The sequence below is a fragment of the Euprymna scolopes genome, chromosome 39 (assembly GCF_053919585.1).
Source record: "Euprymna scolopes isolate OS-2025 chromosome 39, ASM5391958v1, whole genome shotgun sequence".
Lineage (NCBI taxonomy): Eukaryota > Metazoa > Mollusca > Cephalopoda > Sepiida > Sepiolidae > Euprymna > Euprymna scolopes.
This window is the reverse complement of record NC_136520.1, coordinates 64824596-64896684: the sequence shown is the minus strand read 5'-3', so window position 1 is coordinate 64896684 and position 72089 is coordinate 64824596.

The window sequence follows — 72089 nt, the reverse complement described above, 5'->3', positions numbered from 1 at the left end:
TAACTTCGGTGATCTAACAGGAACCGGTGTGTTAATGTGATGATGCCGAATATGGCGTAAACTGCGTACAATTTGATTATTTAATAGAACAGTCAATAAGATCTTTGTTTTAATTGGACTTGAAAACGACGATCTTGTAGTCATCTGAAAAGCAGCTCCTCACTATCGGGTTCCACAGGCGGGCAGTTCTAGGAAATGAACTTTGTTCATGAAATATATTTAAACGTATTCTACGGCGTGCGGAATCAAAAGCGCTATCGTATTAATATATGGATTCTGGTATCATATTTTGAAAGAAGAACTAAAAGATAAAAGATTAAACTAGAAAAGAGAATTAGCGCTTTTGGTGAGACCCCTATAAAATAAAACGCACCTACTGCTCCTACCTCTAGGGGGGATGGAAAAAGGAACCATTATGAATTAATGCTTTGTTTAATCAATAAGATAATTATGTATGAGGATGGAATATTCACATATATCAAATACAACCTGGTGACGCCGGATAGTTCAGCTAGTATTCAATAAAACTGGAATTCCAGCTAAACAATTGTTCTGAAATTTCAATTCTAAATTTACATATGTGGAAGACACTCAACAAACCGACATTGCAGAAAACACTAACATAAACCCGAATGACGTGGAGAATTACATTTACCAGTAAATTTGAACGAGACTATAAAAAAGAAAATTTAAGATGTACGTTCTAAAAAAAAAAAAAACTGAAAATTAGTTTGGTTGAACAAAAGGAACAAGTTTTAAACTTTGGAATTTATCAGTGAATTTTTTTTTAATCTTAAAATATGTAAGCTGAAGAAAGTGAAAAAAAAAAAACGTATCGTGCGAAATGTCTTTAAAATCAAGCTTTTTCATAAAATATGCAAAAGAATTTTCAAATGTATTGCATACAGCAATTCATGGAATACATGAAAAAGAATAAAACGTATAATTCGAAAATACGTCTAAAAACAACAATGAAGCAACTATTAAAACAACGAAGCAACTATTAAAACAACGAAGCAACTATTAAAACAACAAAGAAACTATTACAACAACGAAGAAACTATTAAAACAACGAAGCAACTATTAAAACGCGAGCTTAAAATAAAAGCGTCACAAATAGAGTAGCATAAAAACGGTTTTATTTTAATGGAAAACAGAACAATGAAGTAAGCATGGTCCTCCGTGAATGCACAGTAGACAAGGCATAAAAAAGGTTCAGCATTTGCCCCGCCCCCTATTTAGCTCCACATCCCTAGGGGACTCTAATCCTGGTGAAAATGGACACTCGATTTGAGCCCAAAACAATAAATTTAAAGAGGTCATAATAAGGGTCAAAGTTTAAAAAAATTGACCGCTTTTTTTTTTTGCTCAACATACGCCTCCAAATACCCGGGCAACGCCGGGCACCCATGCTAGTATATCTATAAAAGTGAACGTGTCTGTCTGTGTGTGTATGTGTGTGTGTGTGTGTGTGTGTGTGTGTGTGTGTGTGTGTGTGTGTGTGTGTGTGTGTGTGTGTGTCTGTGTACATTTCCCTACACAATAACACTGACAATTTTAAGTCTACAGACTAGAAATTTGATATACAGGGTACTGAGATTTGGGAAAATCTACGTGATCGGTTTTCGGCCAGAAATTTGGCTGTTAAGTAAGTTCAAAAAAAGGTTCCTTGGACATGGATCTAACTTAATAATATTATTTGAGCCCAAAACAATACATTTTTAGGGGTCATAATAGGGGTCAAAATTAAAATAATTGACCGCTTTTTTTTTGCTAAGCATACACCTCCAAATACCTGGGCAACGCCCGACACCCATGCTAGTATATATATATACATATATAATTTGAGGTTGCTATTTTTCAAAGGTAGTGTAACCAATGAAATATAACGAGATTAATACAAGAGTGTTCAATACGAAAGTAGAGCAAGTTACATTTTTAATTTATCTATACATAAGCAGTAATGTGTTGCTACACAGTCATGAGCATGTTTCGGTCTTCTAGTATTTAGTAACTGGAGACCTCTATAGGCAACAACGCTTATTTTCGAAAGCGGAATTCTTAATATATAATATATATATATATATATATATATATATATATATATAATATATACGTAATTTTTAATTTCTCTCTCTCTCTCTCTCTCTCTCTCTCTCTATATATATATATATATATATATATATATATATATATATATATATATACACGTAAATTTTGAAGGGTGAAAGATAATTAAAAACTGGTTTCAATAGGTGCCAACGAAAAATTGGTTTAATAATTGGAAGCAAAATTCTCACCGAGCACGCATGCTCTTTCTTGCTCGCCACATCTCTTAAACCAACACGATAACACCGACCATCCACCACAAGGTTCCCGACCCCCAATGCCTTCTCAGTGAACGTGGGATGGGGGGTTTGATGCTCTCAATCTATTTCAGTTGCCGCTCGAATGGTAGCTATAGATTTATCTATTTCGAAATAAAGATGAGAAACCAGAAAAAAAAATCACTAGCGCCAACCAACGTACTCCATCTTCTTGTCTCCTCGCTTTCCCTATGCAAGGGAACGTCCGATAGGGATCACCGGCAGAGTCTCCTACCTAGCACTTTTTCAAACGATGCCAGAAGTTGCCGTTAACCTCGAGGGTAGGAGAAAACGCAAGCGAACCAACAAATAAAAAATAACGGAGATGCCCGAGGAGATGAAGTAATTACTATACGTTTTCTTTATGACACGGACCTAATAATGTATATATCTATATATCTATAAAAGTGAAAGTGTCTGTCTGTCTGTGTGCCTGTGTACATTTCCCTACACAATAACTCCGTCAACTTTCAGTCTACAGGCTCGAAATTTGATATACTGGATATTGAGATTTGGGACAATCTTTGTAATCAGTTTTCGGCCAGAAATTTGGCTGTTAAGGAGTCAAAGTTCAACGATTTGACCTTTGAGAACTCTACCAAGCTCCTCCGACAATTTTGTGTCTAAATACTTGAAATTTTAGATATAGGTTCCTTGGACATGGATCTAACTTAATAACTTGATTTCAGCCCAAAACAATAAATGTTAATGGGTCATAATAGAGTCAAGTTTTAAAAAAATTGACCTCTGCGGTCTCTAACAAATTACTTAAGATAATTTCTGGTCTAAAAATTTGAAATTTTACATGAAGGGTATTCAGAGATAGGGCAAGCTTTTTAATCGGTTTGGGTCCAAAATTTGAGCTACAAATATATAAATCTATGTATGTATGTTTGCATGTCTGCCAAAAACTTTCAACAGAGGCGACGGATTTTCACGAGACAATCATCGTTGTGAAGTTCGATTTTTCAGACGATAAATACCGAAAAATTAGCTAAAAAACTTAATTTCTTCACCCTCAACTGGCCACTTTTCTACAGGTAGGAGTTGTTTTTTTCGCCGATATTTTCGAAAGTCATCCCCTCTTTTCAATTGTCTAGCCTTAATTTAAACCTCCGTCACTTCCGGTTTAACGGTGGTCGTAACAGCAAAGGCATCACGTTTTTTTTCACGTTCTTTTCCTCCTTCGAGGTACGGGTTCGAGCCTCCCTTCCCACTACCACTTTTTTCTTTTTTTTCTTTTGCTCAACACACACCTCCAAACACACGAGCAACGCCGGGCACCCATGCTAGTATATAAATAAATATAAACACACACGCGTGTGTGTGTGTGCGTATGTACGTGCGTGGGTGTGAGCGTACGTGTGTATATGTATATGTATGTGTGTATATGATTGTGTTATGTCTGTGTATGTGTATATATATATGTGTGTGTATGTGTATATATATATGTGTGTATGTGTTATATGTGTATATATATATATGTGTGTGTGTGTGTGTGTGTGTGTGTGTGTGTGTGTGTGTGTGTGTGTGTGTGTGTGTGTTAGTGTTGAAACGATTAATTGCAATCGGGAATCGGAAAATCGGATTTTTTTTTTTGTATCGGATCGGTATCAGAATCAGAATCAGAATGATGACTAGTAACTATATTACTTAGAAAACTCATTCTTACACCGTCTTGTTTTGCGTATAAATCGTCAACTACTATCAAAATTATAACAGTAACGGCCAATGCAAACCAGGTTTTTTTTTAAAATGGAAATAAATCATAACTGTTTCATTATTTTCAATTAAATTACAACGTTACATTTCTGCAATGTGCTGTATAAATCTAAATTCACTTGTTATACATATTGCACAACGCTTTAAGCAAACTACTTTCACTTCTTATATATATGTGTGTGTGTGTATGTGTGTGTGTGTCTATGTAAATATATATTGTTTTTTTTAAATATAATTATCTATTGACACGTGACAGAGTGGCTGAAGACAACGAAACACGTGTCAGTAGATAATTGATTATATTCTAAAAACAATGCATATGTCGCTCCCCATTTTGGGGTACCAGATTGGTCAAACGGAAAATTATTTCCAACTTGCATTTAGGTAAAAATGCACATTCGTATAAATAATTGAATTCGTTCAAAAAATAGAAAACTACAAAAACAAATAAATAACATCTATGTAAATATATGCATATATATGTATGTTTATATACATATATATGTATGTATATATGCACTAATATATTAGTATATGACTAATGTCAGGTCATGTCATATGCTACTGGTACCATGTAACCCAGTACTACCTGCCTCATGGTCGGGTCACCGGCGACTAAACTGGTTCCCCTACCAGACTTGTTTTGTGAGGAGGGCGGCTAGTCTCCCTGAAGGATTAAAAACAAGACCTTCCAAAGGGCGAATGAACTCTTTTTCTGGGTCAACGGCCATCTAGCACAGTGTATATTTGTGTGTGTACGTGTATTGGGGTGGAGAGGGCTCCCGTAAGCCGTGGTTAATGCAACCTTTCTAGGAGAAGCAAATCTCTGATTTAAAAAACCATAAAGCTGGAGACCAGTACGCGCATTAAGCTGGTCTGCAGTTTAATTTGTTGCTGGCTATCTTGCTCTTGCTTGTTGCTGGATCTTAACATTTTGAACCGAGAGAGAGACTTAGCTGTCATACAAAGCTAAGACTCTGTAACATCATCTTTGTATAGATACTCCCTCAGGCATTTGGGCTCATGGATTTTAAATGTCTGAGGGATGGCACACGTCTGAACTCGCGAGCAAAAAAAAAAATGGGCCAAACAAATTTTATACATTTTATTACACTAAAAGCTATATTGAACAAAGAACAATTGAACAAGGAAACTTAAACAAGACTAATAACACAGAACATGAGATTTACTTTAATAAATGCTTCGGATGGAATCGCATTCCATTTTGATTTCTTTAAAAGATCAGCCCTTTTAGACATGCTCTCAACCAAAGTGGAACACTGTGAAGAGGAGATGCTATTCCATTCGCTTCGTACAGCTTCCGACAGTTTGTCATTGTTCGAAAAGATTCTTTCATCCAATGCACGAGATATTATGGACCAAGTATTCTCGATTGGGTTTAAATCGGGGCTTTGACTTGGCCAAAATATCATATCAATTGAATTATCAGAAAACCAATTTTTTATGCGTGGGCATTATCATGATGAAAAATAATGTTCTGGGATATTCCCAGCTTCTGGATACTTGGTAACAGTCCTGTTTCTAATATTCGAATGTATTCCTTTGCATTGATTGACTTCTCACATCTAATAAGTTCCCCAACTCCTGCTGCAGTAAAAGTTCCCCATACCATTATCCCTACATTCCCGTGTTTAACTATCGTTTTTATGCAACTTGGCCAAAATCTTTCTCCAGTTCTTCGATTGCACGATTCGGGTGCATCAGAACCATCAATAACAAGACAAAATCTTGATTCATCTGACCAGAAAACATTGCTGAACCAATCTGTATCTTTCTTGCCATAACACGAGAAAAATCTCTTTCTATAATTGATGTTTTTCTTAGATAAAAATGGCTTCTTTGCACACCTTTTAGAAGAAAATCCCATTTCTTTCATTCGTCTAGATATTGTATATCTAGAAAGAGAATTTCCAGACCCTGTTTTGAATTCTTTGCTATGGTCAACATAAGTTTTCTTTCAGTCCTTCAAAACAGTCAATTTAAGCCTGAGGTCGTCCTTCAAAGTGAATGCTTTAGGGCGACCGGATCCAGCTTTCCCTTTTAGCAAGCATTCGACTTCAAACCTTTGACCAATTCGCTTTACTACAGAAAGAGATGTTTTCAATTTGTCTTTTCTTAAAATATCAAAAATATGCTTGTAAGTCATTTTGGACTGCCTTAATCCTGCAATTCGTTTTTTTTATATCCTAACCAAGATGCGGTCCTACCATTTTAGGATTAATTTTTCCACTTATTATTATATGCTATAATAATAATGATCTGCAACATAAAAATTTTCAGTTAAAATTAACAAAAATTCATGGAAAACTATTGAAAAATCGATTTCATCCTTCTTTCACTCTTGGCCCATTTTTCTTTTTTTGCTCACGAGTGTATATATATATATATATATATATATATATATATATATATATATATATATATATATATATGAATGTATATATACATACATTCATATATATATATGAATGTATATATATTCATATATATATATATATATAGATGCATATATTCACATATATATATATATGAATATATATATATATATGAATATATGCATCTATATATGTATGTAGGTATACATGCATACATATATATGTATTAGTTGTGTATCGATAAATCGGCAGATAATCGATAATCGGTAATCAGCCTAATCGGCCACTTTACCCATTAATCGGTGATCGGCTGATTTGCCAGTTAATCGGCTGATTAATTGCTTTCCTCTTTCCTATTAAATTTCATCATTACCAAGTGATTTATCAATACCTTTAACCCATTACCATAATATCTGCTAATTTAACACGACATTTGTTCACTATTATGATTTTCGTCTTCTCTCATAGAATCCTCAGTATTTAAAGTTGAATACATTTCTCGTAGGTTCATATGCATTACCACATGTACTAAAGAGTCTCTCACTCTCCACAGATGAAGGTGGTACGCTTAAATATTTTGAAGCCAGTTTACTCAGCAGTGGTAAGGTCTCGTGTGTATACTTTCGCCACTGAAATGGATCATCACCTCATGTGATTAGTTGTAAAGCTACATAATGATCAAGTTTTTTTTGTGCACTTAACCAGAAGGGATTTACTCCTTTTGAGTTTAGATTGTGATTCTTGTATTTCTGTTGTAGTTGCAATCTCCAGTTTTCATTTGTTACTGTATTTAAAACTAATTTATCAAACATGTTTGAAAGGGATACAGTTTTACTTTCACTTTGATCTTCTTGGCCCTGAACAGAGCGTGAATGAGTGCACCCTGCTGATTCAGCTTCATTATCATCAGTAGAAAGTTGATGTAGAATCCGATTCTTAGTGTTTTTCATGTCATTCTTTTGAAATTTAAATTTGAATTTTGGATCTAAAAAACGTAGACACACAAGTTTTTATCATTTAAATATGATGAAAATCTTGTTTCCATTGATTCATCGAATTGTTCGGCAGTGGAAAGGATTCCACTAAAGTCAGAAATATCAGAATTAGATTGGGCAGCTTTTGAAAGAAATAACCTCGAAGCTAGAATTGTAAGTGTTATCATCGATATGATTGAAGTTCTGTGACTTGCTTCCTTAGCAATTTCTTCAAATGGACTCAGTAACTGGGCATTTTTTTTTAAAATGTCCTCATCGATAAGTTGTTAAGTATCGCAATTTTTATAGCATCACAAATTCTCATATGAAAAAAAAAAAATGAACGAATCTCTTATTAAAAAGATCTGCTTTGTACATGTATTTCATGCCTGTAATATGATTTCTTACTCTAAGCTTATTTGAAGTTAATTCATCAAACAGGCTTGAAAAAGATAGTTTTATTATCACTTTGATTTCCTTAACCCTCAACAGAGCTTGAAGGAGTGTATCCTGCTGATTTTGCTTCAGTATAATCAATAGAAAGCAGATGTAGAGTCAACTTCTTATTAGTGTTTCCATGATTTTCTTTTGTAATATTGTAATTTAAACATTTGTAATTTTGTAATGCAAACATGAATCTTGGATCTAGTAAACTAGACACACAATATTTCACCATTTACATAGGATGAAAATTTTGTTTCTATTGATTCACTAAACTGTTCAACAGTGGTAATGATTCCACTAAAGTCAGATATATCAAAATTAGATTGGACAGCTTTTGAAAGAAATAACATCTAAAAAGCTAAAATTGTAGGTGTTGGTTTAAGTTGCTTCTGTCGGAATTTCTTCAAATAGACCCAGTAACTGGAAAATTTATATGATTTATTACTTTACGTTTATTTGAAGTTAATTCATCAAACAGGCTTGAAAATGATAGTTTTATTTTAACTTTGATTTCCTTAACCCTCAACAGAGCTTGAAGGAGTGTATCCTGCTGATTCTGCTTCAGTATGATCAATAGAAAGTAGAGTCAAATTCTTATTAGTGTTTGCATGATTTTCTTTTGTACCTATTTACTATGCCTCCCCACGGGACGGAGTTAGACACCAGGGTCGTTTTTTTTAACGTGGAGAAAAGGTACAAAAATACAAAAAAAAATGGTCTCAGTCGTGAAGGACTGCTCCTCCACCGAAAGAGAACAAGAAATGGAAGTGCAGCATCTGAAGAACAGATACTACACTTTCACCATTTAAATAGGATGAAAATGTTGTTTCTGTTGATTCACTAAACTGTTTAACAGTGGTAATGATTCCACTAAAGTCAGAAATATCAAAATTAGATTGGACAGCTTTTGAAACAAATAACATCTAAAAAGCTAAAATTGTAGGTGTTGGTTTAAGTTCTATGACTTGTTTCTGTCAGGATTTCTTCAAATAGACCCAGTAACTGGGCAATTCTTTTTAACAATTCTTATTGATAAGTTGTGAAGAAAAGAATCTTTTTATCAACAGCATCCATTACAAAAGATTTTTGTTGCTCTAAATTTCTTTTTATCACTGTTGTGTCTGTGTCCATAACAACACGAACGCAGAAAGTAAAGATAAAACAAATATATTAAGATGAAAATATAATACATATTTACAAAGGTGCAGTTGTACGGCAGTTAGAAGATTGTCCGGCAGAGGGCGTGTTATAGTCTTTCATGGAGCAACCGGCACACGCGTCTTGCCTATCCGGCGTTCGAACACAACTCCCCGGTCTTGCTGACTTGATACCTTTATCTATATCATTTCACCCACGTATGCTAATTAGTGGGCGTCTCAACAACAATCACATATGTTGAATTTCACCGTGTGGTCACATCTCGAACAAGTTTGGTTTTTTCCAAATTAAGCTGATCCTGTGTTTCAGCTAATTGCTAATGGAGAGTGATTAAAGTGGAAGACTATATTCCTGTTAGTTATAATGATTGTCTTAATAGCCTGTTGGGAAAATAATGAGTCATTTATTGAAGCATGATAGCGGTTGTGAAGCACATTCGCTGACACCTGCAACCATATGAGTTTATGAATCCCGCAAAACTAAGAAAACTTTGTTGAAGATTTTATCCAGAATATTGTGAAATTTTACATTTATTTTTGCACCTGTGTGTGCACCAGGGAATGGAACAACTCTAAGCACAGCTCTGCATTGTTCAAATTCATTTGAAAGCCAATGACCTGCCAAACTCAGAAAGGGAGCATTATTTGTAGCAGCTACTCAAATGTCTGTAGTCAAAAAAATGCTGCTAATTTCACGAAGAAATGATTGAAATTTTTATTTTTGTAAATATATGGGGAATTAATTTTTCAGTGATACTTTTTTTAGGGATTACTATAATTTGGACAAAGTTTTGCAATAAGCTTTTTAAATCCAATGCTAGATGTTATAGAATATGGTTGAATATCAACAGCTATCATTTCTCTTATCAGATAATGAATTTCTTGTGACTTGTGGTCATTAACATTCGAAATTTTCTTCCTGGTCAATATTAATTCTATTATAGTTTGGTGTTTTGCTGGAGGCTTATACTTGCTGTCACTTGTTTCTGGAATGTCTCTCCCTGAACATCCATTGTGTTTCCTTTTCTTATCTGCAACTTTTATTTCTTTTGAATGGACATTTCTAAGATGGTTTAACATATTAGTCCTCGTAAAAATGTTTGCTAATTTGCCACCCGTTGATGTGATGGATAGACATAACTTGCAGGCGGTAGTTTTATTCTGGAGATTGACATCAAAATCCTTCTAGCAGAAACTGGTTGACATAATGGATAATGGTTAAATATTCTTATCAATATTTAATTAATTTTTACGAATTAAAATTACTTATGTCTGATATCTAATGAGCAATTTATGTCAAGAAAATATACATTATCTAAACCAGAAATATATATATATATATATATATATATATAACTACTTAATTTACTCATATAAAATTAATATACGAAAGTATAGATGAAACTATAGATTTATGCGTTAAAGTATTTACTTCAAAAGTGCTCAATACGTAGGTAGAGCTAGTTAGTAATTTGAAAATATATATGGCGATTAAGCTACACTGAATATTACGCGTTTCATCCACTCTAGGACTCTTCAGGCTGAAGAGTCCTAGAGTGGATGAAACGCGGAATATTCAGTGTAGCTTAATTGCCATGCATTTTTTATAAATTACTATATATATATATATATATATATATATATATATACATATACATATATATAACTACTTCATTTACTCACATAAAATTAATATACGAAAGTATAAATTTATGCGTAAACTTTAAGTATTTACTTCAAAAGTGCTCAATAGGTAAGTAGAGCTATTTAGTAAGTTATAAAATATATGTGGCGATTAAGCTACACTGAATATTCCGCGTTTCACCCACTCTAGGACTCTTCAGTCTGAAGAGTCCTAGAGTGGATGAAACGCGGAATATTCAGTGTAGCTTAATCGCCACATATATTTTATAACTTACTATATTTATATATATATATATATATATATATATATATATATATGTATTTCTGGTTTAGATATCATATATATAAATATATATATACATACATATATATACACGCACATACATATATATATATATATATATATATATATATATATATATATATATATATACTAGCAAAAGTACCCGTCGTTGACCGGGTTCAAAAACAGTCTACAGAAAATGGACTCTGATTTATGAAAGTACTAGCGGGGGCGTACCCGGCGTTGCCCGAGTGTTTGAGGTGTGTGTGGTCGGACGGTGGTGGGGGTGTTAATGAAAATTTAAGAATAAGCGAAGTAAAAAAAAAACAGAAAAACGAACGTTAAAAACCCCTGCTTAGCGGAGGGGTACCCGGCGTTTGAAGGTGTGTGTGGTTGTTAATGAAAACCTAAGAATAAGTGAAGTAAAAAAGAAAACAGAAAAACGAACGTTAAAACTTAAGCGGGGTGTACCCGGGCGGTTAGTGGGGGTAATCAAAACATCGAAAAAAAACACAAAAAACTAATGTAAGGCAAACGAACAATGTAAAATGTAAAAATCGAAAAAAACAAAAACAAAAAAGAAACCAGAAAAACGAACGTTAAAACTACCCCCCCCCCAAAAAAAAAAAACACGAGAAAAATGGCTTAAATAAGCCTGTTTTGATATTAAAATTTTAAAAATCGGTGGGTACCCGGGAGTTTTTGGGTGTGTATGGTCGGTCAGCGGTGGGGGTGTTAATGAAAACCTAAGAATAAGCGAAGGAAAAAAAAAATAGAAAAACGAACGTTACGTGAAAATGGCTTAAATAACACTGCTTCAATATTAAAATTTTAAAAATCGAAAAAAAAATCTCACACCACGATTCGAACCCAAAACGTTTAGATAATGTCCCAACGCTCTAACCAACTGGGCTAACACGAGGTACATGAAATTGTGTCTGTTCTTCAACTATTTAAAGTAAATCAGGTTATGACGTCATCTGACGCATGCGTAGAACCGATCTCGTCATGAGAGGACGGTTTTTTTTACCCCCTCTGTAGAAAATTATTGATTTCAGGGTGAAAAATTTTTTTCGATATTTTTCGGGCGAAGGATGGTACCAAGCTTGTTAATTTTTGTTCTGTCTGTCGAAAGTTTTTAGTGAACACACAAACAGACATACATACATACACAATTTTCTCTTTTATATATATACTAGCGGGGGTATCCGGCGTTGCCCGTGTGTTGTGAGGTGTGTGTGCTCTTAAATAAAAAAGAAACTAGGAGGGGGTTAGGATCGAACCCGAAGTCCTGAGGCGAAGTTTGAAAATAAAATGTGAAAAAAAACATGAAACGTCCGGTCAGCCAGAATGAGTTACTGAAAGATGTTTGAATTTATTTAAGTGAGAACCAAATTGACAGGTGCCCGCACGGAAGTCTTAGAGCGTGACGACAACGACGACGTAAGCAATAGCTATTCAGCAAATGAGGTCAATGACCAGGTGTGTTTGTTATAAGCGAAGTAAAAAAAGAAAGCATAAAAACGAACGTTAAAACTTAAGCGGCGGGGGGGGGGGGTAATCAAACCATCGAAAAAAAACACAAAAAAACTAACGTAAGGTAAACGAACGATGTTAAATGTAAAAATCGAAAAAAAAAAAGAAAACAGAAAAACGAACGTTAAAACAAAAAACAACACGTGAAAAATGGGTTCAATAAGCCTGTTTTGATATCAAAATTTAAAAAATCGGTGGGTACCCGGGTGTTTTTGGGTGTCGCTGAGAATAAGCGAAGTAAAAAAAAACCAGAAAAACGAACGTTACGTGAAAAATGGCTTAAATAACACTGGTTCAATATTTAAATTAAAACATCGAAAAAAAAGACATCTCACACCACGATTCAAACCCAAAACGTTTAGATAACGAACCAACACGCTAACCAACTGAGCTAACGCGACGTACATGAAATTTGGTCAGTTCTTCAACTATTTAAAGTAAATCAGGTCATGACGTCATCTGACGCATGCGTAGAACCGGTCGTCGTCACGCTAGGACCGTTTTTGTTGTACCCCCCTGTCGAAAATTGTCGATTTCGGGGTGAAAAAATTAACGTTTTGGGCTAATTTTTCGATATTTTCGGCGAAGGATGGAGCTTCAATATGATACCGAGTTTTTGAATTTCCCTCGTGTCCGTCGAAAGTTTTTAGCGGACACACAAACACACATACAAACAAACATACATACATACATACATACACACTTTTTCGCTTTTATATATATAGATAGATGATAAGTTATGAAAAGGAAGGGTTGTAAATAGATAGCTTCGAATTTGGGGATATCAAAACCAAAGCAAAATATGATGAAAGTAAAAATAAAATAGATAAACCCCATAATTTATTATACCATACCTGTTCACATTGAATCATATATTACAATATTCTGTGGATGTATATTAAAAAAAAACTTGTTAAACCTTGTGACATATTTCCATTCTATGGAGGTCAGCCGCGAATGAACACCCAATAATTTTATTATCAAACTGAAACATAATTTTATCTTCAAACTGAAACATAATTATCAAAATATACTTACGCAGATAGATATGAAAAGTCTTTATTAAAGTTGTGCCTATTCTATTCTACAGTGGTCAGGCGCGAACGCAGACCCCACACTTTTATTATACCATTCCTATTTAAGTTAAAACATGCTTATCAAATTATTTATTATGTACATCTATATCAAAAACACGCGTTAACGTTTTTTTTTGTTTTTTTTTATTTCCATACTTTGTGGACCAGGCGCGTACGCTGACCCCACAATTTTAATGAATCATCATCATGCCAGATCAAACATACCCATTCCTGTGTCTCGATACATCTTCTATTATTATATGTGATCAGTTTTCTATAATAGTCAACCATATAGGAGCCTATTCGTGACCAGATACACACACAGACCTTCAGCTTTATATTATATATATATATATATATATGTATATTTATATATATATATATATATATATATATATATATATAATGGTAGCAAGAGTCCACAAATGAGGAACAAGAGTATGACTGATGAAGAATGCTTTATTTTCGGTGTGCACATCATCGCAATTTACTGTACAACCCCTTAACATGAAAACAGAAAGATGAAGTAATAATATTTTTGGACAGTGATTTAAAGTACAACATAATAATGTTAGGAAGAGAAAGGAAGGAAAATTTCCATATGCTTACATCGATTTACCTTAAATTCAGTGCTGTTGTAAAAGTCTACATTTTAACAACGCATCATGACTGTTATTTGATAATATAATATAGACGATGCAGGTCTCTTCGATAAACTTTCACTGGAAAGCAAAAAAAAAAAGGGAATTAATTTGTCTTGGTTTAGATTATAGGTTAATTAATGTAGTATCATTTAGAGAAATAAAATTTGCTAATAAATCGGAAGTAGAAAACCTAATAATCGGTCCATTATTAAAGACAGATTAATCGGTAACTGGTAATCGGCCGATTTGCTAATCTGTGCATCTCTAGTATGTATATATGTATATAGATGTATACGTATATATAAGCATATGTATATTTGTATATATATACATATATATATATATACAAATATACAAATGCATATAGAAATATATATACAACTATAAAAGTATATATAGGTATATGTATATATACATATAAATATATAAGTATATATAGGCATGTGTATATATACGTTCATATATATAAGTATATACAGGCATATGTATATATACGTATAAATATATAAGTATATACAGGCATATGTATATATACGTATAAATATATAAATATATATAGGTATATGTATATATACGTATAAATATATAAATATATATAGGCATATGTATATATACGTATAAATATATAAGTACATACAGGCATATGTATATATACGTATAAATATATAAGTATATACAGGCATATGTATATATACGTATAAATATATAAATATATATAGGCATATGTATATATACGTATAAATATATGAATATATATAGGCATATGTATATATACGTATAAATATATAAATATATACAGGCATATGTATATATACGTATAAATATATAAGTATATACAGGCATATGTATATATACGTATAAATATATGAATATATATAGGCATATGTATATATACGTATAAATATATAAGTATATACAGGCATATGTATATATATACGTATAAATATATAAGTATATACAGGCATATGTATATATACGTATAAATATATAAATATATATAGGCATATGTATATATACGTATAAATATATAAATATATATAGGCATATGTCTATATACGTATAAATCTATAAGTATATGTAAGCATATGTATATATACGTATAAATATATAAATATATACAGACATATGTATATATACGTATAAATATATAAATATATACAGACATATGTATATATATGTATAAATATAAAAGTGTATATAGGTATATGTATATATACGTATAAATATATAAGTATATATAGGCATGTGTATATATACGTATATATATAAGTATATACAGGCATATGTATATATACGTATAAATATATAAATATATATAGGCATATGTATATATACGTATAAATATATAAATATATATAGGCATATTTATACGTATAAATGTATAAATATATATAGGCATATGTATATATACGTATAAATATATAAATATATATAGGCATATTTATACGTATAAATATATAAATATATATAGGCATATGTATATATACGTATAAATATATAAATATATATAGGCATATTTATACGTATAAATATATAAATATATATAGGCATATGTATATATACGTATAAATATATAAATATATATAGGCATATTTATACGTATAAATATATAAATATATATAGGCATATGTATATATACGTATAAATATATAAGTATATATAATCTATGTATATATACGTATAAATATATAAATATATACAGACATATGTATATATATGTATAAATATATAAGTATATATAAGATATGTATATATACGTATAAATATATAAGTATATACAGGCATATGTATATATACGTATAAATATATAAATATATATAGGTATATGTATATATACGTATAAATATATAAATATATACAGACATATGTATATATACGTATAAATATATAAGTATATATAAGCTATGTATATATACGTATAAATATATAAATATATACGTATAAAGACATCATCAGGTTACAGTAAAGGTCTAGTCTCATTCGAGGCCAGTCATTTTATTATGACTGACTTCAAATACGGCCAGGAGCTGGTTGCCAAAATTGTTTAAGGTTGTTGTCAATATTTAAATATTATTTACGTATTTAAATTACTTATGTATATGTGTGTATGTATATATATATATATATATATATATATATATGTACATACATTATATATATATATATATTTATATAATGTATGTACATGCCTGTGCTTGTAATTATATATATATATATATATACGTATATATATATATCAATATATATATATATAAATAAACACACACACACACACACACACATATATATGTATTTATATATATGCATATATACGTATATATATGCATATATATATATATATATATATATATATATATATATATCAATATATATATAAATACAAACACACAAACATATATATATATATATATATTCGGGGGTTTTTATATTCAAAAGTAATGTACTAATGAAACAAGTGGCTATTTGTAGCAGCGGGATGTGAGCATGTTTATATAACAATAAACAAGTAATATATATATATATATATATATATATATATATATATATATATATGGCATAATCATGTGTACACACCGGTTCCTGTTAAATCACTGAAGTTAAGCAACGTTGAGCCTGGTCAGTACTAAACTGGTGACCATTCCCAGTGAGAATTTCATGTGATGTATGTGCTCTCCGTTTAGGCAGGTATAGTTTCCAGTCGGACTGACTTTCTCCTTTCAACTGGACTCAAGCAGTACCGATTCAGGAGAGGTGTGGTTGAGGATTGTGCAAGCATTGCTTCACTATTGCACGCGCGGCTACCTTTACAGGGGCTACCTATTGTCTTTCTGGAACGGTGCCGAGAACTCATATATATATATATATATATATATATATATATATATATATATACTAGTAGTACCGCAAATGTTAACCTTACATCATAGTTCGTGCGGAAGTTACAACAGTATAGGATTGCCTCAACAGGCTATACCGTCTGATGAAAGAAACACTCACATGAGACCTAAATCGTGGCAGAATGAAGATATAGTCTACTGTAATCATGTAGGACCACTCATAACGGAAGACTGATGTAGAACCTGAACAGCATGACAGTTATGCGCCTTGGCGGAAGAACTAAAGAATCAGTCAATGGCAGGGCACAAAAGACGCTGAGCGGAAGAATCATTAAGAGATCAACGATCAGGTTCAACTGGTCTAATCGAGAAATTACTGCGATTCGCCTGTAGACGTAGCTCACACATGTGATATCATCCTAGCTATCGAAAGATTCAATATGACTCTAAATCAAACCAGAATTCCATACCGAATCGACCGCCACATGGGTAACCAAGGGTCGCTACTTAATGTGCCAGCACTGACCACAGCTATCGACAAGCTTACTACAGCACCAAAACCTAGTCTAGCAAAATGTAGATACGCCATCAAAATATCAACCTTTAATGTACGGACACTTCAACCCACATCTCAAATATCAGAACTTGTTGCTTCATCCAAAGAACACGATATCGATATTGTATGTATTCAAGAGCACAGTCTCTTCCACAACGACATGGACATAAAATACCATAAAATTGGTAACAGCTGGACACTAGTAACAGCGTCAGCATGGAAAAATTCGACAAATAGTACCATTGGGGGAGTAGGACTTGTGCTTAGCCCTCAAGCAGTAAAATCATTGAACAGTGCTGAGAAGATAACACAAAGGATAATTCTTGCTACCTTCAGTGGTAATCCTGCTACTACTGTTATTTGTTGCTACAGCCCTATCAACGTCAGTGACAAGCAAGAGATTCTGAATTTCTACAATGAACTCTCAGCAATAGTGCTCTCAATCCCCAAACATGATTTATTGGTTATCAGGGGTGACATAAATGCACATATAGGACAGGAAGACAACAAGCATAAGTTCTCTTTCCATGATGGAACAAACCGAAATGGAGAGTATTTATTAACTTTTCTCCTTGAAAATAACCTACAATGCATGAATACCCGTTTTCAGAAAAGACCTAGTAAGGTGTGGACCCATCAATCCCCAAATGGAGACAAGGCACAACTGGACTATCTTTTTATGAATAAGAAGTGGATCAATAGCTGTAATAACTGTGAAGCTTATAGCAGTTTCTATGGTGTGTCTACTGATCATAGGAGTGTAATCTCCAAGTTGAAGTTAAGCCTACGAGCGAACAAAACTAAAAAAATAATCTAGACAACCCTACAACTGGTCAACGTTGTCACACGTCAATCAGATCAAACAGAGATTCATCTTCCAACTGTGAAACAGATTTGATGCTTTACAAGCACAAGAGCAGGAACCAACTGCTAATACCACCTACGAAAACTCCGTTAGATCGCACCAAGAAGCAGCAAAGAAGTGTATACCTCTGAAGCCCAAGATAAAGCGAAAAGTACCGTGGGAAAATGACAGAATAATATTAAAACGAGAAAAGCTAAAAAACATAATCAAAAAGCAACATAAATACCCCACTCGACAGAATACAAAATTAAGGAAGCAGGGGCTTCAAGAGCTTAGTATAATGTACCTATCAGAACAACAGAAGTTCAAGAACAAATAGATCGAATCCAGAATGCAGCAGATAACAAACAATCCTATCTAACTTGGCAAGTAGTAAATGAGATATCTGGGCGCAAACGACCTGCCAAAGCTAAGTTAAAGGCAAACACTCCGGAAAATGCATGTTCGAAATGGTAAGCACATTTTGAAAAGCTACTCGGAAACAAACCAGAAGTGACAGACCAACCAATTCAGCCGATTGTTGTACACGAACTCGATATTGAGAAGGATGATTTTACAATGGAGGAACTTCTAACTACAGAGGAATAACACTCACTCCAATTTCAGCAAAAATCTACAATGTATCCAACCAAAGATCGAAGTGCTCAGGAAGAACCAAAATGGATTTAGAAAGAATCGCTCTACTACTAGTCAAATACTTACTGTTAGGAGACTGATTGAAAGAGTCAAAGCAAAAAACATTGAGGCAGTCATGATCTTTGTAGATTTCTCCAAAGCATTCAACTCCGTACATAGAGGAAAAATGGCCAGCATATTAAAAGCATATGGCATTCTAAATGAAGTCATTAATGCTACCATGATGCTATATGAGCACACTCGAGCAATGGTCAGGTCCCCAGATGGGGACACTGAATTTTTCGACATCCGCACTGGGGTTCTACAAGGAGATACTCTTGCCCCTTTTCTTTTCACTGTCTGTCTCGACTTTGTACTTCGCACCTCTATTGATATACACAACATGCTAGGCTTCACCCTAAATGAATCCAGAAACAGACGTCATCAATCAGCACACATAACTGATGCAGATTACACAGACGATATTGCTTTGTTCGCGAACAACACTGTTGATGCGCAAACACTGTTACGTAAGCAAGACAAGACTGCAAATGACATTAGTCTCCACATAAATGCGGATAAGACAAAGTTTATGACTTTCAATGTGAAGGGAGAGACCATGGCTTTGGTTGGATCAACACTGAAAGAAGTCGCTGAGTTTACGTATCTGGGCAGCAACATAGTTTCCACAGAGAGAGATATCGGAATTCGCATCTCAAAAGCATGGACCACATTAGATGGGCTACATTCAGTATGGACTTCGGGACTGGCTGACAAAATGAAAAGGCAGTTATTCAGGGCAGTGTTAGAGTCTGTCCTTGTTTACGGTGCTACAATCTGGACACTCACCAAAAGATTGGAAAGAAAACTAGACGGCAAATACACCCGTATGCTAGAAACAATATTAAATATATCTTGACAAAATCATCCCACGAAGCAGCAACTTTATGGCAACCTACCTGCCATATCTGATACCATCAGAGAGAGATGCCTACGATTTGCCGGTCATTATCTGAGGAGCAAGCATGAATTGGTGAGTGGTGTATTGCTATGGACACCACGACACGAACGCGCAAGCAGAGGACGACCTAGATCCACGTACATCCAGCAAATAGCACACGACGTCAATTGTGAACCTGAAGATCTGAGGAAACTGATGGAAGAGAGGAAACTCTGGAGAGCAAGAGTCACATTGGTCCGGGCAAGAGCCCGTCATGAATATGATGATGATGATGAATCGGCGTTGTTGTTGTTGTTGTTGTTGTTGTTGGTGGTGGTGGTGGTGGTGGTGGTGGTGGTGGTGGTGGTGGTGGTGGTGGTGGTGGTGGGTGTGTTCTTGCCCAACTCCTCATGTTTAGAGCGACTATTGGAATGGATATCCCCCCCTTGTAAAGAATGGGTGGAGAGAAAGATATTGAGCAAGCTCCAGCTGCAAAAAAAAAAAAAAAAATAGTCAGCCCGTGCGGTGAGATGTGAAAAAAAGTAGGAGGAGGTAGGCAGGCTCGAATCTGTAAAGCGAAGGATAAAACGAAGGTAAAAAAAAAACAGCCGTCCATTAAGCTGTCAAGAGAGAGAGAGAGAGAGAGAGAGAGAGAGAGAGAGAGAGAGAGAGAAGGTTGGTCTGTAAGGTTTGACGGACTAAATTCGTTGTGTTTTCAGTAAAGAAAAACATAAGCTTTATCGGATAGTCTTAAATATGAAAATCCCCCCTCCAAAAAATGAAAATGTGGTTCATAATTTTTGTGTTGCTACGTAGTATCTAGTGAAAAAGAGAACAAAAACAATGTTTTGCTCTCTTTCTCTCTCTCTCTCTCTCTCTCTCTCTCTCTCTCTCTCTCTCTCTCGCTCGCTCGTTTGTTACCGTGCTCAACTCACTCACTCTACCTATCTATCTATTTGTCTCTCTCCCTATATATATATATATATATATATATATATATATATATATATATATATATATAATTTGTTTATTTGTCAATCTGTCTATCTATCTTTCCTAGTATCACTCAGTTCGAATGCAAACAAAACAGATATAAATTTATAAATTTCGCTCATTCAATGTCTCTGTGCCTATCTCCCCCTTCTCTCACACTCTCTTTCTCTCTCTCTCTCTCTCTCTCTCTCTCTCTCGGTAAACACATTTATTTATAAAGAGAAAGAGATAGGGATTGAAAAAAAAAGTAATTAATTCTGAGCGGCTTAGTAATCGGTTTAATTAATGTAGAACATCGTGTATATGTAGATGCAAAATATAGTTATAGAATCGTATGCTGAATTAAGGGCTTGGTCTGATGTAAGTCAATGAGAATAGATGGAATGTTTTAAGGGAGAATTTATAGTTTTCGCATCGTCGACCGGGAAGTTACCAATTGGGCTATAAGTTTATGTGTCAGTTGCGGAAGGTGAAGCCACAACATCGGTACCATGTGTATAATAAACTGTGAGGTTTACTGGGTAGGACTTTAGTAATAGGAGGAAAAATCGGGACTACTTCCTCTAAAGGTTAAGTCGATAGTGCTACTGTAGCTACTCGGATGTAATCTAGGATTTCATTTAAAAACCTTGATCTGCCAGAAAAATCTTTATAAAGTTATATAAGATAGTGGCTTGACATAAAAAAATTTGTCTGTGGCATATGTTGTTGCAAATTTACGATATTTTAGTCTAGAGGGACCTTCTGCAATCAAATTATTATATACAAGATATATATATATATATATATATATATATATATAAATATATATATATATATAAATATATATATATATATATATATATTTTATTACATTTTCGCCCCAAACAAGGCACATTGCCACTCAGGTGTAGGGGGCTACTATCAGGGTCAGCAACTATGGGGGCACTATGTAGGGATTTGGGCAGCAAGATGTCGGTTCACGTTGCACTTGAACTTCTGTATGTCAGTACAGTTAGGGAAGCATGATCCTGGAATGGAATTCCAGAGTCTAGCGGTTCTGGGGAAGAAACTACTGGAGTAGAAAGATCTTTTGCATCTAGGGATCTCTACTGTGTGGGGTGGGATTTAGCTGCCTGTCGGGTTTGTCGAGGGTGTCTGCGTCGTGGGGGCACAAGTGTCTGCAGTTCGTCAGAGCATTCACCATTAAAATACTTGTAGAACAAGCAGAGGGATGCAACGTTTCGTCGATGGGACAGAGGCTGAAGCTTAGATGCCAGTTCAGGGCCTATCAGATTGGCGACTCTTTTTTTAACCTTGTCTAGGAGCGAGAGACTAGTAGTAGACGCACCAGCCCAAATGTGACATACATGAGCGAATGGTGGCCTTATAGAGATACAGAATACTTTCAGGTGTCAGTAGTTTTCTAGCACGGTAGAGAGAGCCTACCTTTTTTGCAGCGGCCCTGGCAATGTTTTCAATATAATTGTTCCAGCTCATGTTTCCTGTGAACGTTAGGCCAAGCAGTTTGAAAGATGTACTCTCAGACAGGGAGTCATTGGCCATTGCTATTGGTGGCAGAGAAGGTTTCTTGTAGTTATTGAAGAAAACCAGTTTGGTTTTGGCAGCATTGAATGTGACCATCCATTTATGTCCCCATTCCACTATTAATATTATTTCGGGCATGAAATGCATACCCATGGAGATGCATGTTTGTAGCTTTCAGCCGTCATCACCATGGGTTAAGATCGAACTCATGAGACTAGCATCCGCAGTCTAGTGTCCATCCAAAATAGCTACGATGATTCACCATTTTTTTTATAAATTGAAGATTTTTTTTCTGGCGTTTTTTAGCGATATTAACAACATGGAAATGCTGTTATTTTTTGTTTTTCCGCTACCTTAGCGGGGTTTTAATAATAATAATAATAATTATAATAATAATTATATATATATATATATATATATATAGTAAGTTATAAAAATATATATGGCAATATAATATATATATAACTAAAATTAGATGTATATTATATATATAATATATATATATTATATATATAATATATATTAATATATTATATTAATATAATATATTAATATAATATATTAATATGATATATATTTATACATGATAATATACAATCATTTATATATATGTATGTATACATACAAAGATATATATATATATATATATATATATATATATATATATATATATATATATATATATATATATATATATATATATATAAGCAAATGATTACTGCGTTGCTCATGCTTCCTGGAGCTTAATCAAATGGAACTCTTTATAAAATAATGCTCAATAACACGCGGCGCTCTGTCATTCTATGTCTTTATTTATACATACGTTATTGGCTACGTATATGCATGAAATTATTTGCTTGGCCAATCAAATCTGGTATTCTAACTTTCTCATTTCTTCCACATCGCTCATTATCCCCCGCAGACTCCCAGCCCTTCTTGAATCTCTTATGCCACTGAAAAACTGATGCTCGATTCATGCAAGATAGTCCAAAAGCAGTCCGTGACATTTTATTTCAAGTTTATAACATAATAATTTTATTGAATATTCGTTCTTTTAAAGTGTACTAAAAACCAGATTGCATTAAGTATCTGGAGAAACTTAATGTCTCTCAGATTCCAGGGAACACCTCTGATTATCATTGGTAGGCAATGACTTATGATGACCTGTTTGAAAACTCCTAGTTAGTTAGTAACAACAACATCAGTAATAATAAATTAGGTTGTCCCAAAAGTCCATAAGCACTTGCGAAAAATTGAATATTTTGCGTTTATTTTTTATCTTTTTTTTATTTATTCGATTTTCGCCCCAAACAATGCACAGTGCATCTTTGAAGTAGGGGGAACATTAGTTGCAGGGAGTATTATGAAAGGAGATGAGTAGCAAGATGCCTGTTTACATTACACTTGAACTTCTGCATGTCAGTACAGTTGGGAAAGCAGAATCCCAGAAGGGAGTGCCAAAGTCTTGCAGTTCTGGGGGAAGAAACTAATCAGGTAGAAGGCCTTCTTACATCTAGAGATCTCTACTGTGTGGGGGTGGGATGTAGCAGCTTGTCGGGTTTGTTGGGGTGTTTACATCGAGGGAGCACAAGTGCGTGTAGTTCGTCGGAGCATCCACCATTAAAATACTTGTAGAACAAGTAGAGGGATGCAACATTTCGTCGGTAGGACAGAGGCTGAAGTTTAGATGACAGTTCAGGACCGATCAGGTTCGCAACTCTCTTTTGAACCCTTGTCTAGGAGTGAGAAACAAGTAGCAGATGCACCAGCCCAAATGTGACATCAGTAGTCCAGTGTCATTCCAATGCTAGATGGGACTCGATAAAATAAAAAAGTTTTGATTTGGTTTGCTTCCAGCAATGTGTAATGATAATGAAAGCTGCAGAAGAGATTTGTGATGCAGGAGTTGAAAGAGCAATTGCATATGCGGCGATCTCACTTTACTGTGAGCAACTGGAGCATGTCTGCGAAAAGCTGAAGCAAAAGTATCAGTTGAATTAATTTGGAATTCTTTGGAGATAAGTAATTTGTATAATTGATTTTTATTTGATTGTTGCAGACTATTATCCTTATCTTTTAGTTGTTTCACGACGTTTCGACCAATCGTTTCTCTGACCTTCGTCAGGTTAACCGCGACGATATAGGAATGTCGTTGAACGAAGGCATTAATTGTGTAGTACACAGTATAATCACGTTTGACACCGGTTCCCGTCAGTTAAGCAATGATGAGCCTGGCCAGTACCAGATGGGTGACGATTTGGGACTTTCGGGTGCTGTACGTGCTCTCCGCTTATTTAGGCATTGTTTCCAGTCATTCTAGACTTCTCCTTGCCAGTAGACTCAAGCAGTGCCGATTCAGGAGAGGTGTTGGAAATTACACCACCCTTGCCACACAATTACACGCACAGATGCCTTTACTCCGGGTATCCTTTGTCTTTCCAGACTAAACGGAGGCATCAATTGCTGTGGATGTAGTCGCGGTTACCCTGACGAAGGCCAGGGGAAAAATTGGCCGAAACGTCGTGAAACAACAACTAAAAAGTGAGAATAATAGTCCAAATAATTAAATAAAATAAATTATACAAAAGTATCCAATTCTTATCAAGCGAAAGCGCGCTTTGATATAGCCGGGCAATGCCAAGTTACACACCGCCAGAAAAACCAAATGCAACTTTGAATATCTGGACGGCGTTGAGGTTCTGCCACATTCAACCTATAGTCCTAACTGTGCTCTCTCAGATTGCGTCTTTTTTCGCTCAATGCAACACTTTATGAAGAGCTGCAGATTCGACTTGTTTGATGAAGTCGAAAAAGCGTATAAAGAATTCTTTGATTCGAAGCTGGCTGAATGGTATATTGATCAGATCGGAAAGCTTACAGATCGATGGCAGAAAGTCTTGGAAAATGACGCCCTTTATTTTGAGAATTATTATTTTTATGTTGTTGCTATTATTTAGCGAGTAAAATTGCAATTTTTTGCGAGTGTTTACTTTTGGAGCAACCTAAAAACAATATGAGTTACACACGTTAAACTGCACATGAGCTACAAAGAGAATTGTCTATATAAAAACTGCAACTGATGTAAAAAAAAAAAAAAAAAAAGATAGAGGGACACCACATGAAACCAAGAAAACTCAAATTTGAAAATTGTAAGTTAACTACACCTCCTACAAAAAAAAAAGTGTAGTGTCGGCATCGACTGGCATAACAAGAAGGGTCGAAGAGAGAAAGCACTAACCAGACCTCCACCAGATGAGTGAGAAAAGGACTATGATCTAAGGGAGGTTTTATTGCCATCCAAATTTCAGCGATGATTGCTTGCAAGAAGTCCATGGCAAACAGCTGTTGCGATAATGCAAATTCATTCGCAAAGGTTATCGAAAGAGGTGGCGAGTACTTGAAATTTGGAGGAAACTTGTTGCCATCAAAACTCCAGAAACATCGCCGGTTGTTGTCAGTGGGCAATCTCTAATGATGACCTGTGTGAGTAGTAGTAGTAGTAGTAGTAGTAGTAGTAGTAGTAGTAGTAGTAGTAGTAGTAGTAGATAAATAAAAGGATCAAGAGAAATCGGAATCGACGGGAAGACTGAGATTATGCATTTTTTTTTACACAGTGATCACCACTTATCAAGGCCCGGAAGCCACTCAGGGATAAGGGTTATTGCAAGTACATTACGTTAGTGTGGAGACTTGATGAAGTGTTTACTTAAGGGGGCGGTTCATTAGGAATTTGTTAACATTGGACTTGAAGACATCCAAGTTGTAGTCCGGTGGGAAGCAGGCAGACGGAATAGAGTTCCACAGGCGTGCAGTTCTAAGAAAGAAGCTTTCTTCATGGAATCCGCGTTTTGATTTAGGCACAGATATAGAGTGGGGGGAATTTTTCACAGTGGATTCAGCTAGACGGGTGTTTTTCGTGAAAGATTGGCGAGGGGGGACCAGAGATTGGAGTTCAGACGAGCAGTAATGCTGAAAACATCTGAAATCTTAAGAGAAAGCACTTGAATGCAGAAACTACTCCACGTGAATGAGAAATTCTAACCGAGCATCGTATAAACTGCAACAGAAATGAAACAAAAAGATAACTGGTACACTAAAAGTGAAAAATGCCTATTCACTCTTCTCTTTCATCCTTTCCCTCTCCCCCTCCTTTTCCCTCTCCCTCTCCCTTTCTCTTTCCCCTTCCTTTTCCTCTCTTCACCAAAAAAGAAAAAAAAGGAAAATGGAGTCAGCACGACTGACATCGAAGTAAATAAGTGGGGAGGGCCAAGGAGGATAGAAAGACCGAGGAGAGAAATCACAAACAAGACCCCCACTGTATGACTGTGAAAGAGGACTGGGACATTGAGGAGGCGTATTGCCAGTCAAATTCCAGTGAAAACCAATGACCGCTACCAACGAGAAATTAATGGAAAGTATTGGAAAGTTGGGTAGACTTGTCGTCACTCAGACTCCACGGACACCACAAGTTGTGTTCTCAAGCAGAATTCTTTGATGATAGCCTGTGTGAAAACTTCTAGTCAGTGTATAATAACAATAAATAAGTAAAATGGATGGGACGAATAAAAAAAAAGACAGTATAATTAAAAAAAAGACAGTATATCAATTGCGTTGTGCGCTTCAAAGGGACATATAACTAAATACACCAATAAACATACAAAAACATTTATATGGACATATAAATCAATAAACGCGTACACGCTTAACCATTCGAAAAGGAAAAAAATAGTTATGTACTCGGCTAAATCTAAATAATGGTAAGTAACTCTCATAATCTTATCCCAGTATGTACATATATCAAGCAAAGATAGAACTAGCAGGAGTCGGGGAGCGGCTTTGCCCGGTTGTAAAATACGCTTAAATATGATATTTTAATTAGTCCAGATTTCGTATATATTATTATAGAGTCGTGATTTCAAAGGTAAAAAAGTATTTGGGTACCATCAGTTAGAATCGAAACCGAAAACAAAACTGTAGCATTTAAAGCTGGTGACGTTACCACTGTGCGAATGCGACACGATTAAAAATAAACTAAGATAAATGTATAAAATGTATATCGATTTTTTTTTTCAATTTTGACTCATTTTTTGACCCTTTAAAAACCGTTTTACTCGGCTAAAGGGCCATAAAAAAATCCAATCATTTGAGGCCCCTAGCGCCGCTCTGTGATTTTAGTTTCGGAAGAGATGAAATTTAAAGATATGAAAACAGACAGACAGACACACAGACAGATACAGAGAGTTTTTTTTTTTTAAATTAGATATGCAAACCAATAAACTGAAACATGTGTATGCAATGAGAACTTGAATGCCTAATGGAGAGAAGTTCAATTCTTAGTAGATACTCTTCCCAAGTTTCTAAGGTTTCTCTGCACAGGGGTTTGCCAGGAAGTAAACTCTGATCACGGCATTTGAAGCTCATTACTTAGCTTAGTTTCTGATATGCATATAAGTGTATATGCGTCTGCCAGTCTGGTAACTCCATACGTTAATATGTTTTCATCCAATCATTGAGACCCCTAGTGTTATATAGTTGTTTCATTAAAGAGTCTTAGAGAGAGACTATTATAAGTGATGCTTTTTCTTGTGAGAGTTCTTATTAGTAATGATATGTGTCTTAGTGAGAGTTCTTGTCTTATTACATATGATGTTGTATCTTAGAGAGAGAGATGTTGTTGTAATGACATTTTATACACAGGCATATAATAACAATACAATTTACCTTTTTGTAGAAATCACAACACAAAGATAAGCTTTATCCAAAACACATGGTGAATTTATTTTCTGACGACCGGTCGACTTCCTCATTAAGAACTCAAAGTTTCACATCTTAGTTTCTGAAGTGACGTCTCGCTTCAGACGTCCGCCTGTCTCTGAGTTTTCTCACTGACTGTCTCTGACTCTCTTCGACTCTCTCCGACTCTCCCTCGACCAACTAACTCCCACCTGCTATATTGAGAACTCCATGCATCCCGGCCACGTGAGCAAAATTCACGTGTCTCAACATGCGCGACTTTGCACGTTTTCGACATTGATTTCCCAATAACCTATTTTCCTTGTGTTGTTTCGACAAAGGAATTTAACCTACATATCTAATTTATTTAACTCATATTTTATCATCCACATTCTTTTAACAATTGAATAGTTTATTTATTATTTATTTCATCCGAATTAACAATTTACTGGACATTCCATTTAAACCTATTGTTCTTTAAAACTTATGTCCAGGGTTCGATTTCTGCTTTCTCTTATTTTCATTTTAACTAATCTCTCTATTTTTATACTTACATGAACAGGGGACAGCCCTTATCATGTAACACTAGTGCCGCTCTGTGATTCCCCAACTCCCCCTTTGCGGGGCTGGGCACAAAAGTTCAAGCAAAGACCATATGTGGGAGCAACCCCACATATAAGACCATTTTTCTTGTAGCAATCAGTTATTGGTCAATGTAGGGAAAAACCCTTCATACCAATTGTCACTATCCAGCTCCTCTACTCCTCGGGGAGCTGGTCCCCATTTCCCCAATCTCTCCGCATTAATAAACGGCCTTGTGCCTTATTTGCTCAGTGGGGAAGCAAAGAAATCCAGCCGCTCTGTGATCCTCCTTGAGCCGACCTCTTTCTTTCTTTATTTATTTATTTTCCCTCTCAGGTAAACAAACTTTTATAAGTATCACCTTGCGTTTTCTATATTGGATAAAAGAAAAACAAACAGCAAATATATACCATGATAGTGATTTGACGATTTAAAACATTTTCGATTCCGATACAATTACCGATTTTTTTTTCTAATTTTCCGATTCCGATGCAATTACCGATTCCGATTATTTTAAACTTTCTAAATATTGAGTTATAAAGCTTCTTTTTTTTTTTTTTTTTTTTTTTTCGGGTTACCGTACTAACGCATGAGAATATGTGCACATATTTTCGCAAACATAAAAATAAACTTGTGTAGGGGACATGTCACTTAAATCGTGGTACTTTTTTTTTTACACAGGGATAACCACTTATCAAGGCCCGGAAGCCACTCAGGGATAAGGGTTATTGCAAGTACATTACGTTAGTGTGGAGATTTGATGAAGTGTTTACTTAAGGGGGCGGTTCATTAGGAATTTGTTTACATTGGACTTGAAGACATCCAAGTTGCAGTCAAGTGGGAAGCAGGCAGACGGAACAGAGTTCCACAGGCGTGCAGTTCTCAGAAAGAAGCTTTGTTCATGGAATCCGCGTTTTGATTTAGGCACAGATATAGAGTGGGGGAAATTTTTCACAGTGGATTCAGCTAGACGGGTGTTTTTCGTGAAAGATTGGCGAGGGGGGGCCAGAGATTGGAGTTCAGACGAGCACCTGCCATGGAAATAACGATAAAACAAGGATAGGCTCGCAACGTCTCTTCTGTGGGAGAGAGGTTGCAGGGTAGAGAAAAGGGCATCCCCCACTAAGCCACGAAGTCTATTTTGTACTCTGTCAAGGCAGGATAGGCTGTTTTTAGCAGCTCCTGCCCAGATATGGCAACAGTATTCCATCCTAGGACGTACTTGGCTTTTATATAGATACTTATGCGGAGAATGGTTCTTTTTTTCGTAGATGCCGCTTCGATTTTTTTCGGCAACGTACGTAAAAATAATTTTTCTACTCCACTTGATAGAAAAATACAACAACAGCAACAACAACAACAACAAGAAAAATTGTGCCATAAAAATATTTTTTTTTTGCAACCCCACTTCCACAAAAATATTCTTGAAATTTACCCTAGGTTGATTATATATTCTTTTTATTACTTTTTTTTAATTTTTATTATATTTATTTATTTTTTTTAGTTTGTTTGTTTTTGGTCCCCCGACAAAAGGAGAGTGGACATGTAAATTTACTCTTGTCCGTTCGTCCGTTCGTCTGTCCGCACTTTTCTTAATAACTACGCTTTGAAAGTTTTTGAAATTTTTAAAAATTATGCACAAACATTAAACATGATATGAGTAAAAATGTAACCGAACAGATTTTCCTGGAAAACTCCGGTTGCCCTCCTAGGGGTGCCTTTCGATTTAAAATGGCTAAAATTGACAATTTTGTGTTTATTAAAAAAAAATTGATGCCTCGGATTTTTATAAACCTTTACGAAAAGTTGTAACTATCTGATTTCTTTATAATTTTGTTTGTCTATACTTCGCGATAACTCTTGGGTGTGGTCCAGAGGCATTTTTAGGACTAATAAAAACACTCCATTTTTGGGGACTATTTTACCATATTTTTCCAAAATTTTCTGTGTATGTCTATTTAGAAGTTTTGCATGCTGCAGAACTCAAATTTAAAATATGTTAAGGCCTTGGGGACATTTGGTGTTAAATGGGGGGGGGGCAAATGATGGACAGTCATTTTTTTTTTTTTTTTTTTAGCATGGTGCAGAACTCAAATTTACATATGTTAAGGCCTAAAACTGTACCGTTTGTTCATTTTCACCAGGATTTGACGTTTCCTAGGGACTTTTTGGCTAAATGTTGGGGGTCGGGCGGCAAATGCTGAACTTAGTCATTTTTTTAATGCCTTGTGTACTGTGCGTTCACGGGGGACCATGCATGCTTCAATTGTTCTTTTTGTATTTCTAATTTCGTTTATTGAAATGATCATACAATAAATTTTTCTGGTAAAACTTAGCTGCCAGAGAGAGAGAGAGAGAGAAAGAGAGAGAGAAAACTGGATCGGATATCAGGTGGAAGAATTGTATATTGTATTTTGTTTTCGCCTACTCGGGCGGTCGACCACCTTCCGGGTGATTGTAGACGTTTTTTCTCCAGTTGGAATCATTCGGTGCAATTGTCGCCTCACAATTTCTTACCTGTCAAGGGGGTGAATAGAAAGGGATTGTGTGCGTTTGAAAGAGAAACGTCAACAGCGAGGGATCGGTGGCGATTTTGTGATTGCGGTAGCGTCAAGGTCATGTTCCTGTACACCCCCCACACCTCTAAACACCCCCACCGACCCCTGTAATCCTGGTTAATGCCCGGTTGACTGGCGAGCTGGTTGGTGGCAGGGTATAAGCCGGACGTAGATCCACGTAAGATGGATGTCGTAAAATTTGACCGAGAAGGCATACCCGCCGGGTATTTCCACCCCGGGAAGTCTTTTATGGTGTCCAGACAAGTAATGGAATTTGCTACACAGGTATTGCATAACATGGAAGAAGAGAAAGAAAAAAAAATGATCAAAATAAAGAAGACGAAAAGAAATAAGGAAAAGACAAAAAATAGAAGCGGAAAAATGAAAAGTCGAAAATATTGAAGAGCGAAGAAAAGAAAACAGAAAATAGATTGCCGAATCCAACATTTTTCTATATTATGAATCTCACCTGTCGGTTTAAATGTATGTATGTATGTATGTATGTCCGTCCTCTCTTTTCGATTGACTAGCCTTGATTTAAACCTTCGCCACTTCCAGTTTGGCGATGGACCCAACATCAAAGGCGTTACTTTTTTTTTACATTCTTTTCCTCCTTCGCGGTACAGGTTCGAGCACTCCTGCCTAATACCATTTTTTTTTTTTTTTTTTTTTTGCTCAATACAACACCCGGGCGACCCTCGTTATAAAAGAAGTTTTTATGTTCCAAAATGTTTATATCTTAAAATATTTTTTATAGTGTGTGTGTGTGTGTTTTTTTTTTTTTGTTTTTTTTTTGTTTGTTTTTTTCTTTTTTGCTTTGTGGAATTCGAACACTTTTTGGATTATTTAATGGTGAACCTAACCATCATGAAAAAGATTTTATGCCTCAAAATATTTATATCTTCGCATATTTATTCATTGTGTTTTGTTATTTTGTTATTTTGTTTGTTTGTTTTGTTTGTTTTTTTTTTCTTTTTTGTTTTGTGGAATTCGAACAAATTTTGGGTTATTTAACGGTGAAGCTAACCATCATGAAAAAGATTTTATGCCTCAAAATATTTATATCTTCAAATATTTATTCATCGGGTTTTGTTATTTTGTTTGTTTGTTTGTTTGTTTTTTCTTTTTTGTTTTGTCAAATTCGAACACTTTTTTGGATTATTTAATGGTGAACCTAACTATTATGAAAAAGGTTTTATGTCTCAAAATATTTATATCTTCAAATATTTATTCATCGTGTTTGGTTTGGTTTGGTTTGTTTTATTTGGTGACATATCAAACCTTTTTGGGTTATTTAATCAAATCCAACTATAACAAAAAGTTTTTATGCCTCAAAATATTTATACCTGCAAATATTTATTCGTGGTGTTTGGTTTGGTTGTTTTATTTTAGAGCACATCAACAGTTTGTGTTTGGGTGGAGGATATTATTTATTGCCAAATCCAATCATTTGGAAAAAAGAAAATAAAAAAAAACAGTTTTTTATCTTTAAATATTTATTCACGGTGTTTTCTTTGGTTGCTTTGTTTTACGGCATGTCAACGCTTTTAAGGTTATTTAATTCTGAATCCAGTAATTTTGGAAAAAAAAGTTAAATGCATCAAATTGTCTATATCTTCAAATATTTATTTATTGTGTTTGGTTTGATTGTTTTGTTCTCCAACATATCAACCCTTTCTTGGTGATTTATTTATGTATACTGCGTTATTTTTGTCTTTTTCCACAAATCCAACCGCAACACTTGGAGCACGTATACATCTTCTCTCGACTTTTATACGTTGAACCTATCTTATTATAAATTTTCGTACTGTGTGTGTGTGACGCGGTTTATCTCAGCCTAAAGGCCACCCACCCAGGCAATTAAGGTACCGAAATGAAGCTTATGACGCAGCGGATGTTTTAGTGATATTTATATCCATGTTTGATGTATGGAAATGCAAAAAAATAAGAATAAATGTTTTTTTTAAAATAACGATTTACTAAACAATGTTTTATTTACAGGATATTTTTCCGGTACAAGGACTCAAGTTTGTCCAGCTGGGCAAACTTGGGTTCTTGTATATATATAAAAAAAATCATCCTTGTAAACAAGCTAACATTTTTTTATTATTATTCTTGTAAACCCAAAAACACTTAGATGTAAGGAGTTAATATTTGGGACCATGTCTAGAGAGGACTATGTAAGGCCGTGCTTTTAAACCACCATGCTGCCGCATTTAAGCATGCACCGGAATACCTGTTAATGTGCCACGGAGAGTATAGCTAGAAGCCATTTAATTTCATTTCGTTTGATAAAAGGATTTAATTTCTTTAATCATGATATTAGAATTATATAAGAAAAAGAAAGAAAAATTGTAATTAACTGTATATCAGGGGCGACTATCGAGAAAAGAAATGGGGAAATAGGTAACGGAGAAAAAAGAAAAAGGCTTAGACAAGGGGTGAGGAATTAAAGAAAGCACTAACAAAATATATACCAATCTATATATCTATAAAAGTGAACGTGTGTGTGTGTTTGTGTACATTTCTCTACACAATAACTCTGTCAATTTTCAGTCTACAGACTCGAAATTTGATATACAAGGTATTGAGAGTTGGGAAAATCTTTGTAATCGGTTTTCGGTCGGAAATTTGGCTGTTAAGTTCAACGATTTGACCTTTGAGAACTCTACCAAATTCCTTCGACAATTTTGGCTCTAAACACGTGAAATTCTAGATATAGGTTCCTTGGACATAGATCTAACTTAATAACTCGATTTGAGCCCAAAACAAATGTTAAGGGGTCATAATAGGGGCCAAAGTTAAAACAAAATTGACCGCTTTTTTTCTTTTTTTTTTTTGCTCAACATACACTTCCAAACACCCGGAAAACGCCGGGCTGAAATACTCGTAGTATATAGTCAAAATAATTAGTATAGTAGTGCTATTCATAACTAGAAATAAAATAGGTTTAAGGCCCCCAAAATTTTAACTAGGATCGGTAACGCAGAGGTTACAGTACTTGGTAAATGAATTGTAAAAGTGATATTCTTTTAAAGATTGCAGGTTCAATTCTCAGTGTGGGGGATCGATAAGTAGAATTACGAAATACTTAGGACCTCTATCCAATTATGACTGACAGAACAATAGTATGCTACCCTAAGAAGTAAACGCAGTAGAACCCCGTGAAACGGTGGCCATAGGTACGATGTTTTCCGGCCCCTGGGTACGCTATTTTCCCCACCTTACGGTGTTATTTATAATGTTATTTGATTATCTATAAGTATTTATCAAAGCTAGCAGGAACGACCGGCCTAGCAGGTCGTAAAATACGCTTAAATATATTTTAATTTAAGCCGATTCCGTATATATTATTATAGTCAATTTTCTATCGATTCTTATATATTATAAAGTTGTCATTTCAAAAATAATAAAAGATATCCATATGACTTGGGTGCATCAGCTTGAATCGAAACCGAAAACAAAATTATAAAAAAGATTTCTTATGTATATATATATATATATATATATATATGTGTGTGTGTGTGTGTGTGTGTGCGCGCGTGTGTGTGTTGATATATATATATATATATATATATATATATTGTTTACAGAACGTATGTACAGTACGTTAGTGTGGGGATTTAATAAAAGTGGCGGTTCATCAGGAATTTGTTTACGTTCGACTTGAAGACATCCAGGTTGTAGTCAAGTGGGAAGCACGCGGACAGAACAGAGTTCCACAGGCATACAGTTCTAAGAAAGAAGCTTTGTTTATGGAATCTACGTTTTGAGTTAGGCACATATAAAGAGTGGGGAAGTTATAGACAGTGGTTTCAGATAGACGGGTATTTTTCGTGAAAGATTGGCGAAGGGGGACCAGAGATTGGAGTTCAGACGAGCACCTGCCATGAAAATAACGATAAAACAAAGATAGACTCGCAACGTCTCTTCTGTAGGAGAGAGATTGCAGGGTAGAGAAAAGGGCATCCCCCACTGAGCCACGAAGTCTATTTTGTACTCTGTCAAGGCAGGATAGGCTATTTTAGCAGCTCCTGCCCAGATATGGCAGCAGTACTCCATCCTTGGACGTACTTTGCTTTTATATAGATAGAGAATTGGGATGCCTTCAGAGCCAGTTGCTTTACTGGAATCAAGGTTCTTGATTAGCTTTGCGACCTCATGCACGGATATTTGTATGTTACCTTGCGTGTTCTGTGTTATCGGAGGAAATATGGGGAGTTGATGGCCTTCGTCGCATAGGGTAGAATTAGCTGCAAAGTTCTTGGCAAATAGTTTGGCCTTGTCTTATGCTGACGAGATGACCTCAGGTTCATTGATAATGGTTGGGATAGAACGCACACTTCTGTTCAGGATCCTATTTGTTATTTGCCAAAACTGGTGGGAATCAAGCCGCTGATCAGCTACTTTGGAATTAACAGACTGGGCATATAGCTCTCTTGCATTTTTTATTACTCTCTTACTGTGGTTGCTGGCAGTCCTGAAAGCAGCTTTAGTCTCAGTGCATCTATTACGTTGGTAGTTATGGAAAAAGTGATTTCTGTGCGCGATGGCAGCAGCACATTCTGGGGAGAACCATGGCTGGCTGTTAGGTTTTGTTGGAATTTTTTAGATGGTATGAATCGGTCTATGCTTACAATTAGCCATTCGGTCAGGTCTGATACTACAGAGGACACATCCTTTTTAAACATGGAATGCAAAGGTAGATCAGATATGAATGTAGTTTTAAAATTGAGATAGATTGTAAATTACATTTATAAAGTATGTTTTTTAAAAATTTATATAATACAATAATTGTAAATCTATAATAAAAATAATTTAAAATTACAATTAAAATCCAATTTTACAAACTAAACTCGATTTTTATAATTTAAAAGTTAACTAAAAGTACGTTTTTTTTTTTTTTAGGGAATCAGAAGGTAAAGGATACACACGATTAGGGAAGACATTACATATAATCCCTATGAGATTTTTTTTCACATTATTAAGGCCTTAAATCCACTCAAGGATGAGAGTTTCATTATCGTTAGTGGTGGAAATCCGGTATAATTTGATTATTGAAGAGATGGCCCAAGAAAAAAAAAATTAATACAAGTTTTGAGAACGACCATGTTGTAGTCAGCTGGAAAGCAGCCTCGCGGTTTAGAGTCGCAAAAGTGAGCAGTTCTAAAAAAAAAAAGAAGCTTTATTCATGGAATTTGCGTTTAGATATCGGCACAGATACAGAGTGGGGGAATTTTTTTATGGTGGCTGTAACAAGACGAGTGAAGGTTTTGAAGGGTGGGAGACCATGGGTTCAAACTCAGGTGGACCCTTGAAATATTAAAATAACGATAGAGCATTGAAAGAGTCGCACATTCTCTTCTATGGGAACAAAGTTACAAGGAGAAAAAGACATAACCGTCTGGGTTTTAAACCCTGTCCAAACAGTTCCCGCCCAGATATGGCAATAGTACTTCATTCTACGACATAATATAACATCTTTTGCTATTTCATACATACTAAATGGAGACGCACTGGTATTATTGTAGCTCTTTTGTTAAAAATGCCAAACTATTTATCTAAGCTAGTAGGGACGCCTGGCGTAGCCCGGTCGTAAAGTATGCTTAAATATAATATTTTATTCTTGCAGATTTCGTATATATTAGTTAATTCGATTCTTATATATTATAAAGTTGCGATTTCAAAAATAAAAACATATCCATATGACTTAGTTGCATCAGCTTGAATCGAAACCGAAACAAAAACTTATGAAATATATATATATATATATATATATATATATATAAGTGAAAGATGGTCACACACTTTTTGAAGACACTTATGTTTAGAGTAAAATTTAAATGGGAATTTAAAAACTTTTAAGTGTCGAATATAATGATAAAATCATTTTTATTTACTGATTTTTTTTGTAAGTCCGATATTTCGCTAATACATCATCAGGGTCGAAAGTCCAGTTCGTGAATTTTTTTTTCTTCATTTTGGTGTTATGGTGAAGAGAAGAGAATTTGCGTGTTGTTCCTGTGATTTCAAGTATATAATGCTCCAGTTCCGCGCGGGATTTAAAGTAAAAGGTGTGTGACCATCTTATGGTCATACATCTCTATGCATAAGCCTGATGAATCCTAGCGTTGATGAAATGCGGAATATTCTGTGTAGCTCAATCGCCACGTATATTTTATAACTTACTACCTTGCTCTACCTATGTATTGAGCACTGTTGAAGTAAATACTTAAAGTTACGCATCAATTTATACTTTCGTATATTAATTTCTGTGATTAAATGAAGTATATATATATATATATATATATATATATATATATATATAACTTGAGTTCAAATCGAATCCGAAAATCAAAACTTATAAAGAATTCGAGATAAAATTATTTATAAAGCAAATAAATGACTTAAGTTCCATCAGCTTTAATCGAAACAGAAACCAAAACTTATGAGGAATTATTGATAAAAGTATTTATTACAAGATATGGAAGTCCAAAACAATTAAACGACAGTCACTCGGATGTAAGCGTGACATACAAAATAAATGACACACACACGCTATCCTATTCATATATAGATTTATGAATGAGTCGTTTCGGACTTATTTATTTTTTATTGAATGTTATTACGTACATAAAAGGTATATCCATGGATATGCTTGTTCTTAACTCTCGGCTATCATAAGTTTGGGTAATAGCGAAGATCGAACTCATTACACCAGCATCCACAGTCTGGCGCTCTACGAATGAACTACAACGACTTGCCGGGTAAATGTTAATTATGACGAAACGTGAAAGTAGTTTAGGGAGACATCTCCTCCAGGAGAACCTTTTTTTTTTTTTCTTTTTTGCTTATGCATTTTGTATATACCTTTTTCAATACTTCCTGTACTTTCCTATTTATTTGTGAATTGGAACGATCTTATGGTTGCGAGCTGGGCGATGGCGGGAACTTCGAGCTGCATCGGCAGTTTTGTGTTCATTACGAACTAATGGCCGTTGCTAACTGAATCACGCAATATTCAATTTCTGCGCCGCGAGGCGAGAGTTTTGAGATCAAGCGAAAACCGCGAAACCGATTCGTTTGGCGGGCAAATATCAGAGCGTTATTTATCTGTGTTCCGCTGCAGAGAACTCTGGGATTGATAGCCGATAGTAGATCACGTGATTAGACGATGATGAAACGGGCAAGGGTTAATGGGAATTAAAGGAAAGGGAGATAACTGCCGACGGTATCGCGGTTGAAAGCATCTCTGTGTCTCTGTTCGCACTATATTCCTGCCGAGGTTCCTACGTGTGATGACTCCTTACCCCCCCCCCCACCTTTTTCTCTTTATGCCAGCGCCTTTTTTCTCTAATGCCTTATCCCGAAATCCTCTACTATACTTTCCGCCTTACCCACTCTCTGTCTCTCTCTCTCTCTCTGTTTGTCTGTCTGTCTGTCTCTCTCTTTCTCTCTCTCTCTCTCTCTTCTAGTATTGCTTATCTCCTCTCACCTTTTCTCTATTTCCCTTCTTCTGTTCTTTTCTAATAAATCTACTGTTAGTGCTCCTATTACTCAACTCTCTTCCATCTTTCTGTCTGTCTCTCTCTCTCTTCCCCCTCTCTTTCTCTCTCTCCCTCTCTCACTCTCTCCAATTAATCATTTTCCGTCCCTATTATTCAACTATCTTTACTATAATTCATTTTTCGCTTTATCCACCCTCTGTCTCTTTTACTCGACTTATTGTTTTTCGTCCCTATGATTTTTTTTTACGTAGACATCACCACTTATCAAGGCCCAGAGGTCACTTGAGAATAAGGGTTAAAAGGTGTACAGAAGTAAAATTGGGCAATATAGTAATCGTTAGTAATGGAAATTCGGTAAATTTGTTAACTTAAGTGGAAGGGCTTATCAAGAACTTGTTTACGTTGGACTTGAAGACAACCATATTGTAGTCAACCGGAAAGCAGGAAAACGGAAGACAATTCCACAGGCATGCAGTACTAAGAAAGAAACTTTGTTCATGGAATCCACATTTAGGTTTAGGCACAGATAAAATATCGAAAAATTGACTAAAAACATTAATATCTTCCCCTTCAACTAGGCACTTTTTTACAGGGGGGTCACTTTTTCCGCCGATATTTTTTAAAGTTATCCTCTCCTTTAGATTGTCTAGCCTTAATTTAAAAAATGTCGCTTCCGTTTGGGCGGTGGTCGTAACAGCATAAATGTTAGGTTTTACCCCGTTCTTTTCCTCCTTTGCGGTACGGGTTCGAGCCTGCCTTCCTACTACCACTTTTTTTTTTTGCTCAACATACACATCCAAACACCCGGGCAACGCGGGACTGAAATGCTAGTACGTATATATTTTTGTTTAATCTATAAAAGTGAACGTGTCTGTGTGTCTGTGTGTCTGTCTGTGTACATTTTCCAACGCAATGATTCTCTCAATTTTGAGTCTACGGACTCGAAATTTCATATACTGGGCACTGAGATTTGTGAATATCTTTGTAATCCATTTTCGGCCAGAAATTTGGCGATTAAGGGGTCAAAGTTCAACGATTTGACCTTTGAGAACGCTACCAAACTCCTCCGACAATTTTGGGGCTACACACTTGAAATTTTAGATATAGATGCTTTGGACATGGATCTAACTTAATAACTTGATTTGAGCCCAAAAGAATAAATGTTAGGGGATCATAAAAGGGGTAAAAAAAATTGACCGTTTTTTTTTTTTTTGTTCAACATACACCTCCAAACAGCCGGGCAACGCCGGCTGAAATGCTAGTATATATATAAATTGGTTTCCCTCCTTTGATTATTTATATCAATTGAATTGTCTTTCGATTATTGGTCACCCGACAAAAGGAGAGTGTACATGTAAATTCACCCTTGCCGCTTTCGTCTGTCCGCACTTTCCTCAATAACTACGCCTTTGGAACTTTTTGAAATTTTGCACAAACATTAAACATGATATGAGTAAAAAGTAACACAACGGATTTTCCGAGAAAACTCTAGTTGCCCTCCTTGGGGTGCCTTTCGCGTTAAAATGGCTAAAAATGACACTTTTGTGCTTATTAAAAAAAAAATTTGATGTCTTGGATTTTTTTATAAAACTTTCTGAAAAGTTGTAACTAACTGATTTCTATATAATTTTGTTTGTTTATACTTCGCGATAACTCTTCGGTGTACCCCAGGGGCTATTTGAGGGCTGATAAAAAAAAAACACACTCCATTTATGGGACTATTTAACCATATTTGTCCAAAATTTCCTATGTATGTCTATTTAGCAGTTTTGCTATATTGATGGTGCTGAACTACAATTTGGAGACTTTTGGGGTAAAATGGGATGGGGTGGGGCAAATGATGGACTTAGTCATTTCTTTTTCTTTGCATGTTGCAGAAATCAAATTTACATATGTTAAGGCCTAAAACTGCACCGTTTTTTTTTTTTTTTTTCATTTTCACCAGGATTTGACGTCCGCTGGTGACTTTGCGATTCTAAATGGGGGGGGGGCAAATACTGAACTTAGTCATTTTTGTATGCCTTGTTCACTGTGCAATCACGGGGCCTATGCCTGCTTTACTTGGTATTACTGCTTTTTGTATTTTCATTATTGATTTAATGCATTCTAGTTCATCGATGGGTGTATAAGCATTAATACACTTTGACCGTCGTTGTCCGTGACCGTGTTTGACCGTGTTTGAACCCAGGTTATTGATCGTCCGTTGATAAACGCACTACAATATCCGTTGTTTATATAAAAGCTTGATTGGAAAAAAAAAGACAATCATACAAAAAAAAACATCAGGCAACGTGAAACGCAGAGAGGAGAGTGAGAAAAACAGAGAAATATCCAAACGGATATCAACACTATACGTGCTGGCCTCTACTGAAGACATCAGCCAAACGCATTCTTTTGCATGCAAACCAGGGACATTATATACATCTCGTTAAATAACTTCATCATCTAAAGAAAAAAAAAACATACAAAATGTAGATTGCTTTAAAATGAACATATTATTTACTGAACAAGATGGAATTAATTAGTGTTAATATTTACACCATAAAAAAAAAGAAACAGCTCGCTTATGTGTCTGCCCCCACACAACTTTTTTTTTTTTTTTTTACACAGTGATCACCACTTATCAAGGCCCGGAAGCCACTCAGAGATAAGGGTTATTGCAAGTACATTACGTTAGTGAGGAGATTTGCTGAAATGTTTACTTAAGGGGGCGGTTCATTAGGAATTTGTTAACATTGGACTTGAAGACATCCAAGTTGTAGTCCGGTGGGAAGCAGGCAGCCGGAACAGAGTTCCACAGGCGTGCAGTTCTAAGAAAGAAGCTTTGTTCATGGAATCTGCGTTTTGATTTAGGCACAGATATAGAGTGGGGGAAATTTTTCACAGTGGATTCAGCTAGACGGGTGTTTTTCATGAAAGATTGGCGAGGGGGGACCAGAGATTGGAGTTCAGACGAGCATCTGCCATGGAAATAACGATAAAACAAGGACAGGCTCGCAACGTCTCTTCTGTAGGAGAGAGGTTGCAGGGTAGAGAAAAGGGCATCCCCCACTAAGCCACTAGCTAGACAAACATTTTTTTTAAAATTGCATTTTCACCCCAAACAAGACATAGGGCCACAGGAGGCTACTATCAGGGACAGAATTTACAGTGATACTATGTAGTAAGTTCAGACGCAAAAAAAAACTCTATTTACATTACACTTGAACTTCTGCATGTCAGTACAGTAAGAGATACAGGGACCCGAAAGGGAATTCCATAGTCTAGCAGTCCGAAAGAATAAACTACTAGAGTATAAGGCTTTCTGGCATCTAGGGATCACTACTGCGTAGGGGTGCGATTTTGCTGCTTTTCGGGTTTGTCGGGAGTATTTACGTCAAAGGGGTACAAGGGCTTGTAGTTCGACGGAGCACCTACCATTACAATAGTTGTAAAACAGGCAGAGGGATGCAATATTTCGCCAATGGGACAAAAGTTGAAGCCTAGCTGACAGTGCGGGACCTATTAGGTTGGCGACTCTCTTTTGATCTCTGTGTTTATGATAGTTTTAATGATAGTGTTAATGATAGTGTTTGCGTGTTTATTTATTACTTTCTATTAGTTCTTAATCGTTTATTACTAATTCGTTTACTTTTACATTTTCTTGTTACGAGTACTTTTACGTTTCATTTACGTTTATCAATGTTCTTCTTGTGTGTGGGTGTGTATGCTCTTACGTATGTTACGTGCAGTTCACTGTTATATGTGTTTGTGTGTTTTTATCCTTACACCGTTTCTTGCCTTGGAAATCTTCGAGGCGTGTATGTGCAATGTATAATGCATACATAACTGGTTGTCTTGGCCAGCGGATGATATCTTCTTGGACGCTGGTCTCCATCTCGTTGGGGAGTAGTCACTGCAGACAGATTCATTAATGACAACAAGATGGACTGAAGCTTCAATCTTTTATTTAAGGCAAGCCTATATCTCGAACCCTGATTGTCGGGAGAAAATCTCCCGTCTGGTTTCTCTGCTGCCAAAACCACTCTCTGCTAATGTGGTCGTCAACCGGAAGCCTACGACCACAATTCCAATGTCACTCCTTAATTTCCGGTACATTCTATCTAGGTCGTTCAAGGTTGATGCCCGTCAAACCTAACCTTTTCTGACCCTGCTAAATCGCTGACGGGAAACCCAAAATATGCTTATATAACTTCTATTTCTAAAACTCCCTATATAGCAATTAAGCTATACTACACCTGTCTAAGAAAGAAAGACTAGTAACAGATGCATCGGCCCAAATGTAGCAACAATACTTCATATATGAGCGAATGGTGGTCTTGTTGAGGTACGAGATACTCTCAGGCGTAAGTTTCTAGTATGGTAGATGGAACCCACCTTCTTTGCAGCAGCCTTGGCAATGTCCTCAATGTCTTTGTCTCAGTTCATTTGAGGTCGCTGAGTATTTAGCAGAGAAATAATGACAGAGCAGAAAAAGACTAGTAGCGTCTATTCTGAGAATAATGTGTACTGAAGATATTCCCCCCACTACATTGCGTAGTCGGTTTTGTACTATGTAAAGGTAAGACAGGCCTACTCGCGCGCCCCCTCCTTAATGTGTAGCAGAGCTATTCCACTTTATAACGCATCTCTTACACGGTACTTAATGTGACGGATTGATGATCCAAACATTTCCTTTTAAAAGTTCGTTGTTCCATCATAATTTTGAAAAAATAAAAATAAAAGATTAGAACAGAAGTAACGAAACTACGCAATTTTTATGCGAAATTTTCTCTCTCTTAGCTGGCGAGATTTCAAGAAGCGGTGGATATCTTTCTAACCATCTATCTGTCTGTCACTCTCTTTCACACATGCACACACACGGGCGTGCGCGTATACGAAATTAGCATATCTCTGTGAATATATTTTTTCTGTTTTAAAAACTGAATGTTGGTTTCCGAGTAGTTTTGCCTTCATTGACATCAACAATCTGGGTTCGACCATGACAACACGATCCGCGTATAAATGATCGTACAACATTTGTTAATCAATGTCTTTTCGCAACATGATGTGCTCTCGTTTAGTACACCAGCGATCTCGTAATAAAAAAAAGCTATCAAAATGCCACAACATACATTGTTTACGGTTCGTAGGTTTATTTGTTTCCTTTTTCTTTTACTCAGAATCAACCGAAACCAGGCATATCGCCAGTTGAACGTGATGGCCAACTATTTGAGACCATGTTTAGCGAAGATGAGCAAGATGTTTGTTAACACTACATTTATACTTGTGCATGTGATTACAGTCAGAAAACGAGATAACAGGAAGGGAATACCGAAGTCGAACAGTCCGAAGGACGAAACTGTTAAAATAGAAGGATTTCCAGCATTTTTTTTTTACATTTTCACCCCAAACAAGGTATATTGCCACTTTGGTGTAGGGGTTACTATCAGGGACATAAGCTACTGGGGTACTATGTAGGGAGTTGGGCAGTAAGATGTCGGTTCACGTTACACTTGAACTTCTGCATGTCAGTACAGTTGGGGAAGCAGGGAGCCGGAATGGAATCCAGAATCTAGTGGTCCTGGGGAAGAAACTAGTGGAGTAGAAAGCTCTCCCACATCTAGGGATCTCCACTGCGTAGGAGTGTGATTTAGCTGCTTGTCGGGTTTGTCGAGGGTATTTACGTCGTGGGGGCACAAGTGCTTGCAGTTCGTCAGAGGGTGTGATTTTGTTGCTAAGTGGGTTTATCGGTGGTATGTATGTCGATGGGATACAAGGGAAACGAGTTCATCAGGGCACATTTTGTTAAAATACGTCTAAAAACTGGCACAGAGACGCAACGTTGTGTCGATGGGACAGGGGTTGGAGCTTAGTTGATATTGCGGGACTTATTAGATTGCTGGATATTTTCTTGTTACCCTATCCAAGAGGGAGAGACTAGCGGTAGACTCACCAGCCAAGATTTGGCAACAATAATCAATGCATGGATGAATGGTGGCCTTGTAGAGGTACAGGATTCTCTTGTGCTTCAAATCTAATTTAAACAAATTCTTGTCGAGTCGTCCTATTAAATAATTAATTTGTACCTAACATGACACTCTCAAGTATGAATAATCTTCTAGTGCGATAGAAGGAACCTACCTTCTTTGCAGCAGCCTTCGCAATATCCTCATATAACTCTCTGGAAAGAATATGACGTATTACTACCACATCCAACATGATGCACCAACTGGTTGTTACTTTCTTTTGGAGAGGAGGCAAAGTAGGTCACACACTATCTACCTAGCTTCAGCCCCGATCCCATCATCGAAACGTTGTATCGCTATTCTTGTCATAAAAGAACGTTCACAGAATGTGCTCCGACGAACATACTGCACTTGTATTAAAGTGAATCCATTCAAGCAACAAAATCCCTTCCTTACATTGTAGAGATCTCAAGATGCTGTCTAGTAAAAAAAAAAAAAAAACTTTTTTATCTGAACAGCTTGCCGTTGAGAGTCCATTCCCTGTTTCCTGTTTCTACGGCTGTACTAACATGTAAAGATATAAATGTGATGTGAACAAAGATCTTGTTGCATATCCTTAGGATTATGGGTATTTGAGGAGTCTTTTTTGTATTAGTGAGTATATAGATAAACAAATATTTAACGCCCCTTTCTGGGTACAGTAGAACCCCGGTATACGGCATAAAAAATTAGTAACAAAATACAGTACAGTGTATGATACCTATGTATATCATCAACTAATATTAGAATTAACACCATAAGGCGAGGCAAATACCGTACCAGAGGCCTAAAAAACATCGTATTCCACATCGTAACCTGAAAACACCGTTTCCTACGGTCACTGTATCCCGAGGTTCTAGTGTAGAAGGATTTTCCCATATAAGACCTGACCTTGTATCTAACACTGCCCTCGTGAGATACGAGGTGTCTTAAAGAAGTTTCCAGATCTTTTTTTTTTTACATGTATTTAAAATTGTTGTAGACTCTTAAAAATTCAGTATGTTATTGGTATGCATCTTATGGGATGATTGACCAAGTTTTATGATTTCAAGTTGAAATGAACAGCTACAGCAGGAATTGAAATACATCCTACTAAAGCCTAATTTAAAACAAATGCAATTTGGTCGTTAGGACACTTTAGAAGAACGATATGCATTAAAGTTGTTTTAAACTTGGAAAAAATGCCGCAGAAATTATAGAATGCTCCATACTGCTTTTGGACCATCTTGCATGACCATCTTGCATACATCAGTTTTTGAGTGGCATAAGAGATTCAAGGAAAACAGGAAGTATGTGAGGGATGATGAAAGATGTGGCAGGAGTAAAAAAGTCATAAAAGCAGAATTGTTTGGCTAAAGAAAGAATTTCATGGATAAGAACCAAGATGGTAAAACTAAAGTATGTTATAAATATTAGTGAATTAATATTCATAAAGTTATCTCAGCCAGATGTAAAAAGCTCGATAAAATCAAATAGGAGATAGAGCTTATAATACGAGGAAACAGTTAATAAAACATGTTAAAAAACACTTTGAAAAAGAGTTAAAAACATATTTAATCTGAAAAGGAAACACTTGATAAAGTGGATAGTCCTTAATCCGCGGAGTTTCGAATAAATACTTTCCTCCTCATCATCTATCCATTCACGTATAATCACCTTTTTTCTTCGCCATATTCCCTCTGCTTCACTTTTTTGTTATCAAGTAAGAGCTTTTACTTACTTGTTGTTTCATCAAATACTTTTGCATGCAAAATCCGATTTCGCATTTTGCTAAGTACTACCCTCTGATGAGAAGAAATATTTCTTCGAAACTCCGCGGATTAAGGACTATCCACTTATCAAGTGTTTCCTTTTCAGATTAAACATGCTTTTAACTCTTTTTCAAAGTGTTTTTAACATGTTTTATTAACTGTTTGCTCGTATATATATATATATATATATATATATATATATATATATATATATATATATATATAAAGCTCTGTGTGTGTGCGTGTGTGCGTGTGTCTGGTCACGAATAGGCTCCTATATGTTTGACTATTTTAGAAAACTGATTACATATAATGATAGAAGGTGTATCGAGACACAGGAATGGGTATGTTTGATCTGGCAGAACGATAGTCCATTAAAATTGTGGGGTCTGCGTTCGCGCCTAGTCCACAAAGTATGGAAATAAAAAATTAAAAAAAAAGTTTACAAGCGTTTTTTATATAGATGTACATAATAATACTTTGATAAGTATGTTTTAACTTAAATAGGGATGGTATAATAAAATTGTGGGGTCTGCCTTCGCGCTTGGTCTCCATAGAATGGAAATCGGCACAAACTTTAATAAAGACTTTTCATATCTATCTGCGTGAGTATACTTTCATAATTATGTTTCAGTTTGAAGAAATATGGTATAATAAAATTATGAGGTGTTCGTTCGCGCCTGACCTCCATAGAATGGAAATATGTCACAAAGTTTAACAAGGTTTTTTAATATAGACCCACATTATATTGTGATAAGTGTGTCAGTGTGAACAGGTATGGTATAATAAATTATGGGGATTATCTATTTTATTTTTACTTTCATCATATTTTGCTTTGGTTTTGATACCTCTCAATTCAACTCAAATTTACAACCCTTCCTTTTCATAACCTATCATACTTTCATAAATCAGAGTCCATTTTCTGTAGGCTGTTTTTGAACCCAGTCAACGACGGGGACTTTTGTTGGTATATATATATATATATATATATATATATATATATATATATAAACCGCGTATAATATTTCAGCTTGCATAAAAATTCTCAGAAGTTGATCCGAATGCAAAATAATTCTTTAGAGAGATTGGATTCCAAAATAAGTCCAGCGTGACGATGCATATAATACGATTAGAAAGCCTTCAAAACAGCTGAAATAATGAAAATTGTTTTTTTTTTCGAGCAGTGCAGTAGCCCAAAGAGAATCTGTCCTCAGTCAAATGGGACCTAATAGTAATACACACACACACACGCACACACACACACACACACACACACACACACACACACACACACACATATATATATATATATATATATATATAAACAGATATGGACTCAAATACTATTCTCACCCTAAATGCATGCGTGTGTTCACGCCAGGATGGGCGGGTGACTGCATAAAGAATGTAGAGAAAGGAAAGGCGGATAATTCCAACATACCCGAACCCAATAATAATTGTCTTTCCGCCCCTTATCTCTTGTCGAGATAAGGCAATACTAAATCAATACCGTTGTCCATCGATTATGTATTCGTAAATATTCCCGCGCGATTTTTCCTCGCTATCAGGATGCCACGAACGGCACAGCCGGACGAAATTTCTCCCTTGGGTTACAAAAAAAAAAAAAAAAAAAAAAAGAAAAGGAGGAATCGTGGAATTCTAATCTACAAATCGGGTTTAATAGATTCGATTTCTCCGACATGAAGCCATTACCAAACACTCTTTCGTTCTGAGACGTCCCCTTATACTCATCGGAATTGCATAAAAATGTAGAATATCCTTACCCAAACAGAAAGATGCGGATGCTGATAATGATAAAACTACTACTACTACTACTGCTACTACTACTACTACTACTACTACTACTACTATGAAGAATAATCTATCTGTTAAAGTGAGAATGTGTGTGTCAGGACATTTATAAACTTATATACTTAATAAATTTTTTATTTACAAACTTGAAACTCGATATATAGGGTATTCGGACACATGAACTTTTTAATCGATTTTCATCAGGAAATAAGAGCTGCTAAAGGGGTAAAAATTGAAAAAAAAATGTTATATACAGGGTCGTGAACCGTGACAGCTTCCTTATGTTAAGAATAAATAGGTTTGAGACCACAGTTTAAAAATCGTGTCAAGCTGACTTAATGATGATCTTACTTGACTCATTGTCTTTAGGTTTTGGTTTCGATCTCAGCTCGAGTACTTTTTTTACTTAAAAAGAGTGAAGTGTTAAGAAAAAATATAATACTCGCATGCACATGTCTCAGGGTTTTTTTTCTTTTCTTTTTTTTTACTTCATTTTTAAAATGAATTTTCGATTCGATGTCTCCATCCAGTCTCGAAAGACAAAGGATACCCCTATAGGGGCAGCTGCGCATGTAATTGTGTGGCAAGGGTTGCGCAATCCCAACCACACCTCTTCTGAATTGGCACTGCTTGAGTACAGTGGCAAGGAGAAATCCAGGACAACTGGAAACAATGCTGAGATAAGCGGAAAGCACCTACACCTGGAAGGCACAAATGGTCACCCATTTGATACTGGCCAGGCTCATCGTTGCTTACCTTCGCTGATCTGATGGGAACCGGTGCGTCAAACGTGATCGTGCTGTATATAAAAGAAATTTAACGTTACGTTTAATACCTATGATATTTCTGTTTGTAATAAAAATGCTGCATTAATTAAAATATATAATATTTCTGCTTATTTTACGACCGGCCAACGCCTGGCAGTCTGCTAGTATATCTATAAAAGTGGAAGTGTGTGCGTGTGTGAGGACACTTCTCAACCTATATACTCAACAAATATTTGATCTACAAACTTGAAATTTGGTATACAGGGTATTCAAACACGTGGAAACCTTTTCGGTTTTTATCCGGACAAGAAGGCTGTTAAGAGGGACGACTTTGAAAAATTGGTACTGGGGGGGGGGTCATCGGATTTTATCTGTTTGTCAACTGTTCCACGATGTTTGGAAACACTTTTTAAAGAGCGTGGCAAGCTGGTCTAATGGTTATGCTACCTGACTGACTGTTTTTAGATTTTGGTTTCGATCTCAGTTCGAGTATTTTCTTTTTTTTTACTTATAAGAAGTGAACTTTTTAGAAAAAAAACAACATGATAATCACATATGTATATCCGTTTCTTTCTCTGTGTGTGTGTGTGTTTACCTTTTTTAAAGGAACTAGCAGGGCTGCCCGGCGTTGCTCGGGACCGTATAAACAATGAAAAAACAAAAGCAAATATTGAACATATGTTTTATTCTTAGGGGAGAGGAATCTTTCATCTCAAGTTTTAGCGTTACAAACAAACATTTGTCTTTTATATATATAGATAATGACAGGTTTTTTGGCCCCCCCTCGAAGATAACTGATCAGTTGACCAACTTCTAGTGGTCCGTTTGACGTGAAATTTCGGTATTTGTCATCCGGGTGATGGGGCTTCGATATGATACCAAATTTTTCAAGTTTGGTTCCGTCTTTCAAAAGTTTTAGCGTTACAAACAAACATACATACATACACACAGACGTTTGGCTTTTATATATATATATATATATATATATATATATATATAGATTAAGCATTACGTTAATAGCTGGCAACGCCGGGTACGTCTTCTATATATCTACATAATATTTCTTTTAGTCTATCTTTTTGTCTGTGTGTCAGTTCTACTTTTTCCCGGAAACTACTTGGCCAATTTGGCTGATATTTCGTATAGACATTTATTATGATGAGGTGCAGCAAATAAGCGTTATACTATTCGTTCGCTGCACGGTTAAGCATTAATAGGAATTAGTATTTAATGCAAAAAGAAGCAAACATTTCATTATACTTCACCATTCTAAATTAACGGCCTATAACTTTTTCCCCCGTTTTTTTTTTAATATTTAGTATATATATATCTAATATTTCTCCAACACTCACTATTGAGCTCCACTGTATGTCCCAGTGCCGTAATAATGCATTTTGTGGCTGTGCTCCGACGAACTTAGTGCAATAGTACGGTCATTATGTAAATAAATACCTCCGAAGTAATGTACCAGCCTGTTCCTAAAAAAAAGGGTATGTTGAGCCTCAGATCTCAATCCATGGAACTAATCTAAAAGCTGTGGACAAGTTCGCTTACTAGGGCTGTATTCTGTCAAGGGAAGTATACATAAACGATGAAGCCGATTGCATGATAGCCAAAGCTAGTGCTGTATTTGGACGTCTCAGAACCACTGTGTGAAAGCATAGAGGAATTCGACTGCAGATAAAAGTTTAAGTATACCGAGCTGTGATTCTTACCATCCTGTACGCTTATAAAACTTGAACTGTACATGCCAGACATGCCAAGAAACTGAACCATTTCTGTATGACCTGCCTTCGTAGATTGTTGAAAATCAAGTGGCAAAACAAAACACCAGACAGAGGTTTTAGCCCGCCAGATTTTTTATACACCACGTTACAGCAGAGCGAGGTTCGTTGGGCAAGTCATATATGCCGCATGCGCCCCAAAATCAGCTTCTTTACGGTGGACTATCCAAAGGAATAATAAAAAACGTAATAGGACAGCGCTAACTATTCAAGCACAATCAGAAGGTTTCCCTCAAACAGTTTGGGTTGTGTTCTAACTCATGGGAAAACCTAACCGGGGATAGGTGTTACTGACGTGCCGCAACTGACAAGGTTGCTACAATTGTTGAATCCGTATGTAAAAGAAAATGTGACATTAGAAAACAACAGAGCAATCAACATTATCCTACCAGTGTCCAATATGCGGGAAATTTTCAGAGCTCGAATCGGTCTAACAAGCCATCATTGAACCCACGGAAAAATTGTATGATCACGGTCATCTTCACAAGCGATGGACGAACCTTCGATTTCCCACTAAGGATTCTGAATGCAAATCTGGTATTTTAATCACAGTATTCCTTTATGTCTTAATGTTTCTTGTTTTTGTTTTGGACTGAATAAAATAATGTTCTTTTTTTTGGGGGGGGGGATTATTTCACGTCGACACACACACTCCCTATGATTGCTTGAAGACCAATTATTATAGTGGTGAGCTTTTTTTTAAAACATCTAAAAGTATTTTTTTAATTTGGAAACATGGTAACTCAGACATGTACATTTATTCATGATTTGTGTGTGTGTGCGTGCGCGCGCGCGGGTGTGTGTGTGTGTGAAGTTCATTTCTTCTTTTTTTTCTATTTCAAACTTCTAAAATACAAATTTTCATTTTCAACACTTTTTTATGTGAGAAAGAACATATGCTGGCAAGGCTGTTCGTATTTTTTTCCGACACCGATACAATTATCGACTCTGTCCTAAATTCCCAGTTTCAATACAATTACCGATTCCAATTCTGTTAAAGCCTCTAAATATTTAGTTACTAGCAGGGAGACCCGAGGTTGCCCGGGATTATATGAAGATCAACAAATGTTCTACACTTCCGGTACTTGTATTGTCATTTTTAAATCAAATCGATTGATTGCCTGCTCTACTCGGGGGCACCCCACGGTGCACCGAGAGAGATTTTATGTGCCTTCCAACAGTAACTTAGTTCACAATACATTATAGTCCACGTTGACCTGTAGAGAACTCCCGGTTGATTTATAAAATAATTTTATATAATGATTTGAATTACAATTAAAAATGCAAAAGTCAAGTATCATGGTTCAATTGTGCGCTAAACCTTCATTTCGAACGCGACCATCTTATTAAAGAACATACTGATGATTTTATACGCCGAGTTCTTCTGGCCAATTCCTAAGAATTCAGGTTCCAATTAACAGCTACAGAAAGAATTGGAATACACCTCACTAAAGCCTGATTGTCACAGCGTGCGAATTTCACAAATGCAATCTGGACGTGAGGACACTTTAGAAGAATATACAACAGAATTCTGTTTTAAATTTTGAAAAAAAAAATGCCAGAGAAAATGCTTCAGACCACTTTTGAACAATCTTGCATGGATCAAGCATCAGTTTCCGAGTGGCATAAGAGACACAAGGAAAGCAGAGAGTCGGTGAAAGATAACGAGAGGTGCAAAAAGAGTAAAAAGGTCAGAACACCAAAGTCGATTGGCCAAATAAAGAATTTCATGGATAAAGACCGTTGTGTGTCTATAGAGAAAATAAGTGCACAGTTTGATATAAGTGTAGAAACTGTACATAGAATTATTCGCGAGGAACTGAAGATGCAAAGTTTGTCCCAATGGGTTCCCTTCCTTGTCACAGACTATTTAACCAAGATAGATATCAAAATAGTTCCTCGTTCTCTCTAGAGTCCAGACCTTGCTTCCTGTGACTTTTAGTTATTCCATAAGCTCAAGGAAAACCACAGAGGCGGTCGGTATGAAACAAACGAGGGATGAAAGAGGCTGTGACGAGGGTCATTGACACACTTACACAAGAGGGACTTTAATGCTGCCTTCCAGAAGTTGTTAGAACGGTTCAAGTGAATTGCAGCTGAATAAGATTACTCGATAGTGGCTTAGAGTTTTAACTGTGTCCATGCGCCCCCCCCCCTAAAAAAAAACTGGAAACTTATTGAAGGGACCTCGTATGTGTTTGTGTGTGTATCCGTTGGTTTCTGTGAGTTTGTGGACAACATTATAAGCGTTCTTTTGCGTCATTTTAATTAAGAAAAAAGAGTGCGCGTGTCTACATGTGTGTGTGTGCCCGTGCATGTGTGTGCGTGTGTGTGTGTGTGTTTATGTGTGTGTGTGTGTGTGTGTGTGTGTGTGTGTGTGTGTGTGTGTGTGTAGAGGGTATTATGTGCTTGCGTGCGTGCTATGGCGAATAAATTTATCGGAATTTATCAGCATGAATAAGTAATTTGTCTTTTTCTTTTTTTTTGCAGGTGCCCCAATGTCCGACGGTCATTGGTTTCACATTATGCCCAGACGGGGCGGAGTGGACGAATAAGGTGATGGGAGTTGGGAACGGCTGGCGGGCGTATAGGAGTGACGAATGTGAGCGAAAGAAAGAAAAAAGTGCAGAGAAGGGGAGGGGGGAAATAATAATAATAATGGATTGTAGCCAGAAGAAAAAAAGGAAAAAACTGTTAAGAGATGGAGATTAAGAAGAAGAAGAACAAGAAGAAGAAGAAGAGGAAGAAGAAGAAGAAGAAGAAGAAGAAGAAAACGATGAAGATGAGGTAGAAAATTTTAAGAGAAAGAAACTAGTGGTAAACGGCTTTTGCGATGACGCAAATTTATTTGCAAATGTTATCGAAAGAGGTGGAGGGTACTGGAAAGCTGGGGAGACTTGTGGTCACTCAAACCCCAGGGAACACCTGATTGTTGACAGGGAGTAATCTCTGATGACGACCTGTGCGAAACCCCCTAGTGAATGTATAATAATAATAATAATAATAATAATAATAATAATAATAATAATAATAATAATAATAATAATAATAGTGCCGGCATCGGCTGGCACTACAATAAATAGTCGAAGGGTCAAGGAGGATGGAAAGACCTAGGAGATAAAGCATATACCAGACTTCCACTAGGCAGTGAAGACTAATGATCATTGTCAGCGAGAAATCAACAAAAAGCGGTGAGGATTACTGGAAATTTGGGAGACTTGTTGTCATCCAGACCCCAGGAAGCACCAAGGGTCTTTATCAAGGCGCAATCTCTGATGATGACTTGTGTGAGAACTCCTTGTGAGTAAAATTAACTAATTATAACTTATTATTTTTTTTATTTTTTTTTTATTACATTTTCACCCCAAACAAGGCAAATTGCCACTTTGGTGTAGGGGGCTACTATCAGGGGCAACAACTACTGGGGTACTATGTAGGGATTTGGGCAGCAAGATGTCGGTTCACGTTACACTTGAACTTCTGCACGTCAGTACTGTTGGGGAAGCAGGGACATGGAATGGAATTCCAGAGTCTAGCGGTTCTGGGGAAGAAACTATTGGAGTAAAAAGATCTTTTACATCTAGGGATCTCTACAGTGTGGGGGTGGGATTTAGCAGCCTGTCGGGTTTGTCGAGGGTGCTCACGTCGTGGGGGCACAAGTGATTGCAGTTCGTCAGAGCATTCACCACTAAAATACTTGTAGAAAAGGCAGAGGGATGCAACATTTCGTCGATGGGACAGAGGCTGAAGCTTAGATGCCAGTCCAGGGCCTATCAGGTTTGCGACTCTCTTTTGAACCTTGTCAAGGAGCGAGAGACTAGTAGCAGATGCACCAGCCCAGATGTGGCAGCAATACTCCATTAATTAAAATTAATAAGTTTAAACAAAAGTAGAAAAAAGAAATTGTTTTGAAAAAGAAGGCCAAATAAGAAAAAGAAGTAAACAAAAAAGGGAGAAGAAAAATAAGAAGAAAAAATAAGAAGAAAGAAGAAGCAAAGAAAAATAAGAAGAAAAAAAAGAAAAAATAAGAAGAAAAATAAGAAGAAAAATAAGAAGAAAAAATAAGGAAAAAATAAGAAGAAAAATAAGAACGCACAAGTAATTTTTAAGAAAAGAAGCAGAAATTGTTAAGAGAAAAATAAATTGTTAAGAGGAAAAGAAATTGTTAAGACGAAGAAAGCATTATAAGAAGAAATTGCTAAATGTAGACGAAATTGAGAAGAAGAAGAAGAAGAAGAAGAAGAAGAAGAAGAAGGAGAAGAAGAAGAAGATGAGGAAGAAGAAGAAGAAGAAGAAGAAGAAGAAAAGAAGAAGATGAGGAAGAAGAAAAAGAAGAAGAAAAAAAGAAGAAAAAGAAGAAGAAAAAGAAGAAGAAAAAAAGAAGAAGAAGAAGAAGAAAAAGAAGAAGAAAAAAAGAAGAAGAAGAAGAAGAAGAAGAAGAAAAAGAAGAAGAAAAAGAAGAAGAAAAAAGAAGAAAAAGAAGAAGAAGAAGAAGAAGAAGATGAGGAAGAAGACGGAAAGAAGAAGAAAGGATGTGAAAAAGGAGAAGCAAGAAAAAAGACGAACAAGAATTGCTCAGCGGCAAAGAAAGAGTCATAAGATTATTAAAGAAAAAGAAGAAAAAAGTGAAAGAGAAAAAAGCTGATACGAAATTGATGAGAGAAAAGGAAATTGTAAAGAGAGGTAAAAAATGGAATAAACATTGTTCCGATTGCCTGCTTTCCAGCTGACAATAATCTGATTGTCTTCAAGTCCAATGTAAACAAGTTCTTGATGAACCGTCCTCCTTAGTAATCCAATGTACAAAGTTCCACTACTTATGTTTACTACGCTATATTCACATTGACTTATGTATACCCATTGACCCTTATCCTCGAGTGGCCTCTGGGCTTTGATAAGTGGCGATTCCTGTATTAAGAAAAAACAGGAACTTTTGAAGAGAAATGAAACAAAGTAATTAATAGAAGGAAAAAAAATAAATAAAAGAAATATAAAAAGGCTGTTGGCACGAAAAAATTTTAAGACGAAATGAGAAATAAAAAATAATATCAAATAAGACGAAAACGTGAAAAGGAAAGAAAAAGAAAAAAATGAAAAGAAAAAGAAAACAATATCAACGAATAAAGAGGAAAGGAAGAAAAAGTGACTGCAACGATTTACAGAGAATAAAATTGAAACAAAATACGTATAGAGAAACAATATAAGAAAAAAAAATCTAATCGTAAAAAAGCCAAAGTGGATGGAGGCCTGGGAGATATTTGGCGAGGTGTTGCCATGAAAGATTGATGGCCCTCGAGATCCTGAGGTGGGTGTAACTCGGTACACAGCCACCCGATAGCCACCCGATTGCAGGTGCCACAACTTGATGGATGTATTCGGTCTTTCACCGACACACACACACACACACACCACACACACACACATATATATATATATATATATATATATATATATATATATATATATATATATATATATATATACGTGTGTGTGTGTGTGCGCGCGCGCACGCACAAACCAAATACATTTATTATTGATATGTATGGGTATAGAAATTAACTGGTATAGACAAACCAAACTGAAAATACGCAAATGCACACACACACACACACACACACACACACACACACACACACACACACACACACATACTAAGACAGTAAATATATCTATCTATCTATCTCTCTCTCTCTCTTTCTCCCTATATATATATATATATATATATATATATATATATATATATATATATATATATATATATATATATATATATATATATACTAAGACGGTAAATTGCTCTCTTTTAATAGAATCCGGAAAAATAGGAACTATTTTGATACTTTGAAACAAACACTCCTAAAAATTATATTCAATTTCTATTTACAGAGAAAGGACGGCTATGCACACACACACACACACACGCGTTCATATATATAATGTATGTATGTATGTATGTATGTATGTATGTATTTATGTATGTATGTATGTATGTATTTATATGAGGGCATGTCTGGTAAATAATATATTAGTATTCAATTAGGTTATACGCAATTCGGAAATCATCAGAGCGGTTAAAGAGATGAAAAATAAATAAATGACTGAAAACAATGTATGCAATATATATTTCTTCGATACCTATCTACTTTTGTATTCAGTAAATTTCACACAAACAAGGACAGAATATGTCTCTGTTTTAAATAGATTCCGGCATAATACGAAATATTTTGATACTTCGAAAAAAACACTCCTTCTCAAAATTACATGCAATTTCTATTTACTAAGAAGAGACGGATATATATATATATATATATATATATATATATATATATATATATATATATATTCGGAACTGGTCCGGAACTGGGAGCAGCCTTTTTCACCAGCACCGGCTGGAACTCGGTAGATACGAGGGGCGTGCAATAAGTAATGCCCCTGACCCACTTTCCATAGCAGTAGAGCAACGAAACTTGGCACAGTTATTAGTCTTTCTCCACATAGCAACCACCCAGAGTTATGCATTTCTCCCATCGTTTGATGCAGCTCTGGAGACCGTTTTTGTAGAACACCCCAGGTTGTCCTCCACCCACGACGTGACTTCATAAATCAAGGCTGCATCATCTGGGAAACGCTTTCCTTTCAAAAACGACTTCATGGCTGGGTAAAGGTGAAAGTCAGAGGGTGCAAGGTCAGGAGAGTAGGCAGGATGGGTAATTTAATAACCACACACCGTGCTTCTGATCTGGCGACATGCGAGTTCTGGACCAGAGCGTTGTCCTGCAGGAGGAGGGAACCTTTGCTGATCTTGCCCCGCTTCTTGATTTTGATAGCTTCCCTTAATTTCCTCAAAAGTGAAGCATAATAGGCTCCTGTAATTGTGGTACCCTTTGCCAGGAAATATGTCATCACTACTCCGTCCTGGTCCTAGAAGACTGTGAGCATGACCTTACCAGTGGAGGGCTGCACCCTTGTCTTCTTTGGAAGTGGTGAGTCTAAGTGCTTCCACTGCATTGACTGGGCTTTGGTATCTGGATCATAGTGATGGACCCAGGTTTCATCCTGTGTAATCAGTCTTTTGAAAAACTTTGACTCATCTTCTTAGTACATCTCCAAATTCATCCTCGAGCACTCGACGCGTTCTCGCTTCTGGAATGGTGTGAGCAACCTGGGAATCCATCTGGCAGACACCTTATGCATATGCAAATGGTCATGAATGATAGTTTCCATACACCCTGTACTAATCTGGACATCTTGGGCTATTTGGCGAATAGTAATGCACCGATCTTCCAAAATGGCAGATTCAGCTTGACGGGCACATGCCTCATCAATGGCAGAAGGGGGGGCGACCAGGTCTAGGAGCTGTTTCCACAGACTTTCGGCCATGTTTGAATTCACGATGCCAGCATTTTACAAGGTCATATGATGGGGCATTATCACCATAAGTTTCTTTCATTTCATTAAAAGTCTCCTGTGGTGTGCGTCCTTTCAAATAAAAAAACCGGATCACTGCTCGACATTCAACAGGCTCCATTTCACACCTAGCTCAGTTCAAACACCTGTAAAACAGAAACCACAATTAGTTCAGAGCTGTAATTTGCCACATAACCCGAAGAGATATAAATCATTGCACATGCAAAATTGCAGCTAGATCAGACAACTAGAAGTGGGTCAGGGGGTATTGCGGCTGGCGGCGATCAGACTGGCTTTGATGTTATAAGAGCTCATTTGGTAATGTTCGTTCTCCAAGTATGACAAACGAAGTAGTCTAAAGAGTTCAGGCTGGGAGAGTAAGGGGCCAGTGGGATGAGGGTACAAAGTCGCAGCACTTCTTCTGAAGCCAAGTCTGATTCTCTTTGGACTTGGACTTGTGGGCCGGCGCTGATTTTTGTTGCCGCACTCAGGTTCTGCAAGCGGCCACATGATTGCAGCAGAGGGTCACCACACTCTTCAGCATATCTAAATAGATTTGGATGTTGAATTTCAAGCCGACTTTGGAGATGTGAGGTGGCGTGATGTGTCCCTCACTTGAAACTACACAAAAGACCACAACGGTGGGCGGAACCTTTGTTTTCCTCACCCTGGACACATCACTGATATTTGTGGCTATTCGGCGATGCCTTTTGTAGGTCCTGGCAATGATTCTCTTGTCATAACTTGGATCGGTAGAGAGCATGAGTTGCACAGCGCATCTCTGATCTCGCTCGTATAACATGGTTTCACTCCCAGGCATGAGAGAAGGCTCGTATCTCTCTTCGGATTTGTACACAACTGGCAAACTAGTAGATGATCTGCAACAAAAATGAAAACCGGTTTGCATCAAACGGAAATGGAATCAAGTCGTCTTTTTAAGGCTACAATTTTATAGTTCCACACACTATATATATATATATATATATATATATATATATATATGTGTGTGTGTGTGTGTGTGTGTGTGTGTGTGTGTGTGTGCGTCTGTGTGTAAAACCAACTGTCTTTGCTCTGTAAAAAAAAAAACACAAATTGTAAAAGAGCAGAACATTTTGCAAAAAAACTTTGTTAACTTTTCTGCAGGGAAAATGGCGAACTCGCTGTCATAAATTAATGTATAAACCCGAAGATGGAATAAATTTTTCTGCGGACTTCAAAAAGGTACAGAAAATTCTTGTATAATGGTGTCAATAATGGTTCGATAAGATAAGAAAAATATGTTAGCACTACAAAATTTAGGCGCCTACAAAAAACGCGAAATACAAGAATTACATTTTTGGCGAATAAACCGGAAGCGATGTCTTCTAAAATAACTGTATAAACTCTCTCCAAAATGTTTGGAGAACGAGGTGTTTGTTTGTTTGTTTCCTTGTTTGTTTGTTTGTTTGTTTTTTGCATTTCAAATATAAATTTTTTAAACATAATTCAAGAAGATAGAGAAGATTTTGTAGCATACGCCTGAAAAGTAAATGATATGTGTGAACGGTTCAAACTTAATGACCTTCATGAAGAAACTGTTTAAGTGTCTCATATTTGTGCAGGGCTTACTTGATTAGATGGAAGATATTGGCAGTGTAAGGAAAAGATAGCGAGATAACATTGGACACTAATTAATACAGACTATAGGTATTGAAGAGAAAACGTTGCCTTAATGTTATATAGTTGTGTACTTGTGGCGGTGGTTTAATCTGAATGTGTGTACGTGTCATTACTACTAATACCTATCGTGGTTCTTCACTATCTGTTAAGTAATTTTGTTGCAGTCTATTCATGTTATTTTGTTGCAGTCAATTCATGTTATTTTGTTGCAGCCTATTTATGTTATTTTGTTGCAGTCTATTTATGTTATTTTGTTGCAATCTATTTATGTTATTTAGTTGCAGTCTATTCATGTTATTTTGTTGCAGTCTATTCATGTTATTTTGTTGCAGTCTATTTATGTTATTTTGTTGCAGTCTATTTATGTTATTTAGTTGCAGTCTATTTATGTTATTTTGTTGCAGTCTATTCATGTTATTTAGTTGCAGTCTATTTATGTTATTTTGTTGCAGTCTATTTATGTTATTTTGTTGCAATCTATTCATGTTATTTAGTTGCAGTCTATTTATGTTATTTTGTTGCAGTCTATTCATGTTATTTTGTTGCAATCTATTCATGTTATTTAGTTGCAGTCTATTTATGTTATTTTGTTGCAGTCTATTTATGTTATTTTGTTGCAGTCTATTTATGTTATTTTGTTGCAGTCTATTTATGTTATTTTGTTGCAGTCTATTTATGTTATTTTGTTGCAGTCTATTGATGTTATTTTGTTGCAGTCTATTCATGTTATTTAGTTGCAGTCTATTTATGTTATTTTGTTGCAGTCTATTTATGTTATTTAGTTGCAGTCTATTTATGTTATTTTGTTGCAGTCTATTGATGTTATTTTGTTGCAGTCTATTCATGTTATTTTGTTGCAGTCTATTGATGTTATTTTGTTGCAGTCTATTTATGTTATTTTGTTGCAGTCTATTTATGTTATTTTGTTGCAGTCTATTGATGTTATTTTGTTGCAGTCTATTCATGTTATTTTGTTGCAGTCTATTGATGTTATTTTGTTGCAGTCTATTGATGTTATTTTGTTGCAGTCTATTTATGTTATTTTGTTGCAGTCTATTTATGTTATTTTGTTGCAGTCTATTTATGTTATTTAGTTGCAGTCTATTTATGTTATTTTGTTGCAGTCTATTCATGTTATTTAGTTGCAGTCTATTTATGTTATTTAGTTGCAGTCTATTTATGTTATTTTGTTGCAGTCTATTCATGTTATTTAGTTGCAGTCTATTTATGTTATTTTGTTGCAGTCTATTGATGTTATTTTGTTGCAGTCTATTCATGTTATTTTGTTGCAGTCTATTTGTGTTATTTTGTTGCAGTATATTCATGTTATTTTGTTGCAGTCTATTTATGTTATTTTGTTGCAGTCTATTTATGTTATTTTGTTGCAGTCTTTTTAATTTATTTTGTTGCAGTCTATTTATGTTATTTTGTTGCAGTCTATTTATGTTATTTTGTTGCAGTCTATTTATGTTATTTTGTTGCAGTTTATTTATGTTATTCTGTTGCAGTCTATTTATGTTATTTTGTTGCAGTCTATTTATGTTATTTTGTTGCAGTTTATTTATGTTATTTTGTTGCAGTCTATTTATGTTATTTTGTTGCAGTCTATTTATGTTATTTTGTTGCAGTTTTTTTATGTTATTTTGTTGCAGTCTATTTATGTTATTTTGTTGCAGTCTATTTATGTTATTTTGTTGCAGTCTATGTATGTTATTTTGTTGCAGTCTATGTATGTTATTTTGTTGCAGTCTATTTATGTTATTTTGTTGCAGTCTATGTATGTTATTTTGTTGCAGTCTATTTATGTTATTTTGTTGCAGTCTATTTGTGTTATTTTGTTGCAGTCTATGTATGTTATTTTGCTGCAGACTATTCATGTTATTTTGTTGCAGACTATTCAAGTTATTTTGTGTACTACTATTTATGTTATTTTGTTGCAGTCTATTTATATTATTTTGTTGTAGACTATTTATGTTATTTTTTTGTAGACTATTTATGTTATTTTTTTGTAGACTATTTATGTTATTTTTTTGTAGACTATTTATGTTATTTTGTTGCAGTCTATTTATGTTATTTTGTAGCAGACTATGTTATTTTGATGCAGTTTATTTATGTTATTTTGTTGCAGTCTATTTATTTTATTTTGTTGCAGTCTATTTATGTTATTTTGTTGTAGACTATTCATGGTATTTTGTTGCAGTCTATGTTATTTTGTTGCAGTCTATTTATGTTATTTTGTTGCAGTCTATTTATGTAATTTTGTTGCAGTCTATTTATGTTATTTTGTTGCAGTCTGTTCATGTTATTTTGTTGCAGTCTATTCATATTATTTTGTTGCAGTCTATTTATGTTATTTTGTTGCAGTCTATGTATGTTATTTTGTTGCAATCTATTTATGTTATTTTGTTGCAGTCTACGTATGTTATTTTGTTGCAGTCTATTTATGTTATTTTGTTGCAGTCTATTTATGTTATTTTGTTGCAGTCTATTTATGTTATTTTGTTGCAGTCTATGTATGTTATTTTGTTGCAATCTATTTATGTTATTTTGTTACAATCTATTCATGTTATTTTGTTGCAGTCTATTTATGTTATTTTGTTGCAGTCTATTTATGTTATTTTGTTGCAGTCTATTCATGTTATTTTGTTGCAATCTATTTATGTTATTTTGTTGCAGTCTATTTATACTATTTTGTTGCAGTCTATTTATGTTATTTTGTTGCAGTCTATTTATGTTATTTTGTTGCAGTATATTTACGTTATTTTGTTGCAATCTATTCATGTTATTTTGTTCAAGTCTATTTATGTTATTTTGTTGCAGTCTATTTATGTTATTTTGTTACAATCTATTTATGTTATTTTGTTGCAGTCTATTTATGTTATTTTGTTGCAGTCTATTTATGTTATTTTGTTACAATCTATTTATGTTATTTTGTTGCAGTCTATATTATTTTGTTGCAGTCTATTTATGTTATTTTGTTGCAGTCTATTTATGTTATTTTGTTGCAGTCCATTTATGTTATTTTGTTGCAATCTATTCATGTTATTTTGTTCAAGTCTATTTATGTTATTTTGTTGCAGTCTATTTATGTTATTTTGTTACAATCTATTCATGTTATTTTGTTGCAATCTATTTATGTTATTTTGTTGCAGTCTATTTATGTTATTTTGTTGCAGTCTATTTATGTTATTTTGTTGCAGTCTATTTATGTTATTTTGTTGCAGTCTATTTATGTTATTTTGTTGCAGTCTATTTATGTTATTTTGTTGCAGTCTATTTATGTTATTTTGTTGCAGTCTATTCATGTTATTTTGTTGCAGTCTATTTATGTTATTTTGTTGCAGTCTATTTATGTTATTTTGTTGCAGTCTATTTATGTTATTTTGTTGCAGTCTTTTTATACTATTTTGTTGCAGTCTATTTATGTTATTTTGTTGCAGTCTATTTATGTTATTTTGTTGCAGTATATTTACGTTATTTTGTTGGAATCTATTCATGTTATTTTGTTGCAGTCTATTTATGTTATTTTGTTGCAGTCTATTTATGTTATTTTGTTACAATCTATTTATGTTATTTTGTTGCAGTATATTTATGTTATTTTGTTGCAGTCTATTCATGTTATTTTGTTGCAGTCTATTGATGTTATTTTGTTGCAGTCTATTTATGCTATTTTGTTGCAGTCTATTTATGTTATTTTGTTGCAGACTATTTAAGTTATTTTGTTGCAGTCTATTCATGTTATTTTGTTGCAGTCTATTCATGTTATTTTGTTGCAGTCTATTCATGTTATTTTGTTGCAGTCTATTCATGTTATTTTGTTGCAGTCTATTTATGTTAATTTGTTGCAGTCTATTCATGTTATTTTGTTGCAGTCTATGTATGTTATTTTGTTGCAGTCTATTCATGTTATTTTGTTGCAGTCTATTTATGTTATTTTGTTGCAGTCTGTTGATGTTATTTTGTTGCAGTCTATTTATGTTATTTTGTTGCAGTCTATTTATGTTATTTAGTTGCAGTCTATTCATGTTATTTTGTTGCAGTCTATGTATGTTATTTTGTTGCAGTCTATTTATGTTATTTTGTTGCAGTCTATTTATGTTATTTTGTTGCAGTCTATTCATGTTATTTTGTTGCAGTCTATGTATGTTATTTTGTTGCAGTCTATTTATGTTATTATGTTGCAGTCTATTTATGTTATTTAGTTGCAGTCTATTTATGTTATTTTGTTGCAGTCTATTCATGTTATTTTGTTGCAGTCTATTTATGTTATTTTGTTGCAATCTATTCATGTTATTTTGTTGCAGTCTATTTATGTTATTTAGTTGCAGTCTATTCATGTTATTTTGTTTCAGTCTATTTATGTTATTTAGTTGCAGTCTATTTATGTTATTTTGTTGCAGTCTATTTATCTTATTTTGTTGCAGTCTATTTATGTTATTTTGTTGCAGTCTATTTATTTTATTTTGTTGCAGTCTATTCATGTTATTTTGTTGCAGTCTATTTATGTTATTTTGTTGCAGTCTATTTATGTTATTTAGTTGCAGTCTATTCATGTTATTTTGTTGCAGTCTATGTATGTTATTGTGTTGCAGTCTATTTATGTTATTTTGTTGCAGTCTATTTATGTAATTTTGTTGCAATCTATTCATGTTTTTTGTTGCAGTCTATGTATGTTATTTTGTTGCAGTCTATTTATGTTATTTTGTTCAAGTCTATTTATGTTATTTTGTTGCAGTCTATTTATGTTATTTTGTTGCAGTCTATTCATGTTATTTTGTTGCAGTCTATTTATGTTATTTTGTTGCAGTCTATTTATGTTATTTTGTTGCAGTCTATTAATGTTATTTTGTATCAGTCTATTCATGTTATTTTGTTGCAGTCTATTTATGTTATTTTGTTGCAGTCTATGTATGTTATTTTGCTGCAGTCTGTTCATGTTATTTTGTTTCAGTCTATTTATATTATTTTGTTGCAGTCTATTTATGTTATTTTGTTGCAGACTATATGTTATTTTGTTGCAGACTATTTATGTTATTTTGTTGCAGACTATTTATGTTATTTTGTTGGAGTCTATTTATGTTATTTTGTTCCAGTCTATTTATGTGATTTTGTTGCAGTCTATTTATGTTATTTTGTTACAATCTATTTATGTTATTTTGTTGCAATATATTTATGTTATTTTGTTACAATCTATTTATGTTATTTTGTTGCAGTCTATTTATGTAATTTTGTTGCAGTCTATTTATGTGATTTTGTTACAATCTATTTATGTTATTTTGTTGCAGTCTATTTATGTTATTTTGTTGCAGTCTATTTATGTTATTTTGTTGCAGTCTATTTATGTTATTTTGTTGCAGTCTATTTATGTTATTTTGTTGCAGTCTATTTATGTTATTTTGTTGCAGTCTATTTATGTTATTTTGTTGCAATCTATTCATGTTATTTTGTTGCAGTCTATTGATGTTATTTTGTTGCAGTCTATTTATGTTATTTTGTTGCAGTCTATTTATGTTATTTTGTTACAATCTATTTATGTTATTTTGTTGCAATCTATTTATGTTATTTTGTTGCTGTCTATTCATGTTATTTTGTTGCAATCTATTCATGTTATTTAGTTGCAGTCTATTTATGTTATTTTGTTGCAGTCTATTCATGTTATTTTGTTGCAGTCTATTGATGTTATTTTGTTGCAGTCTATTTATGTTATTTTGTTGCAGTCTATTTATGTTATTTTGTTGCAGTCTATTTATGTTATTTAGTTGCAGTCTATTTATGTTATTTTGTTGCAGTCTATTCATGTTATTTAGTTGCAGTCTATTTATGTTATTTAGTTGCAGTCTATTTATGTTATTTTGTTGCAGTCTATTCATGTTATTTAGTTGCAGTCTATTTATGTTATTTTGTTGCAGTCTATTGATGTTATTTTGTTGCAGTCTATTCATGTTATTTTGTTGCAGTCTATTTGTGTTATTTTGTTGCAGTCTATTCATGTTATTTTGTTGCAGTCTATTTATGTTATTTTGTTGCAGTCTATTTATGTTATTTTGTTGCAGTCTTTTTAATTTATTTTGTTGCAGTCTATTTATGTTATTTTGTTGCAATCTATTTATGTTATTTTGTTGCAGTCTATTTATGTTATTTTGTTGCAGTTTATTTATGTTATTCTGTTGCAGTCTATTTATGTTATTTTGTTGCAGTCTATTTATGTTATTTTGTTGCAGTTTATTTATGTTATTTTGTTGCAGTCTATTTATGTTATTTTGTTGCAGTCTATTTATGTTATTTTGTTGCAGTTTTTTTATGTTATTTTGTTGCAGTCTATTTATGTTATTTTGTTGCAGTCTATTTATGTTATTTTGTTGCAGTCTATGTATGTTATTTTGTTGCAGTCTATTTATGTTATTTTGTTGCAGTCTATGTATGTTATTTTGTTGCAGTCTACTTATGTTATTTTGTTGCAGTCTATTTGTGTTATTTTGTTGCAGTCTATGTATGTTATTTTGCTGCAGACTATTCATGTTATTTTGTTGCAGACTATTCAAGTTATTTTGTGTCATACTATTTATGTTATTTTGTTGCAGTCTATTTATATTATTTTGTTGTAGACTATTTATGTTATTTTTTTGTAGACTATTTATGTTATTTTTTGTAGACTATTTATGTTATTTTTTGTAGACTATTTATGTTATTTTGTTGCAGTCTATTTATGTTATTTTGTAGCAGACTATGTTTTTTTGATGCAGTTTATTTATGTTATTTTGTTGCAGTCTATTTATTTTATTTTGTTGCAGTCTATTTATGTTATTTTGTTGTAGACTATTCATGGTATTTTGTTGCAGTCTATGTTATTTTGTTGCAGTCTATTTATGTTATTTTGTTGCAGTCTATTTATGTAATTTTGTTGCAGTCTATTTATGTTATTTTGTTGCAGTCTGTTCATGTTATTTTGTTGCAGTCTATTCATATTATTTTGTTGCAGTCTATTTATGTTATTTTGTTGCAGTCTATGTATGTTATTTTGTTGCAATCTATTTATGTTATTTTGTTGCAGTCTATGTATGTTATTTTGTTGCAGTCTATTTATGTTATTTTGTTGCAGTCTATTTATGTTATTTTGTTGCAGTCTATTTATGTTATTTTGTTGCAGTCTATGTATGTTATTTTGTTGCAATCTATTTATGTTATTTTGTTACAATCTATTCATGTTATTTTGTTGCAGTCTATTTATGTTATTTTGTTGCAGTCTATTTATGTTATTTTGTTGCAGTCTATTTATGTTATTTTGTTGCAATCTATTTATGTTTTTTTGTTGCAGTCTATTTATACTATTTTGTTGCAGTCTATTTATGTTATTTTGTTGCAGTCTATTTATGTTATTTTGTTGCAGTATATTTACGTTATTTTGTTGCAATCTATTCATGTTATTTTGTTCAAGTCTATTTATGTTAATTTGTTGCAGTCTATTTATGTTATTTTGTTACAATCTATTTATGTTATTTGGTTGCAGTCTATTTATGTTATTTTGTTGCAGTCTATTTATGTTATTTTGTTACAATCTATTTATGTTATTTTGTTGCAGTCTATATTATTTTGTTGCAGTCTATTTATGTTATTTTGTTGCAGTCTATTTATGTTATTTTGTTGCAGTCCATTTATGTTATTTTGTTGCAATCTATTCATGTTATTTTGTTCAAGTCTATTTATGTTATTTTGTTGCAGTCTATTTATGTTATTTTGTTACAATCTATTCATGTTATTTTGTTGCAATCTATTTATGTTATTTTGTTGCAGTCTATTTATCTTATTTTGTTGCAGTCTATTTATGTTATTTTGTTGCAGTCTATTTATGTTATTTTGTTGCAGTCTATTTATGTTATTTTGTTGCAGTCTATTTATGTTATTTTGTTGCAGTCTATTTATGTTATTTTGTTGCAGTCTATTCATGTTATTTTGTTGCAGTCTATTTCTGTTATTTTGTTGCAGTCTATTTATGTTATTTTGTTGCAGTCTATTTATGTTATTTTGTTGCAGTCTTTTTATACTATTTTGTTGCAGTCTATTTATGTTATTTTGTTGCAGTCTATTTATGTTATTTTGTTGCAGTATATTTACGTTATTTTGTTGGAATCTATTCATGTTATTTTGTTGCAGTCTATTTATGTTATTTTGTTGCAGTCTATTTATGTTATTTTGTTACAATCTATTTATGTTATTTTGTTGCAGTCTATTTATGTTATTTTGTTGCAGTCTATTCATGTTATTTTGTTGCAGTCTATTGATGTTATTTTGTTGCAGTCTATTTATGCTATTTTGTTGCAGTCTATTTATGTTATTTTGTTGCAGACTATTTAAGTTATTTTGTTGCAGTCTATTCATGTTATTTTGTTGCAGTCTATTCATGTTATTTTGTTGCAGTCTATTCATGTTATTTTGTTGCAGTCTATTCATGTTATTTTGTTGCAGTCTATTTATGTTAATTTGTTGCAGTCTATTCATGTTATTTTGTTGCAGTCTATGTATGTTATTTTGTTGCAGTCTATTCATGTTATTTTGTTGCAGTCTATTTATGTTATTTTGTTGCAGTCTGTTCATGTTATGTTGTTGCAGTCTATTTATGTTATTTTGTTGCAGTCTATTTATGTTATTTAGTTGCAGTCTATTCATGTTATTTTGTTGCAGTCTATGTATGTTATTTTGTTGCAGTCTATTAATGTTATTTTGTTGCAGTCTATTTATGTTATTTTGTTGCAGTCTATTCATGTTATTTTGTTGCAGTCTATGTATGTTATTTTGTTGCAGTCTATTTATGTTATTATGTTGCAGTCTATTTATGTTATTTAGTTGCAGTCTATTTATGTTATTTTGTTGCAGTCTATTCATGTTATTTTGTTGCAGTCTATTTATGTTATTTTGTTGCAATCTATTCATGTTATTTTGTTGCAGTCTATTTATGTTATTTAGTTGCAGTCTATTCATGTTATTTTGTTGCAGTCTATTTATGTTATTTAGTTGCAGTCTATTTATGTTATTTTGTTGCAGTCTATTTATGTTATTTTGTTGCAGTCTATTTATGTTATTTTGTTGCAGTCTATTTATTTTATTTTGTTGCAGTCTATTCATGTTATTTTGTTGCAGTCTATTTATGTTATTTTGTTGCAGTCTAATTATGTTATTTAGTTGCAGTCTATTCATGTTATTTTGTTGCAGTCTATGTATGTTATTGTGTTGCAGTCTATTTATGTTATTTTGTTGCAGTCTATTTATGTTATTTTGTTGCAATCTATTCATGTTTTTTGTTGCAGTCTATGTATGTTATTTTGTTGCAGTCAATTTATGTTATTTTGTTCAAGTCTATTTATGTTTTTTTGTTGCAGTCTATTTATGTTATTTTGTTGCAGTCTATTCATGTTATTTTGTTGCAGTCTATTTATGTTATTTATTTGCAGTCTATTTATGTTATTTTGTTGCAGTCTATTAATGTTATTTTGTATCAGTCTATTCATGTTATTTTGTTGCAGTCTATGTATGTTATTTTGTTGCAGTCTATGTATGTTATTTTGCTGCAGTCTGTTCATGTTATTTTGTTTCAGTCTATTTATATTATTTTGTTGCAGTCAATTTATGTTATTTTGTTGCAGACTATATGTTATTTTGTTGCAGACTATTTATGTTATTTTGTTGCAGACTATTTATGTTATTTTGTTACAATCTATTTATGTTATTTTGTTGCAATCTATTTATGTTATTTTGTTGCAATCTATTTATGTTATTTTGTTGGAGTCTATTTATGTTATTTTGTTCCAGTCTATTTATGTGATTTTGTTACAATCTATTTATGTTATTTTGTTACAATCTATTTATGTTATTTTGTTACAATCTATTCATGTTATTTTGTTGCAATCTATTTATGTTATTTTGTTGGAGTCTATTTATGTTATTTTGTTACAATCTATTTATGTTATTTTGTTACAATCTATTCATGTTATTTTGTTGCAATCTATTTATGTTATTTTGTTGGAGTCTATTTATGTTATTTTGTTGCAGTCTATTTATGTGATTTTGTTGCAGTCTATTTATGTTATTTTGTTACAATCTATTTATGTTATTTTGTTGCAATCTATTTATGTTATTTTGTTACAATCTATTTATGTTATTTTGTTGCAGTCTATTTATGTTATTTTGTTGCAGTCTATTTATGTGATTTTGTTACAATCTATTTATGTTATTTTGTTGCAGTCTACTTATATTATTTTGTTGCAGTCTATTTATGTTATTTTGTTGCAGTCTATTTATGTTATTTTGTTGCAGTCTATTTATGTTATTTTGTTGCAGTCTATTTATGTTATTTTGTTGCAGTCTATTTATGTTATTTTGTTGCAATCTATTCATGTTATTTTGTTGCAGTCTATTGATGTTATTTTGTTGCAGTCTATTTATGTTATTTTGTTGCAGTCTATTTATGTTATTTTGTTACAATCTATTTATGTTATTTTGTTGCAATCTATTTATGTTATTTTGTTGCAGTCTATTTATGTTATTTTGTTGCAGTCTATTTATGTGATTTTGTTGCAGTCTATTTATGTTATTTTGTTGCAGTCTATTCATGTTTGTTTGTTCCAGTCTATTAATGTTATTTTGTTGCAGTCTATTTATGTTATTTGGTTACAATCTATTTATGTTATTTTGTTGCAATCTATTTATGTTATTTTGTTGCAGTCTATTTATGTTATTTTGTTACAATCTATTTATGTTATTTTGTTGCAGTCTATTTATGTTATTTTGTTGCAGTCTATTTATGTTATTTTGTTGCAATCTATTTATGTTATTTTGTTGCAATCTATTTATGTTATTTTGTTGCAGTCTATTTATGTTATTTTGTTGCAGTCTATTTATGTTATTTTGTTGCAGACTATTTATGTTATTTTGTTGCAATCTATTTATGTTATTTTGTTGCAATCTATTTATGTTATTTTGTTGCAGTCTATTTATGTTATTTTGTTACAATCTATTTATGTTATTTTGTTGCAATCTATTTATGTTATTTTGTTGCAGTCTATTTATGTTATTTAGTTGCAGTCTTTTTATGTTATCTTGTTACAATCAATTTATGTTATTTTGTTGCAGTCTATTTATGTTATTTTGGTTGCAGTCTATTTATATTATTTTGTTACAATCTATTTATGTTATTTTGTTGCAATCTATTTATGTTATTTTGTTGCAGTCTATTTATGTTATTTTGTTGCAATCTATATATGTTATGTTGTTGCAGTCTATTTATGTTATTTTGTTGCAGTCTATTTATGTGATTTTGTTCCAGTCTATTTATGTTATTTTGTTGCAATCTATTTATGTTATTTTGTTGCAGTCTATTTATGTTATTTAGTTGCAGTCTATTTATGTTATTTTGTTGCAGTCTATTTATGTTATTTTGTTACAATCTATTTATGTTATTTTGTTGCAGTCTATTTATGTTATTTTGTTGCAGTCTATTTATGTTATTTTGTTACAATCTATTTATGTTATTTTGTTGCAGTCTATATTATTTTGTTGCAGTCTATTTATGTTATTTTGTTGCAGTCTATTTATGTTATTTTGTTGCAGTCCATTTATGTTATTTTGTTGCAATCTATTCATGTTATTTTGTTCAAGTCTATTTATGTTATTTTGTTGCAGTCTATTTATGTTATTTTGTTACAATCTATTCATGTTATTTTGTTGCAATCTATTTATGTTATTTTGTTGCAGTCTATTTATGTTATTTTGTTGCAGTCTATTTATGTTATTTTGTTGCAGTCTATTTATGTTATTTTGTTGCAGTCTATTTATGTTATTTTGTTTTAGTCTATTGATGTTATTTTGTTGCAGTCTATTTATGTTATTTTGTTGCAGTCTATTCATGTTATTTTGTTGCAGTCTATTTCTGTTATTTTGTTGCAGTCTATTTATGTTTTTTTGTTGCAGTCTAT